General features: G+C 52.6%; 1 protein-coding gene across 1 annotated transcript; it reads left to right on the forward strand.

Moving 5' to 3' along the window:
* The first annotated feature begins 2990 nt into the window (after positions 1–2990).
* On the forward strand, positions 2991–37877 carry LOC139255375 (calcium homeostasis modulator protein 3-like). Its single transcript, XM_070873908.1, has 3 exons — positions 2991–3594; positions 19213–19656; positions 37425–37877. The coding sequence occupies exons 1-3, from the start codon at positions 3040–3042 to the stop codon at positions 37875–37877; spliced, it is 1452 nt and encodes a 483-aa protein (XP_070730009.1). The 5' UTR covers positions 2991–3039.
* Positions 37878–71533: the final 33656 nt, after the last annotated feature.

A 71533-nucleotide genomic window follows, 5' to 3' on the forward strand; every position in this document is an offset into this window, starting at 1 on the left:
CAGGAGTCCTGCCACTGAAACCGGGAAGGTGCGTTCGGGTCGTCCCAGCCGGATCGTTGCCACACAGTCGTGATGAATGGTCTGTGCCTCGGGGGCTGCGCGGATCTGCTCTCCAGTGCCTGGTCCAACCGTAGGCGGGGGCTTGCTCTGCCTCTGAGCACGGGGGATGTCGATCATTGGAGGGTTGAAGTCTTACCAGTTCCAATGAATCTTCCCCATCCATCTTCTTCCAAGTAGCGTTGGTCCATCACCTGAAATAATCCACAATGGTAAATTATGCACTGCGCCATCATGGGATACACTTATATCCGCACTACCAACAACTGATATCAGTTCCTTGGTGTAGGTGCGCAGCTTTGCCTGAACTGGGACTAGCTTGGGTCGTTCAGCTTGATCATTCCATAGTCTCTCAAAGGCTTCCTGGCTCATTACTGACTGACTCGCCCCCGTGTCCATTTCCATGAAGATTGGAACGTCATTTATCTCGACTTCCATTATCACTGGAGGACAATCGGTGGTGCAGGTATATACTCCATACACTTCGTCCTGGGACTGAGCTGCCTCTCTAGCCATCTCTTAATTCACACTTGATTCACAGTCATCTGCTGACTCCTCTTCCACGTGGTGAGTCTCAGCTCTTTTGTACATTCGCTGGAGGTGGCCCTTTGTGATGCAGCCTTTGCAAACATAGTCTCTGAACCGACACTGATGAGCCCTGTGATTACCTCCACAACACCAGCATGGTGCTACTTGACTTACGTTTGCATCCCTCGGCGGACTCTGAGTTAAAGAACTCAGGGGGCCTCTACGCTCTGCCCTGGGCAGATTCACATTCAACAGTTCTGCCTGTGAAAGGCGCCATTCTATTTACAGTACTTGACGGGTATGAGTCCTGAGAGTGAGTCATCATCTGCTTGGAGCTGCATCTTGAGGTCATGAACGCCCGGCTGATGCTGATGGCCTTCCGCAGAGTGACGGTGGTTTCGGCAGACAGTAGTCTGTGAAGAAGGGCCTCATGACCGATGCCAATTACGAAGACATCCCACAACGCATCGGCGAGGGATGCGCCGAATTCACACGGTCCTGCCAGCCTCCCGAGGTCGGCAGCGAACTTCGCGATTTCCTGGCCCTCGGGGCAGTGGTGTGTATAAAATCGATGCCTGGCCGTGAGGATGCTGTCCTTCGGTTTGAGTTGGTCCCGAATTAGCACTTTCAGCTCCTCATATGACTTGGTCAGTGTCTTCTCTGGTGCAAGCAAGTCCCTGACAAGGCTGTAGACGGCGGGCCCACAACTGGTCAACAGAATAGCTCTGCGCTTATCTTCCAGCGTGGCTGGAACATCGCCTACCAAGTCGTTTGCCAAGAAACATTGGTTGTGTTGCTCCGTAATGACTCCATGAGGTCTAGTATTGTAGTTGAGCTGTTGTGACCGTAGTCTCATTTATTGTAACTCCAGAGTGAGGCACAAACATGGTGGGCAGCCCTTTATACTGGGCCCTGCACACCTATGCAGGTGACCCTCAGGTCTCCCACTGCAGTGCCCTCTGGTGGCACACCTTATGTGACTATACAGTAGTATACATGGTCCACATACATGACACCTTTCATAACCTCAGAACGTCCCAAAAGCCCTTTACAGCCATTGAGGTACTTTTGAATTGTAGTCACAGCTGTAATGTAGGAAACACGACAGCCAATTTGTGCACAGCAAGCTCCCACTAAAAAGCCTGTCATAAATTGGTGCTCACCTTGTGCAGAGGGACGATGCCCTCCTCTGCAGTCCTGCTGCAGTTGGAGACATGTGCCAGTCTCTGAGAGGTGGCACTGAGGTAGGTGAGCCCCACTTGACTGTGGCAGGGTGAACCCAGTTACCTCACACAAGGCCCGTTGAAAATGTTGGCTCCATAACATGCTGCACATCTTTTAGTAATCATTCTGCAAAAGAACTCTGAGAAACACACATTGAGCTAAATGTGTTTTGATGAACTGAAGCTTTATGCTTTCCGTGTTACAGAATGCGCAGAAGGTGTGGGAAGGGGGCACCGTTTTTTCGGCGCAGACATTAGGCTCCACCCCCCAAAGCTAATGGACAGGTTGTGCGGTGCCAATTTCAAAGATTAGAACGGGGAAACTTGTTACTTTTTTTGGAAGTAGCCGGGGACAAAGAAAATGAGATTAACTCTGGCAATACGCCAAAAAACGGCATCGGGGAAAATTGATCCCACAGCCATGGGTTCTTTTACTTTCACCTGAGAGAGCAGACAAGGCCTCGATTTAATGTCTCATCCAAAAGACGGCATCTCCAACAGTGCAGTGCTCCCTCAGTACTGCCCCTCCGACAGTGCGGTGCTCCCTCAGCACTGCTTCTCCGACAGTGCAGCACTCCCTCAGTACTGCCCCTCCAACAGTGCAACACTCCCTCAGTACTACCCCTCCGACAATGCAGCACTCTCTCAGTACTGCCCCTCCGACAGTGCAGCACTCCCTCAGTACTGCCCCTCCAACAGTGCAACACTCCCTCAGTACTACCCCTCCGACAATGCAGCACTCTCTCAGTACTGCCCCTCCGACAGTGCAGCACTCCCTCAGTACTGCCCTGGAATGTCTGCCTAGATTTTTGTGCTCCTGTCCCTGGAGTGGGACTTGAACCCACAACCTTCTGACTCAGAGACAAGGGTGCTGCCCACTGAACTACTGCTGACACTGTGCTGTGTGTTTGTTCACAGATTAAGGTGGTGAATTGACGCTGAAATCACAGCGTTCCTTTAATACCATTTCCCCATGCAGCAGCCCTACCTGGTGGACAGGTGTGTCCCTGCTCCATGCATCCACACCTGTTGCTTCCTACCTGCCCATCGCTGAGTGACAGCTCTTCTCCCAATCGGATGGTGGAGGGCTCGACAAATCGTTCGCCCAGGAGGGCGGGAGTTTGCCGAGAGAAGCTGAACTCTCTCAGTTGATGTGCAGAAGCCTCGGTCGAGTCGGTTGCTCTCTCGGCTCTGGTCTCGCGTACGCTCCCAACTCTGAGCTCCCGCCACCATGGATCGCTTCGTCACCGTCTTCCGCTACTTCCAGTCCAACTCGGAGTCGATGATGAATGGGATTTGTGGAATCCTGGCCCTGGCCAGTATCCGGATCTACAGCACCTTTAGTTTCACCTGCCCCTGCCTGCCAGTCTATAACACGGTGTATGGGATGGGGGTCATGCTGGTGCCGCCCATCATCCTCTTCCTGTGCGGGGTCCTGGTCAACAAGCACTCGGTGCTGATGCTGGAGGAGTGGCGGAGGCCCGAGGGGGGGAGGACCAAGGACCCTGCCGTGCTGCGCTACATGTTCCTCGCCGTGGTCCAGCGAGCTGCACTCGCCCCACTCGTCTGGCTCGTAGTCACCCTGCTGGACGGCAAGTGCGTCGTCTGCGCCTTCAGCACCTTCGCCGACCCCGCTCGATTCGCCAACCTGAGCGGCCACCCCACGGCCACCCTGCTCACCGCCCTGGCCAGGGTACCGTGCAAGGACCTCACACCCGACCGACTGCCCCACAACCTCACCTTCCCCAGCAAGGCCGTCTACAGGTACCTGCGCTCCATCTCGCAGGTAACAGATATTCCAGTGAGAAGGAAAGACTTTAAGAGAAGGGAGACCATCCCTGGCTAACTAAGGAAGTAAGGGAGGGTATCAAATTGAAAACAAAGGCATACAATGTTGCGAAGACTAGTGGGAGGCCAGAAATTTGGAAATTTTAAAAACCAGCAAGGGATGACTAAAAAAATAAGAGAGAGAAGATGGATTATGAGAGTAAACGAGCAAGAAACATAAGTAAGAGCTTCTACAGGTATATAAAAAGGAAGAGAGTAGCTAAAGTAAACGTTGGTCCCCTAGAGGATGAGATTGGGGAATTAATAATGGATTGGGGAATTAATAACGGGAAACGGGGAAATGGCAGCATTTTTGAACAATTATTTTATATCGGCCTTCAGAGTAGAAGACACTAAAAACATCCCAATAATTGATAATCAAGGGGCTATAGGGAGATAAAGTACCAGACAAACTGATGGGACTAAAGGCGGACAAGTTCCCTGGACCTGATGACCTGCATCCTCGGATCTTAAAGAGGTGGCTGCAGAGATAGTGGATGCATTGGTTGTGATCTACCAAAATTCCCTGCATTCTGGGGAGGTCCCAGTGGATTGGAAATGTAACACCTCTATTTAAAAAGGAGGCAGACAGAAAGCAGGAAACTATAGACCAGTTAGCCTAACATCTGTCGTTTGGAAAATGATGGCGTCCATTATTAAGGAAGCAGTAGCAGGACATTTGGAAAAGCATAATTCAATCAAGCAATAGTCAGCATGGTTTTATGAAACGGAAATCATGTTTGACAAATTTGCTGGAGTTCTTTGAGGATGTAACGAGCAGGGTGGATAAAGGGGAACCAGTGGATGTGGTGTATTTGGACTTCCAGAAGGCATTCGATAAGGTTACTGCACAAGATAAGAGCTCACGGGGTTGGGGATAATATATTAGCATGGATAGAGGATTGGCTAACTAACAGAAAGCAGAGAGTCGGGATAAATGGGTGATTTTCCGGTAAACGGTAACTAGTGGGGTGCTACAGGGATCGGCGCTGGGTCTTCAACTATTTACAATCTATATTAATGACTTGGATGAAGGGACCAAGTGTACTGTAGCCAAGTTTTCTGATGATACAAAGATGGTGTTATGTCTTCAGATGCTCTAATAATGACTCCACAAGACAATGTGTTGTGCTTGAACTGTAGTGGCCTTAGTCAATTTAATGTAACTCCAGAGTGAGGATCACACATGGTGGCCTGCCTTTTATACTAGGCCTGGCACACCTGTACAGGTAACCTACAAGTCTCCCATTGCAGTACCCTCTGGTGGCACACCTTGTAATAGTACAAGCAATAACCCTGTAGGATACATGACATCAATCTCCCCCAAGTCCTTAGTGCAAATCACCTTTGCATTGACTGTGCTCTGGGCTTAGCTCTATCTGGTTGACTCTTTGAGGGTCGTTTCCATGTTGGGTGAGTAGTTGGTGTTTCATTGGCAGTAGAGATGCTGGTGGTTTCTGTTTGTGCATCCATGACCACTCCATTCTCCCCAACCCCCCCCACCCCACATATAGATTGTGCCGTTGGCTCATTACATTCATATACATTCAAGTCCAAAAAAATATGTGCATTTACAGTATTGCATTCGTGGTACCGTGGTGAAGTACGTACATTTGAATGGTGAGGTATATATTTGGAGTCAGTGCTGGGGTCAGCACCGGTGTGTGAGGACAAATTAGTGGCAGAACTGCTGGATGGTGACCAGGTAGTCTGATGGTGGCGCGGTGCCCAGTGCTGGCAGTGGGAACCCGGTTGGCTTAAGTTGCCTGCTCTCGGGGCTTTTGCCGTTGCTCCTAGCGTCGGGCAGGTTCACAGATGCCTGTGACCTCCCTGTCCTCTCCTTGAGCCCCGGGTCACTGCTGCTCCCTGAGGAGCAGTCGTCTGGCTGTGCACAGGGAACTGCTGACTCGCTTGCCTGGGCGTTATTTGGTTTGGGATCCTGACTGGTCCCAGTCCCATTTGGGAGCACCGTTGTGGGTGAGCCTTCATTCCCAGGTGTAGCCTTGGTGGTGATAGGGTCTGGGGGCTGCTCCTTAGCGCAGTTTGCTCTTTCAGGCTCATGGAGGTTGGTGCCATCGGATGTCTGAGAGGTGGAGCCGATCAGGGGCAGGGTATCGATACTGGTGCCGTTGCCCTCCTGAGAGGGAGAACAGCCAGTTGTCGTGGTGCACATTGGTACCAACGACATAGGTAAAAAAAGGGATGAGGTCCTACGAAACGAATTTAAGGAGCTAGGAGCTAAATTAAAAAGTAGGACCTCAAAAGTAGTAATCTCGGGATTGCTACCAGTGCCACGTGATAGTCAGAGTAGGAATTGCAGGATAGTGCAGATGAATACGTGGCTTGAGCAGTGGTGCAACAGGGAGGGATTCAAATTCCTGGGGCATTGGAACCGGTTCTGGGGGAGGTGGGACCAGTACAAACCGGACGGTCTGCACCTGGGCAGGACCGGAACCAATGTCCAAGGGGGAGTGTTTGCTAGTGCTGTTGGGGAGGATTTAAACTGATATGGCAGGGGGATGGGAACCAATGCAGGGAGACAGAGGGAAACAAAAAGGAGGCAAAAGCAAAAGACAGAAAGGAGATGAGGAAAAGTGGAGGGCAGAGAAATCCAAGGCAAAGAACAAAAAGGGCCACTGTACAGCAAAATTCTAAAAGGACAAAGGGTGTTAAAAGAACAAGCCTGAAGGCTTTGTGTCTTAATGCAAGGAGTATCCGCAATAAAGTGGATGAATTAACTGTGCAAATAGATGTTAACAAATATGATGTGATTGGGATTACGGAGACGTGGCTCCAGGATGATCAGGGCTGGGAACTCAACATCCAGGGGTATTCAACATTCAGGAAAGATAGAATAAAAGGAAAAGGAGGTGGGGTAGCATTGCTGGTTAAGGAGCAAATTAAGGCAATAGTTCGGAAGGACATTAGCTTGGATGATGTGGAATCTATATGGGTAGAGCTGCAGAATACCAAAGGACAAAAAAGGTTAGTGGGAGTTGTGTACAGACCTCCAAACAGTAGTAGTGATGTTGGGGAGGGCATCAAACATGAAATTAGGGGTGCGTGCAATAAAGGTGCAGCAGTTATAATGGGTGACTTTAATATGCACATAGATTGGGTTAACCAAACTGGAAGCAATACGGTAGAGGAGGATTTCCTGGAGTGCATAAGGGATGGTTTTTTAGACCAATATGTCGAGGAACCAACTAGGGGGGAGGCCATCTTAGACTGGGTGTTGTGTAATGAGAGAGGATTAATTAGCAATCTCGTTGTGCGAGGCCCCTTGGGGAAGAGTGACCATAATATGGTGGAATTCTGCATTAGGATGGAGAATGAAATAGTTAATTCAGAGACCATGGTCCAGAACTTAAAGAAGGGTAACTTTGAAGGTATGAGGCGTGAATTGGCTAGGATAGATTGGCGAATGATACTGAAGGGGTTGACTGTGGATGGGCAATGGCAGACATTTAGAGACCGCATGGATGAACTACAACAATTGTACATTCCTGTCTGTCGTAATAATAAAAAAGGGAAGGTGGCTCAACCGTGGCTATCAAGGGAAATCAGGGATAGCATTAAAGCCAAGGAAGTGGCATACAAATTGGCCAGAAATAGCAGAGAACCTGGGGACTGGGAGAAATTTAGAACTCAGCAGAGGAGGACAAAGGGTTTGATTAGGGCAGGGAAAATGGAGTATGAGAAGAAGCTTGCAGGGAACATTAAGACGGATTGCAAAAGTTTCTATAGATATGTAAAGAGAAAAAGGTTAGTAAAGACAAACGTAGGTCCCCTGCAGTCAGAATCGGGGGAAGTCATAACGGGGAACAAAGAAATGGCGGACCAATTGAACAAGTACTTTGGTTCGGTATTCACTGAGGAGGACACAAACAACCTTCCGGATATAAAAGGGGTCGAAGGGTCTAGTAAGGAGGAGGAACTGAGGGAAATCCTTATTAGTCGGGAAATTGTGTTGGGGAAATTGATGGGATTGAAGGCCGATAAATCCCCAGGGCCTGATGGACTGCATCCCAGAGTACTTAAGGAGGTGGCCTTGGAAATAGTGGATGCATTGACAGTCATTTTCCAACATTCCATTGACTCTGGATCAGTTCCTATGGAGTGGAGGGTAGCCAATGTAATCCCACTTTTTAAAAAAGGAGGGAGAGAGAAAACAGGGAATTACAGACCGGTCAGCCTGACATCGGTAGTGGGTAAAATGATGGAATCAATTATTAAGGATGTCATAGCAGTGCATTTGGAAAGAGGTAATATGATAGGTCCAAGTCAGCATGGATTTGTGAAAGGGAAATCATGCTTGACAAATCTTCTGGAATTTTTTGAGAATGTTTCCAGTAGAGTGGACAAGGGAGAACCAGTTGATGTGGTATATTTGGACTTTCAGAAGGCTTTCGACAAGGTCCCACACAAGAGATTAATGTGCAAAGTTAAAGCACATGGGATTGGGGGTAGTGTGCTGACATGGATTGAGAACTGGTTGTCAGACAGGAAGCAAAGAGTAGGAGTAAATGGGGACTTTTCAGAATGGCAGGCAGTGACTAGTGGGGTACCGCAGGGTTCTGTGCTGGGGCCCCAGCTGTTTACACTGTACATTAATGATTTAGACGAGGGGATTAAATGTAGTATCTCCAAATTTGCGGATGACACTAAGTTGGGTGGCAGTGTGAGCTGCAAGGAGGATTCTATGAGGCTGCAGAGCGACTTGGATAGGTTAGGTGAGTGGGCAAATGCATGGCAGATGAAGTATAATGTGGATAACTGTGAGGTTATCCACTTTGGTGGTAAAAACAGAGAGACAGACTATTATCTGAATGGTGACAGATTAGGAAAAGGGCAGGTGCAAAGAGACCTGGGTGTCATGGTACATCAGTCATTGAAGGTTGGCATGCAGGTACAGCAGGCGGTTAAGAAAGCAAATGGCATGTTGGCCTTCATAGCGAGGGGATTTGAGTACAAGGGCAGGGAGGTGTTGCTACAATTGTACAGGGCCTTGGTGAGGCCACACCTGGAGTATTGTGTACAGTTTTGGTCTCCTAACCTGAGGAAGGACATTCTTGCTATTGAGGGAGTGCAGCGAAGGTTCACCAGACTGATTCCCGGGATGGCGGGACTGACCTATCAAGAAAGACTGGATCAACTGGGCTTGTATTCACTGGAGTTCAGAAGAATGAGAGGGGACCTCATAGAAACGTTTAAAATTCTGACGGGGTTAGACAGGTTAGATGCAGGAAGAATGTTCCCAATGTTGGGGAAGTCCAGAACCAGGGGTCACAGTCTAAGGATAAGGGGGAAGCCATTTAGGACCGAGATGAGGAGGAATTTCTTCACCCAGAGAGTGGTGAACCTGTGGAATTCTCTACCACAGAAAGTTGTTGAGGCCAATTCACTAAATATATTCAAAAAGGAGTTAGATGAAGTCCTTACTACTAGGGGAATCAAGGGGTATGGTGAGAAAGCAGGAATGGGGTACTGAAGTTGCATGTTCAGCCATGAACTCATTGAATGGCGGTGCAGGCTAGAAGGGCCGAATGGCCTACTCCTGCACCTATTTTCTATGTTTCTATGTTTCTATGAGATTGCCTGCTCTGCAGCTTGTATATATTAGCTGCTTGTGGCCACACTCCATGGTGCATCACTCTGGTCCCAGGGACGCAGGCTACAACATTGGGTAGCTCGCTGGACCTGTGTGCTCCCAATGGGTGTTTGCCCGCTGCATTGACTGTATGCAGTTGAAATCATACATCGCACAACATTTCATTACTACTTGTAAATAACCTGTAGCTCTGATTGCAATCGCGTGACTTTTCCTTGCTTATTGCTTGTACACAACTCTGATCATCAATTATACATTTTACCTCTAACTCACAGTTGCTATTACATTGATTGAGAATGTGGACCTGTCCCTTTAAGTGTAGTGGGTTGCTGGCCTCCTTTAAGAGAGCCTTGCTATCTTTACCCCAATCCTCTTCTCCGTTTGGTGCCACGTGTTGCTCCAACAGCGTTGCACCTCGTGGTCTGGCCGCGGCCATCTTTTTCTTCAGCGCCTCACCTCGTGGTTTGGGCGCCATCTTTCCTCCATCCACGATGTTGACTGCGGTGATCCTCTTCTCCCCGGGTTCTGCCACCGAAGCTGGGAAGTCGCCTCTGGGTCCGATTTTCTTCCTCCGGAGTCCTGTCACTAGAGCCTGGAAGGTGCGTTCGGGTCATCTCAGCTGGATCATCGCCACACAGTTGTGCTGAGTGGTCTGTGCCTTGGGTGCTGTGCTAGCCTGCTCTCTGGTGCCAGATCTGTCATGTATTCAACTATCATTGTAACCCATGTATAAGCTGACACCTTGAGAACATTGACCACAAGGAGGTGAACTTGTGGGAGACGCTCCTAACCTGGACTTTCAGGTATAAAAGGGGAAGCTCCACCCACCTTCATCACTTGAGGTCTTGGTAATAAAGGTAACTGGTCACAGCGTGACCTTCTCTCAAGTATGGGCCTCGTGTGCATTTATACTGTATCGTAAGCACATATCATTGGCGACGAGAAACTGGGATTTAAACCACGCGAGCATGGCCACTAGCAGCACAGAATAGAGGTACTGTGTTAGTGATGATTGGGATGACTTTATTGAGAGACTACAGCAAAGTTTTGTCACTAAGGAATGGTTGGGACAGGATTCGGCCGACAAACGCAGGGCTCATCTCCTGACGGTTTGTGGATCCAGAACGTACTCCCTAATGAAGGACCTTCTAGCGCCAGAGAAGCCGGCGGACAAGGCGTTTGAAGAGCTCAGGAAGTTGATCGGGGAACACCTTAAACCGGCGAGCAGTATGCACATGGCGAGGCACTGGTTTTACATGCACCAGCGGCGAGAAGAGCAAAGCGTTCCAGACTTCGTGGCAGACCTCCGGTGACTGGCGAGCCTATGTAAGTTCCCAGATGCATGCAAAGCGGAGATGCTGCGAGACTTTTTTATTGAGGGCATCGGGCATGCTGGGGTTTTCAGGAAACTGATTGAGACCAAAGACTTGACCTTGGAAGCGGCGGCTCTGATAGCCCAGACATTTATCTCAGGGGAGGAAGAGACCAGAATGATGTATGACAAAAATCTTGGCTCAAATGCGGCAACACTGCTAACGCGGCACACAGTTCTCTAGGCAGACAAGGGCAATTGGACATGCCCCAGCATGTAGTCGAACCCAAAGGGGGAATTCAACAGAGACAATGGCTAGCTGAACGGCGATTCATGCCATTGCAATGGACAATGCGACCAGTAATGGGGCCATCACCACCTGTTAATGGTATGCTTAAGGACAGTTACAGAGACAGTCAGAGACGATCGACTGGTAATGGGCCTTTTGTTTCCAACAATGGGGCCTTCAGCTCATGCTGGAGGTGTGGAGGCAAACACCCAGCCAGAGCTTGCAGGTATCAGCAATACACCTGCAGAAACTGCAACGTCAGCGGTCACTTGGCACGTATGTGCAGGAAGCCTGCAGCCAGGTTGATGTACGAGGAGGACGGGCCCGATGTAAGCCCTACGAGGCCAAATGAATACTGGGGGAAATCGCTGGAAGCTGAAGTTCAGCGAGTTCATATACCAGGACGCCACCGGTAATGATGAAAGTGCTCCTCAATGGATCCCAGTATTAATGGAGTTAGACACGGGGGCCAGCCAGTCCCTGATGAGTATCAAACAGTTCAAAAGGGTGTCCAAGGCCAGGCGCCCAAAATTATTGCTGATTGATGCACAACTACGGACATATACAAAGGAGATCATTCCGGTGCTAGGCAGCGCCACGGTAGTCGTGACCCACAAAGATTCTGAGAACAGGTTGCCACTCTGGATTGTCCCAGGGGACGGTCCCACACTACTGGGGAGGAGTTGGCTTGCTGTCATGAACTGGAAATGGGGCGATGTCAATGCAATTTCTTCTGTGGAGTGAGTATCATGCTCACAGGTGCTGGACAAATTTGACTCATTATTTCAACCTGGCATCGGCACTTTCATGGGGGCCAAGGTAGTGATTCACATAAGCCCGGACGCTAGGCCAGTACACCACAAGGCCAGAGCGGTGCCGTACGTGATGCGCGAAAAGATAGAATGTGAATTGGACCGCCTGCTGAGGGAAGGCATCATCTTGCCAGTCGAATTCAGTGACTGGGCGAGCCCAATTGTGCCGGTGCTCAAGGCGGATGGGTCGGTCAGGATATGTGGCGATTACAGGGCCACCATCAATCGGGTGTCAGTCCAAGACCAGTACCCGCTACCGAGAGCGGAGGACCTCTTTGCGACGCTATCCGGTGGCAAACTTTTTTCAAAATTGGACCTGACCTCAGCTTACATGACCCAGGAGCTGGTGAGTGAGTTGAAGAAGCTGACCACCATCACGACATACAAGGGGTTGTTTGAGTATAATAGATGTCCGTTCGGGATTCGATCGGCCGCCACGATCTTTCAGCGAAATATGGAAAGCCTCCTCGTCGATTCCAAGGATGGTGGGTTTTCAAGACGACGTCCTCATCACGGGTCGCGATACTGAAGAACACCTCCACAACCTGGAGGAGGTGCTATGCAGACTGGTAGGGCTGCGACTGCAAAAGGCAAAGTGCGTCTTCTTAGCTCCAGAGGTAGAATTCCTGGGGAGGTGGGAAGCAGCAGACGGGATCAGACCCATTGCGTCCAAAACGGAAGCGATCCAGAGAGCACCCAGACCCCGCAACACGATGGAGCTGCGTTCGTTCCTGGGGCTTCTGAACTATTTTGATAACTTTCTTCCCAAATTGAGCATGCTGTTAGAGCCGCTACATGTGCTCTTACGCAAAGGACACGATTGGGTCTGGGGGGACAGCCAGGAAAGGGCTTTTGATAGAGCACGCAACTTGTTATGCTCCAACAAACTGTTAACGTTATATGACCATGTAAGAAACTTGATCTAACGTGCGATGCGTCATCCTATGGGGTCGGGTGTGTGTTGCAGCATGTGAATGCCAATGGTCAGTTACAGCCAGTAGCTTATGCCTCCAGAAGTCTGTCCCAGGTAGAAAGGGGCTACGGGATGGTAGAAAAGGAAGTGCTAGCATGTATATATGTAGTAAAAAAAAATGCACCAGAACCTGTTTGGCAGGAAATTTGAGCTGGAGACAGATCACAAACCACTAACGTCCGTTTTGGCCGACAACAAGGCCATAAATGCAAATGCATCGGCCCGCATACAGAGGTGGGTACTTACGTTAGCCGCCTATGACTACACAATTCGGGCACTGAAAACTGCGCCGATGCACTTAGCAGGCTCCCACTAGCCACCACTGAGGGGGCAACTGAGCATGACGCTGAGATGGTCATGGCTGTCGAAGCTTCCGAAAGTGAAGGCTCACCTGTGACAGCCCGTCAGATTAAAGTCTGGACAAATAAAGACCCGCTACTGTCTTTAGTTAAGAAATGTGTCCTGAATGGGGACTGGGAAGCCATGTACGGGGCATGCCCTGAGGAATTTAAACCGTTTCATAGGCGCAAGGATGAACTCTCGATTCAGGCCGATTGCCTACTGTGGGGAAACCGAGTAGTCATGCGCCAGAGGGGCAGAGGGGTGTTTATCAGAGAACTTCACAATGAGCACCTAGGCATTGTCATGATGAAGGCAATTGCCAAGTCACACGTTTGGTGGCCAGGGATAGATGCAGACCTGGAACTTTGTGTTCGCAGGTGCAACACGTGTGCTCAGCTGGGCAACGCACACAGGGAAGCCCCCCTTAGCCCCTGGTCCTGGCCCGCCAAGCCATGGTCACGCATCCATGTGGACTACGCAGGTCCTTTCATGGGAAAAATGTTTTTGGTTGTAGTAGACGCCTACTCCAAATGGATTGAGTGTGCCATTTTAAATTCAAGCACATCCTCTGCGGGAAAGTCTACGGGCAATGTTCGCCACCTATGGTCTACCGGATGTCTTGGTCAGCGACAATGGCCCGTGCTTCACAAGCACTGAATTCCAGAAATTCATGGCAGGCAATGGAATCAACCATGTCAGAACGGCACCATTCAAGCCGGCCTCAAACGGCCAGGCGGAACGAGCAGTGCAGATAATCAAACAGGGGATGCTCAGAATCCAAGGGGGTTCCCTACAAAGCCGCTTATCACGCCTCCTGTTGGCCAATAGATCCCGACCACACTCGCTCACAGGGGTTCCACCCGCAGAGCTGCTAATGAAAAGGATGCTCAAAACCAGGTTATCCCTTATACACACTACTATGAAAGAAATCGTTGAGAGCAGGCGTCAGTCACAATGTGACTACCATTACAGGAATGTGAGGGCGCGATGTATTGATGTCAATGACCCCGTTTTTGTACTTAATTACGCTGCAGGGCCCAAATGGCTTGCAGGCACTGTGATTGCCAAAGAGGGGAATAGGGTTTTGGTAGTTAAACTTACCAATGGACAAATCTGCCGCAAACACGTGGATCCAACTAAAAGGAGGTTCAGCAACCCCATTGAAGAAGCAGAGGAAGAACACGACGTAGAGTTTACTCCACCACAGGTGACCGAACACCGGAACCAAGTGGAGGAGAGCCCAGTCACTGTGGGCAGTCCGGATAGGCCTGAGGCACCGCAAACAGCAGACACTCAGGCCAGCGCCCAACAACCGGAGCTCCAACTCAGGTGCTCTACAAGGGAGCGTAAAGCACCAGAGAGACTTAACCTGTGATCCCAATAAGACTTTGGGGGGGAGGTGATGTCATGCATTCAACTATCATTGTAACCCATGTGTAAGCTAACCTAAGTTGTACACCTTGAGAACATTGACCACAAGGGGGTGAACTTGTGGGAGTCACTGCTAAACTGGACTTTCAGTATAAAAGGGGAAGCTCCACCCACCTTCATCACTTGAGGTCTTGGTAATAAAGGAAACTGGTCACAGAGTGGCGTTCTCTCAAGTACGGGCCTTGTGTGCATTTATACTGTATAGTAAGGACATATCAGGATCCAACCTCAGGTGGGGGGTTGTTTTACCTCTGAGTGCGGGGGACGTCGATCGCTGGAGGGATGAAATCTTCCTAGCTGCAATGGATCTTCTCCATCCACCTTCTTCCGAGTAGCGTTGGTCCATCACCTGCAACACTCCACAGGGGTAACTTGTGCACCGCACCGGAGTACCTTTACATCCACACTACCAACGACTGGGATAAGTTCATTAGTGTAGATGCGCAGCTTTGCCTGAACCGGGACCAACTTGGGTCGTTCAGCCTGATTGTCCCACATCATAGGCAGTCCCTCGAATTGAGGATGACTTCCTTCCACGTCAAAAAATTCACAGGTGTTTCAATGATGGACCTAAAATTCCAGGTCCGAACTAAATCTTGACGGGTGGAAGATACTTGTGCTTGGATTTTTTTTTAACGTGTGGTGACCGTTGCACACCAGCCACCACACAGGCTTGACAGAGCTAGGTCTTGGTCCAGTAGCAAAGATTAACCAAGACGACTGGAGACCAGCTCTGCTGCACGGACCTAGTGCGCACACATATCGCAGTGTGTGCTGGCCCGTGCTGCCCCTGAGCCCTCGCCTCTTCTGGGCCCCGAACTCACGCCTCTCCTGGGCCCCGATCACGTTCCTCTACAATCTCTCGCTGCTCCTTCACCCCGACCTCGCCGCTCCTGCTGTACCTGCCCACGCTCCAATCACCGACCTGGACCTTGCTGACATCCCTCTTCGCTGCCGTTGCTCTCCTGATCCAGCACGTGCTGCTCCCTGGGGTGGTATGCCACCACTCTGCTCCTTCCACTCCCCGGCCTGCTCCAATGATGCTCACAGGCCGGGGGCTGCACAGACATTCATATGAACCACAAAACACAAGCCAACTCTCTGCTTGCATAGCCTCTCAAAGGCTTCTCGATTCATTACTGACTGGCTCGCCCCCGTGTCCACTTCCATGAAGACTGGAATGCCATTTATCTCGACTTCCATCCTCAATGGAGAACATTCGGTGATGCAGGTAAACATGCCATACACCTCGTCGTGGGGCTGAGCTACCTCTCTATCGCTTCATAATCCGCGCTGGATTCATGGCCATGTGCAGACTTTTCATCAACACAGTGAGTCATATTTATTTTACACATTCATTGGAGGTGGCCATTTGTGCTGCAGCCTTTACATACTATGGGCCCAAGTTTCCACATGATTTGCGCCTGATTTTTAGGAGCAACTGGTGGAGAACGGGCTATCTTAGAAATCGCAATTCTCCACATTTTTTTTTCTCCAGTTCTAGTCAGGTAGAACAGTTCTACTTTGGAACAGATTTTTTTCTTCAAAAGGGGGCGTGTCCGGCCACTGACGCCTGATTTGAAAGTTTCCACAGTGAAAACGTACTCCAAACTAAAGTAGAATGGAGCAAGTGAAGATTTTTGTAGAACTGAAAAAACCTGTTCTACACATTAAAAAATCAGGCGCAGGTTACAAATTAGGCGTCCAGAACGAGGTGGGGGGGGGAGGGGGGGGAAGGGAAGTCATTAAATTCTATAATAAATCCTTATTTATACTTATACAAATATTATACAAATAAATCCAACCTGAATAAACATTTATAAGCAAAAAAAAATTAAATAAACCATCTTCCTACCTGTGTGAAAGTGCTTCAGCCAGGGAGAATTCTGCAGCCGTTTGTGCCGCTGAGCGGGAGGGGGGGGCGGGGGAGAAAGCCGTTCGTGTCGCTGAGCGGGGGGGGGGGAGGAGAAAGCGGTTTGTTGTTGTGGAGGGGAGGGAGGGGAAGGAGACAGCGGCTTGTTGCCGTGGAGAGAGGGGAGGGAGGGGAAGGAGACAGCGGCTTGTTGCCGTGGAGAGAGGGGAGGGAGGGGAAGGAGACAGCGGCTTGTTGCCGCGCAGGGGAGGGGAGGGAGGGGAAGGAGACAGCGGTTTGTTGCCGCGGAGGGGAGGGAGGGGAAGGAGACAGTGAGAAGGGTAGCCTCAGTGCTGATGTGCTGATGGCAATGTGATTTTATTAAAAAATGTTCAAAAATTAAACAGCTACAAAGAACTACAAAAATGGCCGAGTGCCAATGTTTTTTTTCACACTGAGCATGCGCGAACGCTCCAACGCGCACGCGCAGCGTTGCCGGCAGGAAAAAAACTAATTTAAATAGTACCCGCCGCCTCCCACTTACAAAATCGGCGCGAGTGTAGGCTCCGGCCCCCCTGGGCGCCGCGCCAAACAGACAATGAGCTGCAAAGCGCTCGAGAATAGCGCGTTTTTTTTCTGGCGCCGTTTTAGGCGCGAAAAACGGGCGCCCAGCTCGGAGGGGCGCCTGTTTTTTATCCTGTGGAAACTTGGGCCCATAGTCTTTAAAACAGCGCTGGCAGCATGGTGCTACTTGATTAGCCCCCCTCAGCGCACTCTGAGTTAAGGGACTTGGCGGTCTGTTCTCTCTCCCCTGAAAAGATTCACGTTCTGCAGTCCAGCCTCTAAAAGGCGCCATTCTGTGCACAGTACTTGCCGGGTTTGAGACCTGAGGATGAATCATCCGCCTAGAACTGCAGGTCGAGGTCATGAATGCTTGGCTCACGGAGATGGCCTTCTGCAGTGTGACTGTGGTATCCGCAGATAGTAGCTTATGAAGAAGGCTCTCATGGCCGATTCCGATGACAAAGATATCCTGCAGCGCTTTGGTGAGGTGATCACCGAAATCACACGGTGCCGCCAGCCTCCTGCGGTCTGCAGCATATTTTGCGATCTCCTGGCCTTCGAGCTGTCGGTGTCTGGCTGTGAGGCTGCTCTCTTTGGGCTTGAGTTGTTCTTGGATCAACGTTACAAGCTCCGCGTATGTCTTGGTCGTTGTCTTCGCTGGTGCCAGCAAGTCCCTGCCGAGGCCATAGATGGTGGGCCCACAACTGGTTAGCAGGATAGCTCTGCGCTTATCAGCCAGTGTGGTCAGATTGTCTCCTGCCAGGTCATTTGCTGTGAAGAAATGGCTGAGCCTCTCCACAAAGGCTTCCCAATCATCACCATCGGCGAACTGCTGCAACGTACCAAAGTTAGCCATTTTTGCGTGAAGGTCCGTAATCTTTTCGCCAATTGTTATGTCTTCAGATGCTCTAATAATGACTCCACGAGACAATGTGTTGTGCTTGAACTGTAGTGGCCTTAGTCCATTTAATGTAACTCCAGAGTGAGGATCACTCATGATGGCCTGCCTTTTATACTAGGCCTGGCACACCTGTACAGGTAACCTACAAGTCTCCCACTGCAGTGCCTTCTGGTGGCACACCTTGTAATAGTACAAGCAGTAACCATATAGGATACATGTCAGGTGGGAAAGCAAGTTGTGAGGAGGACACAAAGAATCAAAGGGATATAGACACGCTAAGTGAGTGGGCAAACATTGGCAGATGGAATATAATGTGGGAAAATGTGAGGTTATCCACTTAGGCAGGAAAAATAAAAAAGCAAATTATAATTTAAATGGAGCAAAATTGCAAAGTGCTGCAGTACAGAGGGACCTGGGGGTCCTTGTGCATGAAACACAAAAAGTTAGTATGCAGGTACAGCAAGTAATCAGGAAGGCAAATGGAATGTTGGCCTTTATTGCAAGGGGGATAGAGTATAAAAGCAGAGAAGTCCTGCTACAACTGTACAGGGTATTGGTGAGACCACACTTAGAGTACAGTTTTGGTCTCCGTATTTAAGGAAGGATATATTTGCATTGGAGGCAGTTCAGAGAAGGTTCACTGGGTTGATTCGTGAGATGAGGGGGTTGACTTATCACGAAAGGTTGGGCAGGTTGGGCCTCTACACATTGGAGTTCAGAAGAAGCCAAAATCCAAGGGGTGAAAGGTCAATTTCTGACCCTCTGACCCACCCAGTTTTAGGTTAAGTACAGGGTGAGAGCTGGAGGGACTCGGAGTGCCAAGATCAACAACTGGTTCACCCTGAGGTGGGGTTAGTGGGACATGGCGGGAGTTTCCAGTCCAGTAATGCTGAGATTTCATGTGGTGAAGGCCCTTTTCTCACTCCCCCCTCCCTCACTCCCCCTTCCCTCACTCCCCCTCCCTCACTCCCCCCTCAGCCCCCACCCACACTCCCCCCTCACTCCCCCTCCCTCACTCCCCCTCCTTCATTCCCTCCTCCCTCACTCCCCTCTCACTCCCCTCCCCCACTGTTCATTCTCGATGATAGCATGCAATGAAAGCTAAGTATATGGCGTTGGGATACAGATCAGCCATGATCTCACTGAATGGCGGAACAGGCTCGAGGGGCTGAATGGCCTCCTCCTGTTCCTATGCCGCTATGACAATATACAGGTGTTTAACAGGATAGGGATAGGAAACAAAACTATTATAGAACCCCCAGGGCAACAACACAGGAGGGCACAGGGTCAGGGTTCAAAGGGCAACCTTGGGGCAGAGGTCAGGATTCATTTCTTTATAGAGTGGGTGTTGCAGGAAGGGTACAGGACACTGGGATCAATGGTGTAATGGGGACTGATAGGGCTGGGGTCAGAAGAGTTTTCATCATCCAAACTCATCCAATGATATTGGCCCCTGACTTGCTCTTCCGATGGCTGTTTGTTGTCCACAGGCTCTGGGATGGTCCATCCTCCTCCTGCTGATTTTGGCTGCGTTCCTCGCTCGCTGCCTCAAGCCCTGCTCCAAACATGTGACCTTCCTACAGACCAGATACTGGAGCAACTACATCGACATTGAGCAGAGGATCTTCGATGAGACGTGCTGCGAGCACGCGCGAGGTTTTGCCCGGCAGTGCGTCATCCAGTTCTTCAGCAGCATGCAGAGCGAGTTCACCGTGTATCAGTCCGGGGTGTCGGGGGAGGCGGCTGGACGGCTGCACGGTATCACCGACAAGCAGCAACTCAACAAGCTCCTGAAGCGGTGGTACGATACCAAGCCGTCGCTGAAGATCAGACCTGTCAGCCCGAAGCGGGCAAGTGGTTGCCCGTCCTTCGCCTGGCACGACCCGCACACCCAGTCGCAACACGGGCTGCCATCAGCCAGTGCCAAACAGACGGTGGTGTAGGAGGGAGCCTCGCCCCTGGATCACCACCCCTGGACCACCGCCCCTCTGCTCAGCTACATTTGACTCTCCTTGCCGAGCAGGGCCAACTCTCAATGCAGGAACGGGGTCCCAGGACACCGGACACTTTCCAGCACTGACCCCCCCCCCCCCATATAGGTCACTGTACTCTACTGGTCACTCTCCTGTACTGGTCACTCTCTTGTACCAGTCACTCTGTAATACTGGTCACTCTCCTGTACCGGTCACTCTCCAATACCGGTCACTCTCCAATACCAGTCACTCTCCAATACTGGTCACTTTCCCGTACCGGTCACTCTCCAATACCGGTCACTCTCCAATAATGGTCACTCTCCAATACCGGTCACTCTCCAATACTGGTCACTCTCCTGTACTGGTCACTCTCTTGTACCAGTCACTCTGTAATACTGGTCACTCTCCTGTACCGGTCACTCTCCAATACCGGTCACTCTCCAATACCAGTCACTCTCCAATACTGGTCACTTTCCTGTACCGGTCACTCTCCAATACCGGTCACTCTCCAATAATGGTCACTCTCCAATACCAGTCACGCTCCAATACTGGTCACATTACAATACCGGTCATTCTCCAATACTGGTCACTCTCCAATACCGGTCACTCTCCAATAATGGTCACTCTCCGATACTGGTCACTCTCCTGTACCGGTCACTCTCCAATACTGGTCACTCTCCAATATCAGTCACTCTCCAATACCGGTCACTCTCCAATACTGGTCACTCTCCTGTACCGGTCAGTTTCCAATACCAGTCACGCTCCAATACTGGTCACATTACAATACCGGTCACTCTTCAATACTGGTCACTCTCCAATACCGGTCACTCTCCAATAATGGTCACTCTCCAATACCGGTCACTCTCCAATACCGGTCACTCTCCAATAATGGTCACTCTCCAATACCAGTCACTCTCCAATACCGGTCACTCTCCAATAATGGTCACTATCCAATACCGGTCACTCTCCAATACCGGTCACTCTCCAATACTGGTCACTCTCCTGTACCGGTCACTCTCCTGTACCGGTCACTCTCCAATACTGGTCACTCTCCTGTACTGGTCAGTCTCCAATACCAGTCACGCTCCAATACTGGTCACAGTACAATACCGGTCACTCTTCAATACTGGTCACTCTCCAATACCGGTCACTCTCCAATAATGGTCACTCTCCAATACCGGTCACTCTCCAATACCGGTCACTCTCCAATAATGGTCACTCTCCAATACCAGTCACTCTCCAATACCGGTCACTCTCCAATACTGGTCACTCTCCAATACCGGTCACTCTCCAATACCGGTCACTCTCCAATACTGGTCACTCTCCTGTACCGGTCAGTTTCCAATACCAGTCACGCTCCAATACTGGTCACATTACAATACCGGTCACTCTTCAATACTGGTCACTCTCCAATACCGGTCACTCTCCAATAATGGTCACTCTCCAATACTGGTCACTCTCCAATACCGGTCACTCTCCAATAATGGTCACTCTCCAATACCAGTCACTCTCCAATACCGGTCACTCTCCAATAATGGTCACTATCCAATACCGGTCACTCTCCAATACCGGTCACTCTCCAATACTGGTCACTCTCCTGTACCGGTCACTCTCCTGTACCGGTCACTCTCCAATACTGGTCACTCTCCTGTACTGGTCAGTCTCCAATACCAGTCACGCTCCAATACTGGTCACAGTACAATACCGGTCACTCTTCAATACTGGTCACTCTCCAATACCGGTCACTCTCCAATAATGGTCACTCTCCAATACCAGTCACTCTCCAATACCGGTCACTTTCCAATAATGGTCACTCTCCAATACCGGTCACTCTCCAATACCGGTCACTCTCCAATACTGGTCACTCTCCAATATCAGTCACTCTCCTGTACCGGTCACTCTCCAATACTGGTCACTCTCCTGTACCGGTCAGTCTCCAATACCAGTCACGCTCCAATACTGGTCACAGTACAATACCGGTCACTCTTCAATACTGGTCACTCTCCAATACCGGTCACTCTCCAATAATGGTCACTCTCCAATACCGGTCACTCTCCAATACCGGTCACTCTCCAATAATGGTCACTCTCCAATACCGGTCACTCTCCAATACCGGTCACTCTCCAATACTGGTCACTCTCCTGTACCGGTCACTCTCCTGTACCGGTCACTCTCCAATACTGGTCACTCTCCTGTACCGGTCACTCTCCTGTACCGGTCACTCTCCAATACCGGTCACTCTCCAATAATGGTCACTCTTCAATACCGGTCACTCTCCTGTACCGGTCAGTCTCCAATACCAGTCACGCTCCAATACTGGTCTCAGTACAATACCGGTCACTCTTCAATACTGGTCACTCTCCAATACTGGTCACTCTCCAATACTGGTCACTCTCTTGTACCGGTCACTCTCCTGTACCGGTCACTCTTCAATACTGGTCACTCTCCAATATCAGTCACTCTCCAATACTGGTTACTCTCCTGTACTGGTCACTCTTCAATATCAGTCACTCTCCAATACTGGTCACTTTCCTGTACCGGTCACTCTCCAATACTGGTCACTCTCTCCCTCTCTAACTCTCTCTGTGTCTCTCTGTGTGTGTCTCTCTCTCTTTGTCTCTGTCTGTCTGTCTCTCTCTCTCTCTGACTCTTTCTCTCTGTCTCTCTCTCTCTCTTTCTTTTTTGCAATCTCTTGCTCTCCTGCTCACTAACATTCCCTCATCATGATCCAGCATCACAACCAAAGAATGTATGTGAACCTGGAGGCTGATTTATGCTCAGGGTTTAACAATGTGCAATCTACACTCTGATGCTAGGAATCTTGCGGGAGACACGAGGCAGTAAATGGGGAGAGCACTCAGAAAGGTAGTGAGAATGGTGGGGGGGGGGGGGCGGGGGGGTAGACAGAGAGCGAGAGATACAGAGAGAGAGAGAGAGACTGAGAGATAGAGAGAGTGAGAGAGAGTCTGAGAAGGAGAGAGAGAGACAGAGACAGAGAGACAAACAGAGAGAGAGATAGAGATAGATAGATAGGGAGAGAGAGAGACAGGAATAGAGAGAGAGTGTCTGAGAGGGAGAGAGAAACAGAGTGAGAGAGAGAAAGAGACAGAGGCAGAGAGACAGAGAGAGAAATAGAGAGCGAGAGAGAGAGACAGAGAGAGATAAAGAGAGAGTCTGAGAGGGAGAGAGAAACAGAATGAGAGAGACAGAGAGAGGGAGAGAAAGATACAGAGACTGAGAGACAGAGAGAGATAGAGAGAGACAGAGAGAGACAGGGAGCGATAGAGAGTCTGAGAGGGAGAGAGAGAGACAGAGTGAGAGACACAGAGATAGAGAGAGAGAGAGAGAGAGAGAGAGAGTTAGGGAGAAATAGAAATGGAGAGGTAGTGGGATCATCCTGGAAATGCCAGGCAGTTTGAGCGAAGTTAATCTCACATCGGATGTCTGCTGTTAGTCAGAGTGGTCTGATATGGTGTCACTGCACCTTTAGTATGGTCACACCTCACCTTAACCCAAATTCCTCCAGCTGGTGTTTTGTAGGTGTTGATGGAGAGGCAGCATTGAATGTTATGAATGTTCACGATGACTGTATCACATTCCATGCCTGATTAGTATCACACTCCATCATTTCTGTTTTCTGTACAACACCTTGCAATAAACAATTATTTTGCAATAAAGTTTTCGCAGTGAAATAAAAGTGGTAGATGTTATCGACTGTGATTTCATCAGATTATCAACAAGCCCTAGGAGTGTTTGATGGGACAGTGTAGAGGGAGCTTTATCATTGTTGTTGCCAAATTAAGTTAATCTAGGGGTTAAGTCATGGCAGGAGAGCTCAGACACATGTCATGCTCCTCCTGTGCTATGTGGGAACTCAGGGACACTTCCAGTGTCTTGATGACTACATGTGAGGGAAGTATATCCTGCTGCAGCTCCTGACAGACCGCATTGCAGCACTGGAGCTGCGGGTGGATTCACTCTGGAGTATCCGCGATGCTGAGGATGCCGTGAATAGCACATTTAGTGAGTTGGTCTTACCGCAGGTAAAGGATACAAAGACAGATAGGGAATGGGAGACCAACAGGAAGAGCAGTGGAAGGAAGGTAGTGCAGGGGTCCCCTGTGCTCAGCTCTCTCCAAAACAGATACACACCTTGGGTACTATTGGGGGGATAGCTCACCAGGGGAAGGCAGCAGCTGCCAAATTCATGGCACCGTGAGTGGCTCTGCTGTACAGGAGGGCAGGAAAAAGAACGGGAGAGCCACAATGGTAGGGGATCCTATTGTAAGGGGAATAGATAGACGTTTCTGCGGCCGCAGTCGAGACTCCAGGATGGTATGTTGCCTCCCTGGTGCAAGGGTCAAGGATGTCTCGGAGCGGTTGCAGGGGATTTTGGAGGGAGACGGTGAACAGCCAGTTGTCATGGTGCATATAGGTACCAACGATATAGGTAAAAAATGGGATGAGGTCCTACAAGGTGAATTTAGGGAGCTAGGAGTTAAATTAAAAAGTAGGATTCAAAGGTAGTAATCTCAGGAATGCTACCAATGCCACGTGCTAGTCAGTGTAGAAATCGCAGGATAGCTCAGAAGAATACATGGCTTGAGGAGTGGTGCAGAAGGGAGGGATTCAAATTCCTGGGACATTGGAACCGGTTCTGGGGGAGGTGGGACCAGTACAACCGGACGGTCTGCACCTGGGCAGGACCGGAACCAATGTCCTAGGGGGAGTGTTTTCTAGTGCTGTTGGGGAGGGGTTAAACTAATATGGCAGAGGGATGGGAACCTATGCAGGGAGACAGAAGAAAAAGATAGAAAGAAGAAAAGTAAAAGTAGATGGCAGAGAAACCCAAGGCAAAAATCAAAAAGGGCCACATTACAGTAAAATTCTAAAGGGGCAAATTGTGTTACAAAGACAAGCCTGAAGGCTCTGTGCCTCAATGCGACGAGTATTCATAATAAGGTGGATGAATTAATTGCATAGGCAGCAATTAATGAATGATATAATTGGCATCACGGAAGCATGGCTCCAGGGTGACCAAGGCTGGGAACTCAACATCCAGGGTTATTCAACATTCAGGAAGGATAGACAAAAAGGAAAAGGAGGTGCGGTTGCTGGTTAAAGAGGAAATTAACACAATAGTAAGGAAGGACATTAGCTTGGATGATGTGGAATCTGTATGGGTGAGCTGCGGAATACCAAAGGGCAGAAAACGCTAGTGGAAGTTATGTACAGATCACCAAACAGTAGTAGTGAGATTGGGGACAGCATCAAACAAGAAATTAGGGATGCGTGCAATAAAGGTACAGCAGTTATCATGGGTGATTTTAATCTACATTGATTGGGCTAACCAAACTGGTAGTAATACAGTGGAGGAGGATCTCCTGGAGTGTATTAGGGATGGTTTTCTAGACCAATATGTCGAGGAACCAACTAGAGATCTGGCCATCCTAGACTGGGTGATATGCAATGAGAAAGTACTAATTAGCAATCTTGTTGTGCGAGGCCCCTTGGGGAAGAGTGACCATAATAGAATTCTTTATAAAGATGGAGAGTGACACAGTTAATTCAGACACCAGGGTCCTGAACTTAATTAAAGGTAACTTCGATGGTATGAGACGTGAATTGGCTAGAATAGACTGGCGAATGATACTTAAAGGGTTGACGGCGGATAGTCAATGGCAAACATTTAAAGATCACATGGAAGAATGTCAACAATTGTACATCCCTGTCTGGAGTAAAAATAAAACGGGGAAGGTGGCTCAACCGTGGCCAACAAGGGAAATTAAGGATAGTGTTAAATCCAAGGAAGAGGCATATAAATTGGCCAGAAAAAGCAGCAAACCTCAGGACTGGGAGAAATTTAGAATTCAGCAGAGGAGGACAAAGGGTTTAATTAGGAGGGGGGAAATAGAATATGAGAGGAAGCCTGCTGGGAACATAAAAACTGACTGCAAAAGCTTCTATAGATATGTGAAGAGAAAAAGATTAGTGAAGACAAACATAGGTCCCTTGCAGTCAGATTCAGGTGAATTAATAATGGGGAACAAAGAAATGGCAGACCAGTTGAACAAATACTTTTGTTCTGTCTTCACGAAGGAAGACACAAATAACCTTCCAGAAATACTAGGGGATCGAGAGTCTAATGAGAAGGAGGAACTGAAGGAAATCCTTATTAGGTGGGAAATTGTGTTAGGGAAGGCTGATAAATCCCCGGGGCCTGATAGTCTGCATCTCAGAGTACTTAAGGAAGTAGCCCTAGAAATAGTGGATGCATTGGTGATCATTTTCCAACAGTCTATCGACTCTGGATCAGTTCCGATGGACTGGAGGATAGCTAATGTAACACCACTTTTTAAAAAAGGAGGAAGAGAGAAAACGGGCAATTATAGACCAATTAGCCTGACATCAGTAGTGGGGAAAATGTTGGAATCAATTATTAAAGATGAAATAGCAGTGCATTTGGAAAGCAGTGACAGGATCGGTCCAAGTCAGCATGGATTTATGAAAGGGAAATCATGCTTGACAAATCTTCTGGAATTTTTTGAGAATGTTTCCAGTAGAGTGGACAAGGGAGAACCAGTTGATGTGGTATATTTGGACTTTCAGAAGGCTTTCGACAAGGTCCCACACAAGAGATTAATGTGCAAAGTTAAAGCACATGGGATTGGGGGTAGTGTGCTGACATGGATTGAGAACTGGTTGTCAGACAGGAAGCAAAGAGTAGGAGTAAATGGGGACTTTTCAGAATGGCAGGCAGTGACTAGTGGGGTACCGCAGGGTTCTGTGCTGGGGCCCCAGCTGTTTACACTGTACATTAATGATTTAGACGAGGGGATTAAATGTAGTATCTCCAAATTTGCGGATGACACTAAGTTGGGTGGCAGTGTGAGCTGCAAGGAGGATTCTATGAGGCTGCAGAGTGACTTGGATAGGTTAGGTGAGTGGGCAAATGCATGGCAGATGAAGTATAATGTGGATAACTGTGAGGTTATCCACTTTGGTGGTAAAAACAGAGAGACAGACTATTATCTGAATGGTGACAGATTAGGAAAAGGGCAGGTGCAAAGAGACCTGGGTGTCATGGTACATCAGTCATTGAAGGTTGGCATGCAGGTACAGCAGGCGGTTAAGAAAGCAAATGGCATGTTGGCCTTCATAGCGAGGGGATTTGAGTACAAGGGCAGGGAGGTGTTGCTACAATTGTACAGGGCCTTGGTGAGGCCACACCTGGAGTATTGTGTACAGTTTTGGTCTCCTAACCTGAGGAAGGACATTCTTGCTATTGAGGGAGTGCAGCGAAGGTTCACCAGACTGATTCCCGGGATGGCGGGACTGACCTATCAAGAAAGACTGGATCAACTGGGCTTGTATTCACTGGAGTTCAGAAGAATGAGAGGGGACCTCATAGAAACGTTTAAAATTCTGACGGGGTTAGACAGGTTAGATGCAGGAAGAATGTTCCCAATGTTGGGGAAGTCCAGAACCAGGGGTCACAGTCTAAGGATAAGGGGGAAGCCATTTAGGACCGAGATGAGGAGGAATTTCTTCACCCAGAGAGTGGTGAACCTGTGGAATTCTCTACCACAGAAAGTTGTTGAGGCCAATTCACTAAATATATTCAAAAAGGAGTTAGATGAAGTCCTTACTACTAGGGGAATCAAGGGGTATGGTGAGAAAGCAGGAATGGGGTACTGAAGTTGCATGTTCAGCCATGAACTCATTGAATGGCGGTGCAGGCTAGAAGGGCCGAATGGCCTACTCCTGCACCTATTTTCTATGTTTCTATGTTTCTATGAGATTGCCTGCTCTGCAGCTTGTATATATTAGCTGCTTGTGGCCACACTCCATGGTGCATCACTCTGGTCCCAGGGACGCAGGCTACAACATTGGGTAGCTCGCTGGACCTGTGTGCTCCCAATGGGTGTTTGCCCGCTGCATTGACTGTATGCAGTTGAAATCATACATCGCACAACATTTCATTACTACTTGTAAATAACCTGTAGCTCTGATTGCAATCGCGTGACTTTTCCTTGCTTATTGCTTGTACACAACTCTGATCATCAATTATACATTTTACCTCTAACTCACAGTTGCTATTACATTGATTGAGAATGTGGACCTGTCCCTTTAAGTGTAGTGGGTTGCTGGCCTCCTTTAAGAGAGCCTTGCTATCTTTACCCCAATCCTCTTCTCCGTTTGGTGCCACGTGTTGCTCCAACAGCGTTGCACCTCGTGGTCTGGCCGCGGCCATCTTTTTCTTCAGCGCCTCACCTCGTGGTTTGGGCGCCATCTTTCCTCCATCCACGATGTTGACTGCGGTGATCCTCTTCTCCCCGGGTTCTGCCACCGAAGCTGGGAAGTCGCCTCTGGGTCCGATTTTCTTCCTCCGGAGTCCTGTCACTAGAGCCTGGAAGGTGCGTTCGGGTCATCTCAGCTGGATCATCGCCACACAGTTGTGCTGAGTGGTCTGTGCCTTGGGTGCTGTGCTAGCCTGCTCTCTGGTGCCAGATCTGTCATGTATTCAACTATCATTGTAACCCATGTATAAGCTGACACCTTGAGAACATTGACCACAAGGAGGTGAACTTGTGGGAGACGCTCCTAACCTGGACTTTCAGGTATAAAAGGGGAAGCTCCACCCACCTTCATCACTTGAGGTCTTGGTAATAAAGGTAACTGGTCACAGCGTGACCTTCTCTCAAGTATGGGCCTCGTGTGCATTTATACTGTATCGTAAGCACATATCATTGGCGACGAGAAACTGGGATTTAAACCACGCGAGCATGGCCACTAGCAGCACAGAATAGAGGTACTGTGTTAGTGATGATTGGGATGACTTTATTGAGAGACTACAGCAAAGTTTTGTCACTAAGGAATGGTTGGGACAGGATTCGGCCGACAAACGCAGGGCTCATCTCCTGACGGTTTGTGGATCCAGAACGTACTCCCTAATGAAGGACCTTCTAGCGCCAGAGAAGCCGGCGGACAAGGCGTTTGAAGAGCTCAGGAAGTTGATCGGGGAACACCTTAAACCGGCGAGCAGTATGCACATGGCGAGGCACTGGTTTTACATGCACCAGCGGCGAGAAGAGCAAAGCGTTCCAGACTTCGTGGCAGACCTCCGGTGACTGGCGAGCCTATGTAAGTTCCCAGATGCATGCAAAGCGGAGATGCTGCGAGACTTTTTTATTGAGGGCATCGGGCATGCTGGGGTTTTCAGGAAACTGATTGAGACCAAAGACTTGACCTTGGAAGCGGCGGCTCTGATAGCCCAGACATTTATCTCAGGGGAGGAAGAGACCAGAATGATGTATGACAAAAATCTTGGCTCAAATGCGGCAACACTGCTAACGCGGCACACAGTTCTCTAGGCAGACAAGGGCAATTGGACATGCCCCAGCATGTAGTCGAACCCAAAGGGGGAATTCAACAGAGACAATGGCTAGCTGAACGGCGATTCATGCCATTGCAATGGACAATGCGGCCAGTAATGGGGCCATCACCACCTGTTAATGGTATGCTTAAGGACAGTTACAGAGACAGTCAGAGACGATCGACTGGTAATGGGCCTTTTGTTTCCAACAATGGGGCCTTCAGCTCATGCTGGAGGTGTGGAGGCAAACACCCAGCCAGAGCTTGCAGGTATCAGCAATACACCTGCAGAAACTGCAACGTCAGCGGTCACTTGGCACGTATGTGCAGGAAGCCTGCAGCCAGGTTGATGTACGAGGAGGACGGGCCCGATGTAAGCCCTACGAGGCCAAATGAATACTGGGGGAAATCGCTGGAAGCTGAAGTTCAGCGAGTTCATATACCAGGACGCCACCGGTAATGATGAAAGTGCTCCTCAATGGATCCCAGTATTAATGGAGTTAGACACGGGGGCCAGCCAGTCCCTGATGAGTATCAAACAGTTCAAAAGGGTGTCCAAGGCCAGGCGCCCAAAATTATTGCTGATTGACGCACAACTACGGACATATACAAAGGAGATCATTCCGGTGCTAGGCAGCGCCACGGTAGTCGTGACCCACAAAGATTCTGAGAACAGGTTGCCACTCTGGATTGTCCCAGGGGACGGTCCCACACTACTGGGGAGGAGTTGGCTTGCTGTCATGAACTGGAAATGGGGCGATGTCAATGCAATTTCTTCTGTGGAGTGAGTATCATGCTCACAGGTGCTGGACAAATTTGACTCATTATTTCAACCTGGCATCGGCACTTTCATGGGGGCCAAGGTAGTGATTCACATAAGCCCGGACGCTAGGCCAGTACACCACAAGGCCAGAGCGGTGCCGTACGTGATGCGCGAAAAGATAGAATGTGAATTGGACCGCCTGCTGAGGGAAGGCATCATCTTGCCAGTCGAATTCAGTGACTGGGCGAGCCCAATTGTGCCGGTGCTCAAGGCGGATGGGTCGGTCAGGATATGTGGCGATTACAGGGCCACCATCAATCGGGTGTCAGTCCAAGACCAGTACCCGCTACCGAGAGCGGAGGACCTCTTTGCGACGCTATCCGGTGGCAAACTTTTTTCAAAATTGGACCTGACCTCAGCTTACATGACCCAGGAGCTGGTGAGTGAGTTGAAGAAGCTGACCACCATCACGACATACAAGGGGTTGTTTGAGTATAATAGATGTCCGTTCGGGATTCGATCGGCCGCCACGATCTTTCAGCGAAATATGGAAAGCCTCCTCGTCGATTCCAAGGATGGTGGGTTTTCAAGACGACGTCCTCATCACGGGTCGCGATACTGAAGAACACCTCCACAACCTGGAGGAGGTGCTATGCAGACTGGTAGGGCTGCGACTGCAAAAGGCAAAGTGCGTCTTCTTAGCTCCAGAGGTAGAATTCCTGGGGAGGTGGGAAGCAGCAGACGGGATCAGACCCATTGCGTCCAAAACGGAAGCGATCCAGAGAGCACCCAGACCCCGCAACACGATGGAGCTGCGTTCGTTCCTGGGGCTTCTGAACTATTTTGATAACTTTCTTCCCAAATTGAGCATGCTGTTAGAGCCGCTACATGTGCTCTTACGCAAAGGACACGATTGGGTCTGGGGGGACAGCCAGGAAAGGGCTTTTGATAGAGCACGCAACTTGTTATGCTCCAACAAACTGTTAACGTTATATGACCATGTAAGAAACTTGATCTAACGTGCGATGCGTCATCCTATGGGGTCGGGTGTGTGTTGCAGCATGTGAATGCCAATGGTCAGTTACAGCCAGTAGCTTATGCCTCCAGAAGTCTGTCCCAGGTAGAAAGGGGCTACGGGATGGTAGAAAAGGAAGTGCTAGCATGTATATATGTAGTAAAAAAAAATGCACCAGAACCTGTTTGGCAGGAAATTTGAGCTGGAGACAGATCACAAACCACTAACGTCCGTTTTGGCCGACAACAAGGCCATAAATGCAAATGCATCGGCCCGCATACAGAGGTGGGTACTTACGTTAGCCGCCTATGACTACACAATTCGGGCACTGAAAACTGCGCCGATGCACTTAGCAGGCTCCCACTAGCCACCACTGAGGGGGCAACTGAGCATGACGCTGAGATGGTCATGGCTGTCGAAGCTTCCGAAAGTGAAGGCTCACCTGTGACAGCCCGTCAGATTAAAGTCTGGACAAATAAAGACCCGCTACTGTCTTTAGTTAAGAAATATGTCCTGAATGGGGACTGGGCAGCCATGTACGGGGCATGCCCTGAGGAATTTAAACCGTTTCATAGGCGCAAGGATGAACTCTCGATTCAGGCCGATTGCCTACTGTGGGGAAACCGAGTAGTCATGCACCAGAGGGGCAGAGGGGTGTTTATCAGAGAACTTCACAATGAGCACCTAGGCATTGTCATGATGAAGGCAATTGCCAAGTCACACGTTTGGTGGCCAGGGATAGATGCAGACCTGGAACTTTGTGTTCGCAGGTGCAACACGTGTGCTCAGCTGGGCAACGCACACAGGGAAGCCCCCCTTAGCCCCTGGTCCTGGCCCGCCAAGCCATGGTCACGCATCCATGTGGACTACGCAGGTCCTTTCATGGGAAAAATGTTTTTGGTTGTAGTAGACGCCTACTCCAAATGGATTGAGTGTGCCATTTTAAATTCAAGCACATCCTCTGCGGGAAAGTCTACGGGCAATGTTCGCCACCTATGGTCTACCGGATGTCTTGGTCAGCGACAATGGCCCGTGCTTCACAAGCACTGAATTCCAGAAATTCATGGCAGGCAATGGAATCAACCATGTCAGAACGGCACCATTCAAGCCGGCCTCAAACGGCCAGGCGGAACGAGCAGTGCAGATAATCAAACAGGGGATGCTCAGAATCCAAGGGGGTTCCCTACAAAGCCGCTTATCACGCCTCCTGTTGGCCAATAGATCCCGACCACACTCGCTCACAGGGGTTCCACCCGCAGAGCTGCTAATGAAAAGGATGCTCAAAACCAGGTTATCCCTTATACACACTACTATGAAAGAAATCGTTGAGAGCAGGCGTCAGTCACAATGTGACTACCATTACAGGAATGTGAGGGCGCGATGTATTGATGTCAATGACCCTGTTTTTGTACTTAATTACGCTGCAGGGCCCAAATGGCTTGCAGGCACTGTGATTGCCAAAGAGGGGAATAGGGTTTTGGTAGTTAAACTTACCAATGGACAAATCTGCCGCAAACACGTGGATCCAACTAAAAGGAGGTTCAGCAACCCCATTGAAGAAGCAGAGGAAGAACACGACGTAGAGTTTACTCCACCACAGGTGACCGAACACCGGAACCAAGTGGAGGAGAGCCCAGTCACTGTGGGCAGTCCGGATAGGCCTGAGGCACCGCAAACAGCAGACACTCAGGCCAGCGCCCAACAACCGGAGCTCCAACTCAGGTGCTCTACAAGGGAGCGTAAAGCACCAGAGAGACTTAACCTGTGATCCCAATAAGACTTTGGGGGGGAGGTGATGTCATGCATTCAACTATCATTGTAACCCATGTGTAAGCTAACCTAAGTTGTACACCTTGAGAACATTGACCACAAGGGGGTGAACTTGTGGGAGTCACTGCTAAACTGGACTTTCAGTATAAAAGGGGAAGCTCCACCCACCTTCATCACTTGAGGTCTTGGTAATAAAGGAAACTGGTCACAGAGTGGCGTTCTCTCAAGTACGGGCCTTGTGTGCATTTATACTGTATAGTAAGGACATATCAGGATCCAACCTCAGGTGGGGGGTTGTTTTACCTCTGAGTGCGGGGGACGTCGATCGCTGGAGGGATGAAATCTTCCTAGCTGCAATGGATCTTCTCCATCCACCTTCTTCCGAGTAGCGTTGGTCCATCACCTGCAACACTCCACAGGGGTAACTTGTGCACCGCACCGGAGTACCTTTACATCCACACTACCAACGACTGGGATAAGTTCATTAGTGTAGATGCGCAGCTTTGCCTGAACCGGGACCAACTTGGGTCGTTCAGCCTGATTGTCCCACATCATAGGCAGTCCCTCGAATTGAGGATGACTTCCTTCCACGTCAAAAAATTCACAGGTGTTTCAATGATGGACCTAAAATTCCAGGTCCGAACTAAATCTTGACGGGTGGAAGATACTTGTGCTTGGATTTTTTTTTAACGTGTGGTGACCGTTGCACACCAGCCACCACACAGGCTTGACAGAGCTAGGTCTTGGTCCAGTAGCAAAGATTAACCAAGACGACTGGAGACCAGCTCTGCTGCACGGACCTAGTGCGCACACATATCGCAGTGTGTGCTGGCCCGTGCTGCCCCTGAGCCCTCGCCTCTTCTGGGCCCCGAACTCACGCCTCTCCTGGGCCCCGATCACGTTCCTCTACAATCTCTCGCTGCTCCTTCACCCCGACCTCGCCGCTCCTGCTGTACCTGCCCACGCTCCAATCACCGACCTGGACCTTGCTGACATCCCTCTTCGCTGCCGTTGCTCTCCTGATCCAGCACGTGCTGCTCCCTGGGGTGGTATGCCACCACTCTGCTCCTTCCACTCCCCGGCCTGCTCCAATGATGCTCACAGGCCGGGGGCTGCACAGACATTCATATGAACCACAAAACACAAGCCAACTCTCTGCTTGCATAGCCTCTCAAAGGCTTCTCGATTCATTACTGACTGGCTCGCCCCCGTGTCCACTTCCATGAAGACTGGAATGCCATTTATCTCGACTTCCATCCTCAATGGAGAACATTCGGTGATGCAGGTAAACATGCCATACACCTCGTCGTGGGGCTGAGCTACCTCTCTATCGCTTCATAATCCGCGCTGGATTCATGGCCATGTGCAGACTTTTCATCAACACAGTGAGTCATATTTATTTTACACATTCATTGGAGGTGGCCATTTGTGCTGCAGCCTTTACATACTATGGGCCCAAGTTTCCACATGATTTGCGCCTGATTTTTAGGAGCAACTGGTGGAGAACGGGCTATCTTAGAAATCGCAATTCTCCACATTTTTTTTTCTCCAGTTCTAGTCAGGTAGAACAGTTCTACTTTGGAACAGAATTTTTTCTTCAAAAGGGGGCGTGTCCGGCCACTGACGCCTGATTTGAAAGTTTCCACAGTGAAAACGTACTCCAAACTAAAGTAGAATGGAGCAAGTGAAGATTTTTGTAGAACTGAAAAAACCTGTTCTACACATTAAAAAATCAGGCGCAGGTTACAAATTAGGCGTCCAGAACGAGGTGGGGGGGGGAGGGGGGGGGAAGGGAAGTCATTAAATTCTATAATAAATCCTTATTTATACTTATACAAATATTATACAAATAAATCCAACCTGAATAAACATTTATAAGCAAAAAAAAATTAAATAAACCATCTTCCTACCTGTGTGAAAGTGCTTCAGCCAGGGAGAATTCTGCAGCCGTTTGTGCCGCTGAGCGGGAGGGGGGGGCGGGGGAGAAAGCCGTTCGTGTCGCTGAGCGGGGGGGGGGGAGGAGAAAGCGGTTTGTTGTTGTGGAGGGGAGGGAGGGGAAGGAGACAGCGGCTTGTTGCCGTGGAGAGAGGGGAGGGAGGGGAAGGAGACAGCGGCTTGTTGCCGCGCAGGGGAGGGGAGGGAGGGGAAGGAGACAGCGGTTTGTTGCCGCGGAGGGGAGGGAGGGGAAGGAGACAGTGAGAAGGGTAGCCTCAGTGCTGATGTGCTGATGGCAATGTGATTTTATTAAAAAATGTTCAAAAATTAAACAGCTACAAAGAACTACAAAAATGGCCGAGTGCCAATGTTTTTTTTCACACTGAGCATGCGTGAACGCTCCAACGCGCACGCGCAGCGTTGCCGGCAGGAAAAAAACTAATTTAAATAGTACCTGCCGCCTCCCACTTACAAAATCGGCGCGAGTGTAGGCTCCGCCCCCCCTGGGCGCCGCGCCAAACAGACAAGGAGCTGCAAAGCGCTCGAGAATAGCGCGTTTTTTTTCTGGCGCCGTTTTAGGCGCGAAAAACGGGCGCCCAGCTCGGAGGGGCGCCTGTTTTTTATCCTGTGGAAACTTGGGCCCATAGTCTTTAAAACAGCACTGGCAGCATGGTGCTACTTGATTAGCCCCCCTCAGCGCACTCTGAGTTAAGGGACTTGGCGGTCTGTTCCCTCTCCCCTGAAAAGATTCACGTTCTGCAGTCCAGCCTCTAAAAGGCGCCATTCTGTGCACAGTACTTGCCGGGTTTGAGACCTGAGGATGGGTCATCCGCCTAGAACTGCAGGTCAAGGTCATGAATGCTTGGCTGACGGAGATGGCCTTCTGCAGTGTGACTGTGGTATCCGCAGATAGGAGCTTATGAAGAAGGCTCTCATGGCCGATTCTGATGACAAAGATATCCTGCAGCGCTTTGGTGAGGTGATCACCGAAATCACACAGTGCCGCCAGCCTCCTGCGGTCTGCAGCATATTTTGCGATCTCCTGGCCTTCGAGCTGTCGGTGTCTGGTTGTGAGGAAGTTCTCTTTGGGCTTGAGTTGCTCTTGGATCAGCGTTACAAGCTCCTCGTATGTCTTGGTCGTTGTCTTCGCTGGTGCCAGCAAGTCCCTGACGAGGCCATAGATGGTGGGCCCACAACTGGTTAGCAGGATAGCTCTGTGCTTATCAGCCAGTGTGGTCAGATTGTCTCCTGCCAGGTCGCTTGCTGTGAAGAAATGGCTGAGCCTCTCCACAAAGGCTTCCCAATCATCACCATCGGCGAACTGCTGCAACGTATCAAAGTTAGCCATTTTTGCGTGAAGGTCCGTAATCTTTTCGCCAATTGTTATGTCTTCAGATGCTCTAATAATGATTCCACGAGACAATGTGTTGTGCTTGAACTGTAGTGGCCTTAGTCCATTTAATGTAACTCCAGAGTGAGGATCACTCATGATGGCCTGCCTTTTATACTAGGACTGGCACACCTGTACAGGTAACCTACAAGTCTCCCACTGCAGTGCCCTCTGGTGGCACACCTTGTAATAGTACAAGCAGTAACCATATAGGATACATGTCAGGTGGGAAAGCAAGTTGTGAGGAGGACACAAAGAATCAAAGGGATATAGACACGCTAAGTGAGTGGGCAAACATTGGCAGATGGAATATAATGTGGGAAAATGTGAGGTTATCCACTTAGGCAGGAAAAATAAAAAAGCAAATTATAATTTAAATGGAGCAAAATTGCAAAGTGCTGCAGCACAGAGGGACCTGGGGTCCTTGTGCATGAAACACAAAAAGTTAGTATGCAGGTACAGCAAGTAATCAGGAAGGCAAATGGAATGTTGGCCTTTATTGCAAGGGGGATAGAGTATAAAAGCAGAGAAGTCCTGCTACAACAGGACAGGGTATTGGTGAGATCACACTTAGAGTACAGTTTTGGTCTCCGTATTTAAGGAAGGATATATTTGCATTGGAGGCAGTTCAGAGAAGGTTCACTGGGTTGATTCATGAGATGAGGGGTTGGCTTATCAAGAAAGGTTGAGCAGGTTGGGCCTCTACACATTGGAGTTTAGAAGAAGCCAAAATCCAAGGGGTGAAAGGTCAATTTCTGACCCTCTGACCCACCCAGTTTTAGGTTAAGTACAGGGTGAGAGCTGGAGGGACTCGGAGAGCCAAGATCAACAACTGGTTCACCCTGAGGTGGGGTTAGTGGGACATGGTGGGAGTTTCCAGTCCAGTAATGCTGAGATTTCATGTGGTGAAGGCCCCTTTCTCACTCCCCCCTCCCTCACTCCCCCTTCCCTCACTCCCCCTTCCCTCACTCCCCCCTCACCCCCCCACCCACACTCCCCCCTCACTCCCCCTCCCTCACTCCCCCTCCTTCATTCCCCCTTCCTCACTCCCCCCCCCCACTGTTCATTCTCGATGATAGCATGCAATGAAAGCTAAGTATATGGCGTTGGGATACAGATCAGCCATGATCTCACTGAATGGCGGAACAGGCTCGAGGGGCTAAATGGCCTCCTCCTGTTCCTATGCCGCTATGACAATATACAGGTGTTTAACGGGATAGGGATAGGAACCAAAACTATTATAGAACCCCCAGGGCAACAACACAGGAGGGCACAGGGTCAGGGTTCAAAGGGCAACCTTGGGGCAGCGGTCAGGATTCATTTCTTTACTGAGTGGGTGTTGCAGGAAGGGTACAGGACACTGGGATCGATGGTGTAATGGGGACTGATAGGGCTGGGGTCAGAAGAGTTTTCATCATCCAAACTGATCCAATGATATTGGCCCCTGACTTGCTCTTCCGATGGCTGTTTGTTGTCCACAGGCTCTGGGATGGTCCATCCTCCTCCTGCTGATTTTGGCTGCATTCCTCGCTCGCTGCCTCAAGCCCTGCTCCAAACACGTGACCTTCCTACAGACCAGATACTGGAGCAACTACATCGACATTGAGCAGAGGATCTTCGATGAGACGTGCTGCGAGCATGCGCGAGGTTTTGCCCGGCAGTGCGTCATCCAGTTCTTCAGCAGCATGCAGAGCGAGTTCACCGTGTATCAGTCCGGGGTGTCGGGGGAGGCGGCTGGGCGGCTGCACGGTATCACCGACAAGCAGCAACTCAACAAGCTCCTGAAGCGATGGTACGATACCAAGCCATCGCTGAAGATCAGACCTGTCAGCCCGAAGCGGGCAAGTGGTTACCCGTCCTTCGCCTGGCACGACCCGCACACCCAGTCGCAACACGGGCTGCCATCAGCCAGTGCCAAACAGACGGTGGTGTAGGAGGGAGCCTCGCCCCTGGATCACCACCCCTGGACCACCGCCCCTCTGCTCAGCTACATTTCACTCTCCTTGCCGAGCAGGGCCAACTCTCAATGCAGGAACGGGGTCCCAGGACACCGGACACTTTCCAGCACTGACCCCCCCCCACCCCCCCATATAGGTCACTGTACTCTACTGGTCACTCTCCTGTACTGGTCACTCTCTTGTACCAGTCACTCTGTAATACTGGTCACTCTCTTGTACCAGTCACTCTGTAATACTGGTCACTCTCCTGTACTGGTCACTCTCCTGTACCGGTCACTCTCCAATACCGGTCACTCTCCAATACCAGTCACTCTCCAATACCAGTCACTCTCCAATACCGGTCACTCTCCAATACCAGTCACTCTCCAATACCGGTCACTCTCCAAATCCGGTCACTCTCCAAATCCGGTCACTCTCCAATACCAGTCACTCTCCAATACTGGTCACTTTCCTGTACCGGTTACTCTCCAATACTGGTCACTCTCCTGTACCGGTCACTCTCCAATACCAGTCACTCTCCAATAATAGTCACTCTCCAATACCGGTCACTCTCCAATACTGGTCACTCTCCTGTACCGGTCACTCTCCAATACTGGTCACTCTCCTGTACCGGTCACTCTCCAATACTGGTCACTCTCCTGTACCGGTCACTCTCCAATACTGGTCACTCTCCTGTACCGGTCACTCTCCTGTACCGGTCACTCTTCAATACTGGTCACTCTCCAATATCAGTCACTCTCCAATACTGGTCACTCTCCTGTACTGGTCACTCTTCAATATCAGTCACTCTCCAATACTGGTCACTTTCCTGTACCGGTCACTCTCCAATACTGGTCACTCTCTCTCTCTCTAACTCTCTCTGTGTCTCTCTGTGTGTGTCTCTCTCTCTTTGTCTCTGTCTGTCTGTCTCTCTCTCTCTCTGACGCTTTCTCTCTGTCTCTCTCTCTCTCTTTCTTTTTTGCAATCTCTTGCTCTCCTGCTCACTAACATTCCCTCATCATGATCCAACATCACAACCAAAGAATGTATGTGATCCTGGAGTCTGATTTATGCTCAGGGTTTAACAATGTGCAATCTACACTCTGATGCTAGGAATGTTGCGGGAGACACGAGGCAGTAAATGGGAAGAGCACTCAGAAAGGTAGTGAGAATGGTGGGGGGGGGGGGGGGGGGGGTAGACAGAGAGCGAGAGATACAGAGAGAGAGAGAGACAGAGAGATAGAGAGAGTGAGAGAGAGTCTGAGAAGGAGAGAGAGAGACAGAGACAGAGAGACAAACAGAGAGAGAGAGAGAGAGAGACAGATAGGGAGAGAGAGAGACAGAGAGAGAGATAGAGATAGATAGATAGAGAGAGACAGATAGGGAGAGAGAGAGACAGAGAGAGAGATAGAGATAGATAGATAGAGAGAGAGAGAGACAGGAATAGAGAGAGAGTGTCTGAGAGGGAGAGAGAAACAGAGTGAGAGAGAGAAAGAGACAGAGGCAGAGAGACAGAGAGAGAAATAGAGAGAGAGAGAGAGAGACAGAGAGAGATAAAGAGAGAGTCTGAGAGGGAGAGAGAAACAGAATGAGAGAGACAGAGAGAGGGATGGAAAGATACAGAGACTGAGAGACAGAGAGAGATAGAGAGAGACAGAGAGAGACAGGGAGCGATAGAGAGTCTGAGAGGGAGAGAGAGAGACAGAGTGAGAGACACAGAGATAGAGAGAGAGAGAGAGAGAGAGAGTTAGGGAGAAATAGAAATGGAGAGGTACTGGGACCATCCTGGAAATGCCAGGCAGTTTGAGCGAAGTTAATCTCACATCGGATGTCTGCTGTTAGTCAGAGTGGTCTGATATGGTGTCACTGCACCTTTAGTATGGTCACACCTCGCCTTAACCAAATTTCTCCAGTTGGTGTTTTGTAGGTGTTGATGGAGAGGCAGCCTTGAATGTTATGAATGTTCACGATGACTGTATCACATCCCATGCCTGATTTGTATCACACTCCATCATTTCTGTTTTCTGTACAACACCTTGCAATAAACAATTATTTTGCAATAAAGTTTTCGCAGTGAAATAAATGTGGTAGATGTTATCGACTGTGATTTCATCAGATTATCAACAAGCCCTAGGAGTGTTTGATGGGACAGTGTAGAGGGAGCTTTATCATTGTTGTTGCCAAATTAAGTTAATCTAGGGGTTAAGTCATGGCAGGAGAGCTCAGACACATGTCATGCTCCTCCTGTGCTATGTGGGAACTCAGGGACACTTCCAGTGTCTTGATGACTACATGTGCGGGAAGTATATCCTGCTGCAGCTCCTGACAGACCGCATTGCAGCACTGGAGCTGCGGGTGGATTCACTCTGGAGTATCCGCGATGCTGAGGATGTCGTGAATAGCACATTTAGTGAGTTGGTCTTACCGCAGGTAAAGGATACAAAGACAGATAGGGAATGGGAGACCAACAGGAAGAGCAGTGGAAGGAAGGTAGTGCAGGAGTCCCCTGTGCTCAGCTCTCTCCAAAACAGATACACGCCTTGGGTACTATTGGGGGGATAGCTCATCAGGGGAAGGCAACAGCTGCCAAGTTCATGGCACCGTGAGTGGCTCTGCTGTACAGGAGGGCAGGAAAAAGAACGGGAGAGCCACAGTGGTAGGGGATCCTATTGTAAGGGGAATAGATAGACGTTTCTGCGGCCGCAGTCGAGACTCCAGGATGGTATGTTGCCTCCCTGGTGCAAGGGTCAAGGATGTCTCGGAGTGGTTGCAGGGGATTTTGGAGGGGGACGGTGAACAGCCAGTTGTCATGGTGCATATAGGTACCAATGATATAGGTAAAAAAATGGGATGAGGTCCTACAAGGTGAATTTAGGGAGCTAGGAGTTAAATTAAAAAGTAGAATCTCAAAGGTAGTAATCTCAGGAATGCTACCAATGCCACGTGCTAGTCAGTGTAGAAATCGCAGAAGAATACATGGCTTGAGGAGTGGTGCAGAAGGGAGGGATTCAAATTCCTGGGACATTGGAACCGGTTCTGGGGGAGGTGGGACCAGTACAACTGGACGGTCTGTACCTGGGCAGGACCGGAACCAATGTCCTAGGGGGAGTGTTTGCTAGTGCTATTGGGGACGGGTTAAACTAATATGGCAGAGGGATGGGAACCTATGCAGGGAGACAGAAGAAAAAGATAGAAAGAAAAGTAAAAGTGGATGGCAGAGAAACCCAAGGCAAAAATCAAAAAGGGCCACATTACAGTAAAATTCTAAAGGGGCAAAGTGTGTTACAAAGACAAGCCTGAAGGCTCTGAATGCGACGAGTATTCATAATAAGGTGGATGAATTAATTGCACAGGCAGCAATTAATGAATGATATAATTGGCATCACGGAGACATGGCTCCAGGGTGACCAAGGCTGGGAACTCAACATCCACGGTTATTCAACATTCAGGAAGGATAGACAGAAAGGAAAAGGAAGTGGGGTAGCGTTGCTGGTCAAAGAGGAAATTAACACAATAGTAAGGAAGGACATTAGTTTGGATGATGTGGAATCTGTATGGGTGAGCTGCGGAATACCAAAGGACAGAAAACGCTAGTGGAAGTTGTGTACAGATCACCAAACAGTAGTAGTGAGATTGGGGACAGCATCAAGCAAGAAATTAGGGATGCGTGCAATAAAGGTACAGCAGTTATCATGGGTGATTTTAATCTACATTGATTGGGCTAACCAAACTGGTAGTAATACGGTGGAGGAGGATCTCCTGGAGTGTATTAGGGATGGTTTTCTAGACCAATATGTCGAAGAACCAACTAGAGACCTGGCCATCCTAGACTGGGTGATATGCAATGAGAAAGGACTAATTAGCAATCTTGTTGTGCGAGGCCCCTTGGGGAAGAGTGACCATAATAGAATTCTTTATAAAGATGGAGAGTAACACAGTTAATTCAGAGACCAGGGTCCTGAACTTAATTAAAGGTAACTTCGATGGTATGAGACGTGAATTGGCTAGAATAGACTGGCGAATGATACTTAAAGGGTTGACGGCAGATAGGCAATGGCAAACATTTGAAGATCACATGGATGAATGTCAACAATTGTACATCCCTGTCTGGAGTAAAAATAAAATGGGGAAGGTGGCTCAACCGTGGCTAACAAGGGAAATTAAGGATAGTGTTAAATCCAAGGAAGAGGCATATAAATTGGCCAGAAAAAGCAGCAAACCTGAGGACTGGGAGAAATTTAGAATTCAGCAGAGGAGGACAAAGGGTTTAATTAGGAGGGGGGAAATAGAGTATGAGAGAAAGCCTGCTGGGAACATAAAAACTGACTGCAAAAGCTTCTATAGATATGTGAAGAGAAAAAGATTAGTGCAGTCAGATTCAGGTGAATTAATAATGGAGAACAAAGAAATGGCAGACCAGTTGAACAAATACTTTGGTTCTGTCTTCACGAAGGAAGACACAAATAACCTTCCAGAAATACTAGGGGATCGAGAGTCTAATGAGAAGGAGGAACTAAAGGAAATCCTTATTAGGTGGTAAATTGTGTTAGGGAAGGCTGATAAATCCCCGGGGCCTGATAGTCTGCATCCCAGAGTACTTAAGGAAGTAGCCCTAGAAATAGTGGATGCATTGGTGATCATTTTCCAACAGTCTATCGACTCTGGATCAGTTCCGATGGACTGGAGGATAGCTAATGTAACACCACTTTTTAAAAAAGGAGGAAGAGAGAAAACGGGCTATTATAGACCAATTAGCCTGACATCAGTAGTGGGGAAAATGTTGGAATCAATTATTAAAGATGAAATAGCAGTGCAATTGGAAAGCAGTGACAGGATCGGTCCAAGTCAGCATGGATTTATGAAAGGGAAATCATGCTTGTCAAATCTTCTAGAATTTTTTGAGGATGTAACGAGTAGAGTGGACAAGGGAGAACCAGTGGATGCAGTGTATTTCAAAAGGCTTTTGACAAGGTCCCTCACAAGAGATTGGTGCGCAAAATTAAAGCACATGGTATTGGGGTAATGTATTGATGTGGATAGAGAATTGGTTGGCAGACAGGAAGCAGAGAGTCAGGATAAACGGGTCCTTTTCAGAATGGCAGGCAGTGACTAGTGGGGTGCTGCAGGGCTCAGTGCTGGGACCCCAGCTATTTACAATATACATTAATGATGTAGATAAAGGAATTGAGTGTAATATCTCCAAGTTTGCAGATGACACTAAGCTGGGTGGCGCTGTGAGCTGTGAGGAGGAGGCTAAGAGGTTGCAGGGTGACTTGGACAGGTTAGGTGAGTGGGCAAATGCATGGCAAATACAGTATAATGTGGATAAATGTGAGGTTATCCACTTTGGGGGAAAACCATGAAGGCAGAATATTATCTGAATGGCGGCAGATTAGGAAAAGGGGAGGTGCATCGAGACCTGGGTGTCATGGTACATCAGTCATTGAAAGTTTGCATGCAGGTACAGCAGGCGGTGAAGAAGGCAAATGGTATGTTGGCCTTCATAGCTAGGGGATTTGAGTATAAGAGTAGGAAGGTCTTACTACAGTTGTACAGGGCCTTGGTGAGGCCTCACCTGGAATATTGTGTTCAGTTTTGGTCTCCTAATCTGAGGAAGGACGTTCTTGCTATTGAGGGAGTGCAGCGAAGGTTTACCAAACTGATTCCCGGGATGACTGGACTGACATATGAGGAGAGACTGGGTCGACTGGGCCTTTAGTCACTGGAGTTTAGAAGGATAAGAGGGGATCTCATAGAAACATATAAAATTCTGACAGGACTGGACAGGTTAGATGTAGGAAGAATGTTCCCAATGTTGGGGAAGTCCAGAACCAGAACACAGTCTAAGGATAAGGGGTAAGCCATTTAGGACTGAGATGAGGAGAAACGTCTTCAATCAGAGAGTTGTTAACCTGTGGAATTCCTTACTGCAGAGAGTTGTTGATGCCAGTTCGTTGGATATATTCAAGAGGGAGTTAGATATGGCCCTTATGGCTAAAGGGATCAAGGGGTATGGAGAGAAAGCAGGAAAGGGATACTGAGGTGAATGATCAGCCATGATCTTATTGAATGGTGGTGCAGGCTCGAAGGGCCGAATGGCCTACTCCTGCACCTATTTTCTATGTTTCTGTATCTAACCCCGTGATGTACCTGCCCTGGGAGTGTGTGATGGGACAGTGTAGTGGGAGCTTTACTCTGTATCTAACCCGTGCTGTACCTGCCCTGTGAGTGTTTGATGGGACAGTGTAAAGGGAACTTTACCCTGTATCTAACACATGCTGTACCTGCCCTGGGAATGTGCGATGGGACATTGTAGTGGGAGCTTTACCTTGTATCTAACATGTGTTGTCTCTGGTCTGGGTGTGTTTATTGCTGACATCTTGTGCCAAAAGGTGACCTAGTTTACAGCTCAAATATTCCTCATTTTGCTTAAAAGCCATGAGAAATATTGAACTAAATGTATTTAGAACTGAATTCACAAGACGCAGGGTGCTCCATGGGATGGTAATGAAATACAAGCTTGCACCAAATCTCAGGCCCAGCCTCTCTCGCTTCCCCCTCAAACCCCACCGCTTCCTCTCTGAGACCCCCATGCCCCAGTCTGTTTTTTCATTGCCAGTGTCACCTCGTAGTCGAATTCTCACTCACCTGACTCCACGTTAGAAGGTTGCGTGTTCGAACCACTTCGGGGTCACAGGTCAGGAGTCAGCCGTGGCTCAGTGGTTGGCTCGTGTCCTCGCCAGCCGACAAAGAGCTGCACGGTCCTTGGTCAGCAGCCCTGAAGGTTACATATAAACCTATGAACAATGAACAATGGCGGACAGGCAAAGAGAATCCGGCCCAACCAGTCCGCCCCACACAACTGCAATACCCCATGTATCGCAACATTTTATATTTCACCCCACCTGGAGCCATGTGATCTCCTAGGAGAGACAAAAACCAGATAAAAACCCAGGCCAATTGGAGAAAAAAATCTGGGAAAATTCCTCTCCGACCCATCCAGGCGATCGAAAGTAGTCCAGGAGATCACCCTGGCCGGATTCTATTCCCTAAAGTACTTACCATTGTATCTGCGCCAGCCAACAAGCGGTTATCCAGTCTTATCCCAATTACCATCTCCAGGTCCATAACCCTGCAGGTTACAGCACTTCAAGTGCACATCTAAGCACCTTTTAAATGTGGTGAGGGTTTCTGCATCCACCACCCTTCTGGCAGTGAGTTCCAGATCTCCACAACCCTCTGCATGAAGAAACTTCCCCTCAATTCACCTCTGAACCTTCCATCAACCACCTTAAACCTATGCACCCTCGTAATAATGGAAATAGGCCCTTGCTATCCATTGCATCCAGGCCCTCCTGCACCAGAGATTTTGGTTAATCCTTGCCACTGGACCAAGACCTAGCTCTGTCAAGCCCGTGTGGTGGCTGGTGTGCAACGGCCACCGCACGTTAAAAAAATCCACGCATAGGCATCTTCCACCCTTCAATATGTAGTTCGGGACCTGCATATTTGGTTCTTCATTGAAACACCTTTTTGGCGTGGAAGAAAGCCATCCTCGATACGAGGGACTGCCTATGATAATGATCATATCCAGGCCCCTCAAAATGTTATACACCTCAATGAGGTCTCCTCTCAGCCTCCTCTGTTCTAATGAGAACAAACCCAGCCTATCCAATCTGTCCTCATAACTAAGATTCTCCATTCAAGGCAGCATCCTAATAAATCTCCTTCCTATAATACGGTGCAGTCACGTCCTTCCTATAATACGGTGACCAGAATTGCACCCATTACTCCAGCTGTGGCCTAACCAGAGTATTATACAATTTAAGCATAACCCCGCCACCCACCCCCCCCCTCTTGTATTCTATGCCTCAGCCAATAAAGGCAAGCATTTTGTATGCCTTCTTAACCACCTTATCCACCTGGCCTGTTACTTTCATGGATCTGTGGACAAGCACTCCAAGGTCCCTTAGTTCTTCTACACTTCTAAGTGACCTACCGTTTAATGTGTGTACACTTTCCTTATTAGCACACTTCTCTGCATTAAATTCCATTTGCCACTATTCTGCCCACCTCACCATTAGATTGATATCCTCCTGCAGCCCATGACTTCCTCTTCATTATCAACCACATAGCCAATTTTAGTGTTATTGTGTATGGAGAAAGAGTCAGACTGAACACTGTGAGCTCAAAGTACCCCCCCCCCCAAAGTCAATAGTGTAACTATTTACAATGTGAGTCGATTTGGGGCCCTGGTTAAAAGCTGGTGTTGTTGAATCATTTGTTGGGTCCTTGCTGGGCTGCTGTGCAGCTGGCTTTGCTGGGCTGCCTGGTGTGTTGGGCCCTGCTGGCCTGCTGTGGATGATGGGTTCTGCTTCGTGGTCAACCGTGGTTCCGGTTGCCACTGGTGTGTATGTTGGGGGATCAAAACAGGTAGGGTCCAAGGTGGGTTGCTCAGGATAGTCCATGAATCTGAGTTTGATTTGGTCCAAGTGTTTCCAGTGAATGAGTCCATTTAAAGTTTGAACCGAAACACCCTGCTCCCCTCTTTGGCCACAAAAGTGCCGGGAAGCCACTTGGGACCTTGTCCATAATTTAATACAAATACAGGATCATTAATTTCAATCTCGCGTGACACATTTGCGCTATCATGGTACGCAATTTGTTGAAGCTGCCTGCTCTCTACCTGTTCATGTAGATCAGGGTGAACTAATGAGAACCTTGTCTTAAGTGCTCTTTTCATGAGCAGTTCAGCAGGTGGGATCCCAGTGAGTGAGTGGGGTCTCGTGCGGTAGCTAAGCAGGACTCGGGATAGGCGAGTCTGCAGTGAGCCTTCAGTTACCCTCTTCAAGCCTTGCTTGATGGTTTGCACTGCTCTTTCTGCCTGACCATTGGACGCTGGTTTAAATGGGGCAGATGTGACATGTTTAATCCCATTACGGGTCATGAATTCTTTGAACTCAGCACTGGTAAAACATGGCTCGTTGTCGCTCACCAGGACATCGGGTAGGCCGTGAGTGGCAAACATGGCCCGCAGGCTTTCAGTAGTGGCAGCGGACGTGCTAGCCGACATTATCTCACATTTAATCCACTTGGAGTACGCGTCTACAACCACAAGGAACATTTTACCCAAGAACGGGCCTGCATAGTCGACGTGTACCCTAGACCACAGTTTGGAGGGCCAAGACCATAAACTTAGTGGCGCCTCCCTAGGTATATTACTTAACTGCGAGCATGTATTACATCTGTGAACACAGGACTCTAAGTCCGCATAGATACCGGGCCACCACACGTGGGATCTGGCTATCGCTTTCATCATTACGATGCCTGGGTGGGTATTGTGGAGGTCATTGATGAAGGTTTCTTTGCCCTTCTTGGGGACCACTATTCGATTGCCCCACAGAAGACAGTCTGCCTGTAGAGACATTTCATCTTCGCGCCGCTGGAACGGCTTTATCTCTTCCTGCATTTCCACTGGGACACTGGACCAGCTCCCGTGAAGCAAAGAGCTTTTGACTAGAGATAATAAGGGGTCCTGGTTTTTCCAGGTTTTGATCTGCCGGGCAGTGACGGGTGATTGCTCACTCTCAAATGTTTCCATAACCATGGCTAGATCTGCAGGCTGAGCCATTTCCACCCCGGTGGTGGGCAATGGCAGCCTACTGAGAGCATCGGCGCAGTTTTCTGTGCCTGGCCTGTGGCGGATGGTGTAGTTGTATGCGGACAACGTGAGCGCCCATCTCTGGATGCGGGCCGATGCGTTGGTATTTATTCCTTTACTCTCGGAGAATAGAGATATAAGTGGTTTATGGTCAGTTTCCAATTTGAATTTTAGCCCAAACAGGTACTGATGCATTTTCTTTACCCCATAGACACACGCTAACGCTTCTTTCTCAATCATGCTGTAGGCTTTCTCAGCCTTAGACAGTGTTCTGGATGCATAAGCAACCGATTGCAGTTTCCCAAAATCATTAGCTTGTTGCAATACACACCCGACACCATATGACAACGCATCACATGCTAGTACCAAACGCTTACATGGATCATATAACACAAGCAATTTGTTTGAGCATAACAATTTTCTTGCTTTTGCATAGGCATTTTCTTGGCTTTTGCCCCAAACCCATTCGTCCCCTTTTGGTAATAAGACATGCAGTGGTTCTAACAGTGTGCTGAGACCTGGTAAGAAGTTACCAAAGTAGTTCAGGAGTCCCAGAAAAGGCCGCAGCTCCGTAACGTTCTGTGGCTTCGGTGCGTTCTCGATTGCCTCCGTCTTCGCGTTGGTGGGCCTGATGCCGTCCGCCGCAATCCTCCTTCCCAAGAACTCCACTTCAGGCAGCAGGAAAACGCACATCGAGCATTTTAACCTGAGCCCCACGCGGTTGAGTCGACTAAGAACCTCCTCCAGGTTCTACAGATGCTCGACTGTGTTCCGACCTATGACCAAGATGTTGTCCTGGAAGACCACGGTGTGCGGGACCGACTTCAGTAAGCATTCCATATTTCTCTGGAATATCGCCGCCACCGATCAGATTCTAAACGGGCATCTGTTATATAAAAAAAGACCTTTGTGCGTGCTGATGCTAGTGAGGGCCTTCGATGATTCCTCCAGTTCCTGTGTCATGTAGGCTGAAGTCAGATCCAGCTTCGTGAACGTCTTTCCTCTTGCCAGCGTTGCAAAGAGGTCATCAGCCTTTGGTAATGGGTATTGGTCCTGCAGGGAGAAACGATTGATAATTACTTTGTAATCGCCACAGATTCCCTTGAAGACTGGGATGATAGGACTGGCCCACTCGTTGAACTCGATCGGGGAAATGATGCCCTCTCTTTGCAGCCGGTCTAGTTCAATCTCTACCCTTACTCTCATCATGTACGGTACTGCTCTCACCTTGTGATGGATGGGTCGCGCCCCCGGAATTAAATGGATCTGCACTTTTGCTCCTTGGAATTTCCTGATGCCTGGTTCAAACAGCGAAGGAAATTTGTTTAAGACCTGGGTACACGAAGTGTCGTCAGCAGGCGATAGCGCTCGGACATCGCCCCAGTTCCAGCGTATCTTTCCCAGCCAGCTTCTGCTGAGCAGTGTGGGACCATCGCCCGCTACCACTCAGACTGGTAGCTTGTGCACCGCTCCGTAGTAGGAGACCTTTACGGTAGCACTGCTGATTACATGCGAACTGGAGTTAAGGCTGGCCTTGAGGCCTTGTTGCACCACAACCTTTTGAAAGTCTTTTTGCCCATGATGGATTGGCTCGCGCCCGTGTCCAGCTGCATTGACACCGGGAGTCCATTTAGTTCAACATTCAGCATTATTGGGGGGCAATTTGTGGTGAATGTGTGCACCCCATGTACCTCTGCCTCCTTGATCTGAGACTCTGGTTCATTGTGATCCTCCATGGATCTGTGCTCCTCTGCAACATGGTGGTTTGCAGGTTGTTGGAGGACACACTCGTTGGAGGTGTCCCATTGTTCCACAGCCCTTGCAAACGTACTCTTTGAATCTGCATGAATACATCTGCGGACGTGTAGCTGCAGGTATGTGTGACCTGCCCTGTACGTTACGATTCGAAAACAACATCACTTTGTTCACAGTACTTGCAGCAGCACTTGTGTGCTGAGAGATTTGCTTCGTACTGTCACTAGTGGCAATAAACGCCTGGGCTATCGCTATGGCCTTACTCAAGGCTGGGGCCTCTACAGTCAAAAGTTTGCGAAGTATGGTTTCGTGGCCAATGCCAAGTACGAAAAAGTCTCTGAGCATGTGCTCCAAATCGCCTTCAAATTCGCAATGTCCTGCAAGGCGTCTTAGCTCGGCGACATAACTCGCCACTTCCTGGCCTTCAGACCTTTTTTTGGTGTAGAACCGGTACCTCGCCATCAAGACGCTTTCCTTCGGGTTCAAATGCTCTCAGACCACTGTGCACAAATCGTCGTATGATTTCTCCGTGGGTTTCGCTGGAGTGAGCAGATTCGTCATGAGGCCATATATTGGTGTCCCACAGATGGTGAGGAGGATCGCCCTTCACTCTCTTCCCCATCCAGCTCACTGGCCACGAAGTATTGGTCGAGTCGCTCCACAAAAGTTTCCCAATCATCTCCCTCCGAGAATTTCTCCAGGATGCCCGCTGTTCTCTGAATCTTTAGGTTCGCTGTCTGTATCTCATCGCCAGTTGTTGTGTATGGAGAAAGAGTCAGACTGAACACTGTGAGCTCAAAGTAAAGTGTGACCGTAGTCTTTTATGGCAGGTCTCCAGAGTGCCTCTCCAACCTGTGAAGCCTCCATAAATACCTGTGCTCCCAAGGGATTATGGGATCCCTTGGGAATCTGGGGAATGAGCCCTCTGGTGGCTGTACAGAGTAAATACAAGTATACATATATAACAAGTGTTATCTGCAAACTTCTTAATCATACTCCCTATAGTCAAATCGAGATCATTGATGTATACCACAAAAAGCAAGTATGTTAGAGTTGACTGGCTGCAGGTGGCCTGGGCTTGTTTGCTTGCTGTTTGCATATTTACACATGTACATTCAGTATCTATTGATAGCTTGCCAAGATTAACTAAATCCAAAGGGTTGAAGGTCACGGCCCCTTGTTCAGTGGCCGGTAACTCCGGTACAATTGAGTGACTCGGGGAATCACCCTCACAAGTCCCATCCTCTGGCTCATGCATAGCTTCAGGAGGCATTGGGCTCAGTGCCGGACAGTCAGCCTCCAGGTGTGTGCAGAGGGGGTGAGGAACATTGCACCTCACCCAGGGCAACTTTTTGAACTCACATGCTTCACAAATAGAACTATTCCCATCAATGGTTGGTGTGTCGTTTACCTCCTTCAAAAAGGTGCCAAGCAACAGAGGGAACAGGGTCAGACAGGATGACCCCCATCGCAATCTCTCTCAATTGCCCACTCCCTCAAATATCGATCCAATTCGCACTTAGCGTTTCCCATATCTTGTCAGTTGAGGAATTAATATAAGAACATAAGAACATAAGAATTAGGAACAGGAGTAGGCCATCTAGCCCCTCGAGCCTGCTCCGCCATTCAATAAGATCATGGCTGATCTGGCCGTGGACTCAGCTCCACTTACCCGCCCGCTCCCCGTAACCCTTAATTCCCTTATTGGTTAAAAATCTATCTATCTGTGACTTGAATACATTCAATGAGCTAGCCTCAACTGCTTCCTTGGGCAGAGAATTCCACAGATTCACAACCCTCTGGGAGAAGAAATTCCTTCTCAACTCGGTTTTAAATTGGCTCCCCCGTATTTTGAGGCTGTGTCCCCTAGTTCTAGTCTCCCCGACCAGTGGAAACAACCTCTCTGCCTCTATCTTGTCCATCCATTTCATTATTTTAAATGTTTCTATAAGATCACCCCTCATCCTTCTGAACTCCAACGAGTAAAGACCCAGTCTACTCAATCTATCATCATAAGGTAACCCCCTCATCTCCGGAATCAGCCTCGTGAATCATCTCTGTACCCCCTCCAAAGCTAGTATATCTTTCCTCAAGTAAGGTCACCAAAACTGCACGCAGTACTCCAGGTGCGGCCTTACCAATACCCTATACAGTTGCAGCAGGACCTCCCTGCTTTTGTACTCCATCCCTCTCGCAATGAAGGCCAACATTCCATTCACCTTCCTGATTACCTGCTGCACCTGCAAACTAACTTTTTGGGATTCATGCACAAGGGCCAAATGTGGAGCAGTGGAGGCGTGTCCTGCACAGTTGGAGCTGAGCTGCAGTGAGAGGAGCAGCTACCAACCTTAGCTCCTGCCTTGGAAGGCCTGGAGAGCCCTGAGAACAGCCCAGAAAGAGAAGGAAGGAAGGGGCTTCACCACCAACTTTCACCCAGAGGGAGAGGAGGAAAACAGAAATCTTTCAACATCTTTTTCCATTCTACAAAGAGTTGGAGAGAGGGGGAAAGACCAACAACAACATCCAGTGTGGAAGGAGGGAGACTCTACTATTCTACAGGTGGGTGTATTGGTGCAGTCCCCAATAGACTTTGTTGTATCGGTGGGGGGAGGAAAGAAGACCACTGAGGGCTGGAACATCGCGGGGGGTGTGTGTGTGTGGATAGTGTGTGTGGGGGCCTTGCTTATAACTAGGCCCCACACACAATTGAACCCCCCCCCCCCCATTGCCTAGCCTGGGGTAGCTGGAACTACCAGGCTGAAGATTTCTTCAATCACCCGTTAAACATCGTTGGGAGTGTGTGCCTGGGTGGCTCTAGCTGCGCCAGGTGAAGACATCTTCTCCCCTCACCCGAAGACCACCCCAAAGACTATTTGTGTTTTGCCATCTGGGGATTGCACCCACCCACAGCTGCGAGGGGAGACCTGCCCTCGCAGTTCCCCCCCCTTCCCACCCCCCTCTCTCATTCTCTGTTACTCTCTGTTTCTCCCCTCTCTCTCTGAGAGCCCTTCCTCCCAAATTGGAAAAAAAACAAAACAATTGAGACAACTGAGCAGAGGGAGCAAGGCCCCTCCCCAATTGCCAACTAGGGGAGAGGTGTGCCTCGTTAAGAGCTCCTCTGCTCAGTCTTATTATAAGAGGCCAATTAAGACCATTAAGGCCTGTGACTTTGGGGTAGGTGTGGCCCTTAAAGGGACCCCGTGATGGCGACCCCATCCACGCCGGTGGCAGGGCCAGCAAGGACATATGCGCAGGTGGCGACCGCTTCCACGGCACCTCCTGCGCCACCCGCTGCCCTGCCACCATTCAGACTCATAACCAGGAAACACGGGGTCAAGAGCTACACTCACCCCACAATGAGCATCGAGGAGTGCGTGCGGGCGATGGCTGGGGTAGTCGGCCCCTCGGCCATTATTGCAGCCTCCAAGATGTCTGGGAAGGCTGTGTTCTTCCTGGGGTCGGAGCGGGCGGTGTCCCTGGCCCTCGAAAAGGGGCTCACGGTGGGCGGGACGTTCCTGCCGGTGGACCCTCTCGAGGCCACCGCGCAGAGGGTCATCATTTCGAACGTCCCGCCCTTTGTTCCCGCTGAGCTCCTCCTCCCTCACCTACACCAACTGGGGGAGGTAAGGTCGGGGATCAACCCCATACCGCTCGGCCTCAGGGAGAACAGCCTGCGCCACGTGTTCTCCTGGCGCGGGAGGACACGATGGAAGGGCATTTTAATGTGGTGCACGAGGGGACTGCCTACCGCGTCTTCTGGACGTCGGACGGCGTGCGGTGCCATGCCTGTAGGGAGGTGGGGCATGTTCGTAAGAACTGCCCCGCCTCCAAGGCCGCCAAACCACCGAGGGCGGCCAAGGCTGGCGCCGCCGCCACCCCTCCCCCTAGTTGCGTCCGCGTGCCGGGAGCCGTAGGTGCGCGGGCATCGTCGGAGGCCTTTGTTTTCAGGGCCTCCGGCGGGAGGGAGGGAGAGCGTCCGACCGGAAAGAAGGCGCGGAACAAGGCGAAACATCTAGAGGCGGGTCCCCTCAGTGCGCCAGAAAGTTTGACCACCGCGCTCGGCCCAACCCAGTCACCGGCGAGCGCGGGGTGCCCTGAGCCCGTGCCCGAGCCCTTGAACAACACCGCAGAGGGGCCCGGGCGCGGGCAAGAAAAAGAAAAGGGGGGGGCGGAGCGGGAGGCCTCGGCAGACATGGAGGTCTCCCTGCCTTCGCGCACCCCCAGGAACAAAAAGAGGCACCGTCCCAATGAGGCGGAGGGGGAACAATATCCCTCCGTGGAGGAGGCGGTGCCCGCCACGTGTCCCGCGTCCCCCACCAGCGCCCCCAAATTGCGCTGCAGGCGCGAGGAATCTGTCCCCGGGGAGGGTGAGGCAGTCGAGGCTGCCCAGCCGCTGCCTCCTGGGGATGGCGTGGAAGATCTGCCTGTCGTGGGGGGCGTGGGGCCAGCGGAAGAATGCGTAGCCGCCGGGTCGAGCGTCCCGGGGACTGAGGCGGGCGGGGCCGAAAAGGCCGAACCTGAGCCCGCCCAGCCAATACCCAACTTCCCCCGGGATTTGCTCGACTCGGCAGAAACTGACACTGCAAACAATTTTAAGATACATCCACACGCTGGGCCGGGGGGTGGCGGCGGGGAGAGGGAAGAACAACAACCCTCGCCCCCTACTTTGGAGCTGAGGGACTTGGTGGACCTGGAGAACTTCCTAAACCAGGTCTCTCCGTGTTCCCCGGCTCCTGGGGCGGAGGAGGAACCCCTTCCGCTGTCGCTTCCCGACCCAGCACCAATTTTTAAAGAACCCAGTGGGGACTCCTCTGCCGACGATCCTGGGGGTGGGATTGGGGCAGAGCCAGGGCCAGATGGAGCGGCCGGGCCGTTTGCCGTACCTCGTGCGGTCGACGGGCCGGCTGCTAGCGGCGACCTCCCGGAGGGGGACGGGGACTCGGTGGAGGACGCGGGTGAAGATCTCGAGTCCATCGCCAGTGAGGCGGTGGATCTGCTCGTGCCCGCCGCTGAGACCCTCCTCATTCCCGCAGAGGAACTCCGGGACTTTTTGGTCCAGTGCCGGGGTCGCCGCGACCAAGCCTGTCTGGCCCTGGAAAGATGGTCCGAGCCGCGACTGCTCGTCGCGTCCGTCCGCGCCGCCGCTAAAACCATGGCCGCGGGCGGGCCCTTATCAAAGGCTCAAGGCCTTGAGCTGCGCCGGCTCAAAAAGTTCCTCGCTGGGCTGCTGAAGGAATGGAGGTCAACAAACGACTCCACTCCTCCCCCACAATAGGTTAGGTAGAGGTTGCACTATGCTCTAGTCATGAAGATAACCATAGCCAGCCTCAACATCAACGGCAGCAGAGAGGCACGCCGTAGATTTAACAATTTTTCGCTCCTGCGGGAGGGGAAATATGCGGTGTGCTTCCTGCAAGAAACCCACACCGTTCCGGGAGACGAAGCCACGTGGCTCCTGGAATGGCAAGGAGAGGTCAGCTTGAGCCACCTCACCGCTACTTCTAGTGGCCATCTTGCTGGGCCCGCATTTTCAGCCGGAGATCTTGGGGGTCGAGGAGCCCGTGCCAGGCCCTTTGCTGCACGTAACGGTTCACCTGGGGGACGTGCCGCTCCATCTCGTGAACGTGTACGCCCCTCAGCCCGGCCCGCAGCAAACGCGCTTCTTTGAAGAGGTGTCCGCTCTTCTTGGCTCCGTCGACGTCGGCGACTGCATTGTCCTCGGGGGGGATTTTAACTGCACCCTCGAGGCGAGGGACCGCTCCGGTGCCCCGCAGTGCATGACGGCGATGGAGAAGTTGAGGGACCTGGTCGGGTCCTTCGACTTGGTGGACGTCTGGCGAAATCTCCACCCCGACCCCAGCGCCTTTACTTGGGTGAGGCCTGGAGTAGGATGGTCTAGAGTCGACCGCCTTTACGTGTCTCGGGCGTACGTTTCCTGCGTTCCGGCGGCCTCCATGCGGCCGGTGCCGTGTTCGGACCACCACCTGGTGTGGGCGGAGCTCGCTTCGCTCCGCGCGGGGAGGGGGTCCGTGTACTGGCATTTTAACAACCAGCTGCTGGAGGACGTGCGGTTCCAGGACTCGTTCCGTCGATTCTGGTCCGACTGGAGAAGGAAGCAGGGGGGCTTTCCCTCCTTGAGGCTATGGTGGGACATGGGCAAGGCTCACGTCTGCGTCTTCTGTCAAGAGTACGCGAGGGAGTCGACCAAGAGGCGGGCGGCCAGAGTCGGGCGCCTAGAAAAAGAGGTGCTCGACCTGGAATCCCGTCTCGGTCAAGTCGTCCAGGACCCGGCCCTGCGGACGGTGTACGAAGCGAAGAAGGCCGCGCTGAAGGACCTGCAGCTCGTCGGGTCCCGAGGCGCGTTCGTGAGGTCGCGGATCCAGTTCCTGCGAGATCTGGACCGCGGCTCCCCCTTCTTCTACTCGCTGGAAAAAAGGCAGAGTGTCCGTAAGCAGCTCTTGACGCTGCTGGCCGACGACGGCTCTCTCGTCTCGGATCCGGAGGGCGTCAACAACAGGGCCCGTGAATATTACGGGGCTCTGTTCTCTCCGGATCCGTCCAGCGAGGAAGCGCGTAGAGTTTTGTGGGAGTACCTGCCGAAGGTCAGCCCGGAGGGCGCCGAAAATCTGGAAGCTCCGCTAAGCCTGGCGGAGCTGACCGGCGCCCTCGACCGGCTTTCGAGGTGAAAATCCCCGGGGCTGGACGGGCTGACCGTGGAGTTCCACAGGGCGTTCTGGGACATCCTGGGGGGTGACTACGCGCGGGTCCTGGGGGAATGTCTGGCGACCGGGGAGATGCCCCTCTCTTGGTGCAGGGCAGTCATCGTCCTGCTGCCTAAGAAGGACGATCTCCGCCTCCTTAAGAACTGGTGCCCGGTCTCCCTCCTCAGCACGGACTACAAAATCTTCACCAGGGCGATGTCTGCTCGCCTTGGTGCCGTGCTGGACCACATGATCCACCCCGACCAATCCTACACGGTCCCGGGCCGGACAATCCACGATAACATCCATCTGGTCCGGGACCTCATCCATTGTTCCCAGGAGGCTGGTCTGTCGGTCGCCTTCCTATCCCTCGACCAAGCGAAGGCGTTCGACAGGGTGGATCACGACTATCTGCTCGGAACTCTGCGCGCTTTCGGGTTTGGGACGCATTTCGTCGCCCGGATCCGACTTTTGTACGCCGCCGCGGAGTGTCTGATTAAGGTTAACGGGTCCTTGACGGCGCCCCTTCGCTTTAGGAGAGGGGTGCGCCAGGGATGCCCCATGTCCGGCCAGTTATACGCCGTTTGCGTGGAGCCTTTCCTGCGTCTCTTGCGGATGAGGTTGACGGGACTGGCTCTGCAAGGGCCGGGCGTGGAGGTCGTCCTCTCGGCTTACGCCGATGACGTGCTCCTCGCGGTAGAGGATCCCGCTGACCTGTGGAGGATGCGTGAGTGCCAGGAGATTTACTCGGCCGCGTCCTCCGCCAGGATCAACTGGGAGAATTGTTCCGGACTCCTGGTGGGTCAGTGGCGGGTGGACTCCCTGCCGGAGGAGCTCAGGCCTTTTGCCTGGAGCATGACCCATCTCCTCTATCTGGGAGTCTACCTTAGCCCCGACGAGGGAGCCTGGCCGGCGAACTGGCAGGAGCTGGAGGCCAAGGTCGCCGCTCGCCTAGAGCGCTGGACAGGACTGCTCCGAGTGCTGTCCTACAGGGGTCGAGCGCTAGTCATAAACCAGCTGGTGGCCGCAATGTTGTGGTACCGGCTGGTCACTTTGACCCCTCCCCCTGCGTTTGTCGCCAAGATACAGAAGAAGCTGGTGGACTTCTTCTGGAACAACAGGAAGCACTGGGTCTCTGCTGCGGTCTTGAGTCTCCCGCTTGAGGAGGGCGGTCAGTCATTGGTGTGCGTCAGCGCCCAGCTCGCGACTTTCCGTCTTCAGACCCTGCAGAGATACCTTTACGTCGAGCCCCCTCCTAGGTGGTGTGCTCTGGCGATGTATTTCTTCCGCCAGCAGCGCGACCTCAATTACGACACGCAGCTCCTGTTTGTGAACTTGGGGGGTGTCAGGACCGCCCTCCGGGAGCTGCCTGTCTTTTACAGGGAACTCATCAGGGTCTGGAACAAAGTCTCCACCAAGCGCAGCTCTCCGCCGGCTGGAGTGGCGGCCGTCCTGCAGGAGCCGCTGCTCGGGAATCCGTACCTCCACGGCCGAGGTTTCATGTGGCGGTCGGAAGAGAGGGCTGTGGCTGGTGAGGTGACCAGGGTCAGGGACCTGTTCGATGGCGGAGGAGCGGGCTGGATGGCGCCAGACACGCTGGCGCCGGGCCTAAATTCTGCCAACGTCCGCCATGCGGCCGATGCCATCGAGTCGCTAAAAACAGCTCTGGGCCCTGACTCCGTTAGGTGCATCGAGGAGGCTCAAGCACGTGGGGAGATCCCGTCCGAACTGACCCCCGTCCGGACGGAATTCCTCATTGGCGCCAAACCCCGGAACCTCCCTCGGGGGCCGGCGCCTCACAACTTGAGCCGCCTCGGGGAAATCCCCTCCGTGCCCTTCAGTTCCGCGCGGAGGGGTTTCCTGTACGGGCTGCTCCTGCACACTCTCAACTTTGCCATCCTCGCCTGCCGTCCGGACACGCCATGGCGTACCATCCTGCCGTCCAGAGGAGGCGGGGGTCCCCGATGGAGGGCACTCTACGCAGGGGTCCTCCCACTATTCATCGGGGACTTGGCCTGGAGGGTGGTGCACGGAGCAGTGCCGTGCAATAAATTTTTAAGCCAGTTCACGGACTCCCAGGCCGCCTGCAATTTCTGCGGTCTGGAGGAGTCCGTGTTCCATGTTTTTATTGAATGCACGAGGTTGCAGCTCCTGTTCCATTATATGAAGGGGCTGCTCCTGAAATTCTGGCTGCACTTCAGTCCCACTCTCCTGATCTTTGGGCACCCTGTGCGGAGGGGAGTGGGTAGGTCCGAAGGCCTCCTCGTAGGACTGCTCCTGGGCACGGCCAAGGGTGCCATCAGCCGGTCCAGACAGCGGGCGGTCGAGGGGGTCGTTCAACCTGACTGCCTGCCTCTCTTCCGCTCTTACATCCGGTCCAGGGTGTCGTTGGAGATGGAGCACGCGGTGTCCACCGGTACGCTCGCGGCCTTCCGCAAGAGGTGGGCACCGGAGGGACTGGAGTGCATCATCACGCCCGGCAACCAAATTTTAATTTGATTTTACGTTTTAAAGTTTAATTTGATTTAATTGCCGGTGCTTTTAGTGTCCCCTTCCCTTTTATAGGGGGCACTGGGGAAAAATTGTGATTTTAGTGCCCAAAAAAAAAAGAAAAGAAAAACACAAAAAAAAAAGGAGAAAAAAAAAAGGGCCTTGTAAATGTCTGGTGTGTCACCCAGGTCGGGTGGCACGGTTTAATGTTTTTTTGTTTTGCAGATAAACTCCAAAAAGAGTTTCATGCACAAGGGCCAATTGTGGAGCAGTGGAGGTGTGTCCTGCACAGTTGGAGCTGAGCTGCAGTGAGAGGAGCAGCTACCAACCTTAGCTCCTGCCTTGGAAGGCCTGGAGAGCCCTGAGAACAGCCCAGGAAGAGAAGGAAGGAAGGGGCTTCACCACCAACTTTCACCCAGTGGAAGAGGAGGAAAACAGAAATCTTTCAACATCTTTTTCCATTCTACAAAGAGTTGGAGAGAGGGGGAAATACCAACAACAACATCCAGTGTGGAAGGAGGGACACTCTACTATTCTACAGGTGGGTATATTGGTGCAGTCCCCAATAGACTTTGTTGTATCGGTGGGGGGAGGAAAGAAGACCACTGAGGGCTGGAACATCGCGGGAGGTGTGTGTGTGTGGATAGTGTGTGTGGGGGCCTTGCTTATAACTAGGCCCCACACACAATTGAACCCCCCCCCCCATTGCCTAGCCTAGCTGGAGCTACCAGGCTGAAGATTTCTTCAATCACCCATTAAACATCGTTGGGAGTGTGTGCCTGGGTGGCTCTAGCTGCTCCAGGTGAAGACATCTTCTCCCCTCACCCGAAGACCACCCCAAAGACTATTTGTGTTTTGCCCTCTGGGGATTGCACCCACCCACAGCTGCGAGGGGAGACCTGCCTTCGCAGTTCCCCCCCCTTCCCACCCCCCTCTCTCATTCTCTGTTACTCTCTGTTTCTCCCCTCTCTCTCTGAGAGCCCTTCCTCCCAAATTGGAAAAAAAACAAAACAATTGAGACAACTGAGCAGAGGGAGCAAGGCCCCTCCCCAATTGCCAACTAGGGGAGAGGTGTGCCTCGTTAAGAGCTCCTCTGCTCAGTCTTATTATAAGAGGCCAATTAAGACCATTAAGGCCTGTGACTTTGGGGTAGGTGTGGCCCTTAAAGGGACCCCGTGATGGCGACCCCATCCACGCCGGTGGCAGGGCCAGCAAGGCCATATGCGCAGGTGGCGACCGCTTCCACGGCACTTCCTGCGCCACCCGCTGCCCTGCCACCATTCAGACTCATAACCAGGAAACACGGGGTCAAGAGCTACACTCACCCCACAATGAGCATCGAGGAGTGCGTGCGGGCGATGGCTGGGGTAGTCGGCCCCTCAGCCATTGTTGCAGCCTCCAAGATGTCTGGGAAGGCTGTGTTCTTCCTGGGGTCGGAGCGGGCGGTGTCCCTGGCCCTCGAAAAGGGGCTCACGGTGGGCGGGACGTTCCTGCCGGTGGACCCTCTCAAGGCCACCGCGCAGAGGGTCATCATTTCGAACGTCCCGCCCTTTGTTCCCGCTGAGCTCCTCCTCCCTCACCTACACCAACTGGGGGAGGTAAGGTCGGGGATCAACCCCATACCGCTCGGCCTCAGGGAGAACAGCCTGCGCCACGTGTTGTCCTGGCGCGGGAGGACACGACGGAAGGGCATTTTAATGTGGTGCACGAGGGGACTGCCTACCGCGTCTTCTGGACGTCGGACGGCGTGCGGTGCCATGCCTGTAGGGAGGTGGGGCATGTTCGTAAGAACTGCCCCGCCTCCAAGGCCGCCAAACCACTGAGGGCGGCCAAGGCTGGCGCCGCCGCCACCCCTCCCCCTAGTTGCGTCTGCGTGCCGGGAGCCGTAGGTGCGCGGGCATTGTCGGAGGCCTTTGTTTTCAGGGCCTCCGGCGGGGGGGAGGGAGAGCGTCCGACCGGAAAGAAGGCGCGGAACAAGGCAAAACATCTAGAGGCGGGTCCCCTCAGTGCGCGAGAAAGTTTGACCACCGCGCTCGGCCGAACCCAGTCACCGGCGAGCGCGGGGTGCCCTGAGCCCATGCCCGAGCCCTTGAACAACACCGCAGAGGGGCCCGGGCGCGGGCAAGAAAAAGAAAAGGGGGGGGCGGAGCGGGAGGCCTCGGCAGACATGGAGGTCTCCCTGCCTTCGCGCACCCCCAGGAACAAAAAGAGGCACCGTCCCAATGAGGCGGAGGGGGAACAACATCCCTCCGTGGAGGAGGCGGTGCCCGCCACGTGTCCCGCGTCCCCCACCAGCGCCCCCAAATTGCGCTGCAGGCGCGAGGAATCTGTCCCCGGGGAGGGTGAGGCAGTCGAGGCTGCCCAGCCGCTGCCTCCTGGGGATGGCGTGGAAGATCTGCCTGTCGTGGGGGGCGTGGGGCCAGCGGAAGAATGCGTAGCCGCCGGGTCTAGCGTCCCGGGGACTGAGGCGGGCGGGGCCGAAAAGGCCGAACCTGAGCCCGCCCAGCCAATACCCAACTTCCCCCGGGATTTGCTCGACTCGGCAGAAACTGACACTGCAAACAATTTTAAGATACATCCACACGCTGGGCCGGGGGGTGGCGGCGGGGAGAGGGAAGAACAACAACCCTCGCCCCCTACTTTGGAGCTGAGGGACTTGGTGGACCTGGAGAACTTCCTAAACCAGGTCTCTCCGTGTTCCCCGGCTCCTGGGGCGGAGGAGGAACCCCTTCCGCTGTCGCTTCCCGACCCAGCACCAATTTTTAAAGAACCCAGTGGGGACTCCTCTGCCGACGATCCTGGGGGTGGGATTGGGGCAGAGCCAGGGCCAGATGGAGCGGCCGGGCCGTTTGCCGTACCTCGTGCGGTCGACGGGCCGGCTGCTAGCGGCGACCTCCTGGAGGGGGACGGGGACTCGGTGGAGGACGCGGGTGAAGATCTCGAGTCCATCGCCAGTGAGGCGGTGGATCTGCTCGTGCCCGCCGCTGAGACCCTCCTCATTCCCGCAGAGGAACTCTGGGACTTTTTGGTCCAGTGCCGGGGTCGCCGCGACCAAGCCCGTCTGGCCCTGGAAAGATGGTCCGAGCCGGGGCTGCTCGTCGCGTCCGTCCGCGCCGCCGCTAAAACCATGGCCGCGGGCGGGCCCTTATCAAAGGCTCAAGGCCTTGAGCTGCGCCGGCTCAAAAAGTTCCTCGCTGGGCTGCTGAAGGAATGGAGGTCAACAAACGACTCCACTCCGCCCCCCAACAATAGGTTAGGTAGAGGTTGCACTATGCTCTAGTCATGAAGATAACCATAGCCAGCCTCAACATCAACGGCAGCAGAGAGGCACGCCGTAGATTTAACAATTTTTCGCTCCTGCGGGAGGGGAAATATGCGGTGTGCTTCCTGCAAGAAACCCACACCGTTCCGGGAGACGAAGCCACGTGGCTCCTGGAATGGCAAGGAGAGGTCCGCTTGAGCCACCTCACCGCTACTTCTAGTGGGGTGGCCATCTTGCTGGGCCCGCATTTTCAGCCGGAGATCTTGGGGGTCGAGGAGCCCGTGCCAGGCCCTTTGTTGCACGTAACGGTTCGCCTGGGGGACGTGCCGCTCCATCTCGTGAACGTGTACGCCCCTCAGCCCGGCCCGCAGCAAATGCGCTTCTACGAAGAAGTGTCCGCTCTTCTTGGCTCCGTCGACGTCGGCGACTGCATTGTCCTCGGGGGGGATTTTAACTGCACCCTCGAGGCGAGGGACCGCTCCGGTGCCCCGCAGTGCATGACGGCGATGGAGAAGTTGAGGGACCTGGTCGGGTCCTTCGACTTGGTGGACGTCTGGCGAAATCTCCACCCCGACTCCAGCGCCTTTACTTGGGTGAGGCCTGGAGTAGGATGGTCTAGAGTCGACCGCCTTTACGTGTCTCGGGCGTACGTTTCCTGCGTCCCGGCGGCCTCCATGCGGCCGGTGCCGTGTTCGGACCACCACCTGGTGTGGGCGGAGCTCGCTTCGCTCCGCGCGAGGACGGGGTCCGCGTACTGGCACTTTAACAACCGGCTGCTGGAGGACGTGCGGTTCCAGGACTCGTTCCGTCGATTCTGGTCCGACTGGAGAAGGAAGCAGGGGGGCTTCCCCTCCTTGAGGCTATGGAGGGACGTGGGCAAGGCTCACGTCTGCGTCTTCTGTCAAGAGTACGCGAGGGGGTCGACCAAGAGGCGGGCGGCCAGAGTCGGGCGCCTAGAAAAAGAGGTGCTCGACCTGGAATCCCGTCTTGGTCAAGTCGTCCAGGACCCGGCCCTGCGGACGGTGTACGAAGCGAAGAAGGCCGCGCTGAAGGACCTGCAGCTCGTCGGGTCCCGAGGCGCGTTCGTGAGGTCGCGGATCCGGTTCCTGCGGGATCTGGACCGCGGCTCCCCCTTCTTCTACTTGCTGGAAAAAAGGCAGAGTGTCCGTAAGCAGCTCTTGACGCTGCTGGCCGACGACGGCTCTCTCGTCTCGGATCCGGAGGGCGTCAACAACAGGGCCCGTGAATATTACGGGGCTCTGTTCTCTCCGGATCCGTCCAGCGAGGAAGCGCGTAGAGTTTTGTGGGAGGACCTGCCGAAGGTCAGCCCGGAGGGCGCCGAAAATCTGGAAGCTCCGCTAAGCCTGGCGGAGCTGACCGGTGCCCTCGACCGGCTTTCGAGGGGAAAATCCCCGGGGCTGGACGGGCTGACCGTGGAGTTCCACAGGGCGTTCTGGGACGTCCTGGGGAGCGACTACGCGCGGGTCCTGGGGGAATGTCTGGCGACCGGGGAGATGCCCCTCTCTTGGCGCAGGGCAGTCATCGTCCTGCTGCCTAAGAAGGACGATCTCCGCCTCCTTAAGAACTGGCACCCGGTCTCCCTCCTCAGCACGGACTACAAAATCTTCGCCAGGGCGATGTCTGCTCGTCTTGGTGCCGTGCTGGACCACATGATCCACCCCGACCAATCCTACACGGTCCCGGGCCGGACAATCCACGATAACATCCATCTGGTCCGGGACCTCATCCATTGTTCCCAGGAGGCTGGTCTGTCGGTCGCCTTCGTATCCCTCGACCAAGAGAAGGCGTTCGACAGGGTGGATCACGACTATCTGCTCGGAACTCTGCGCGCTTTCGGGTTCGGGACGCATTTCGTCGCCCGGATCCGACTTTTGTACGCCGCCGCGGAGTGTCTGATTAAGGTTAATGGGTCCTTGACGGCGCCCCTTTGCTTTAGGAGAGGGATGCGCCAGGGATGCCCCATGTCCGGCCAGTTATACGCCGTTTGCGTGGAGCCTTTCCTGCGCCTCTTGCGGATGAGGTTGACGGGACTGGCTCTGCAAGGGCCGGGCGTGGAGGTCGTACTCTCGGCTTACGCCGATGACGTGCTCCTCGCGGTAGAGGATCCCGCTGACCTGCGGAGGATGCGTGAGTGCCAGGAGATTTACTCGGCCGCGTCCTCCGCCAGGATCAACTGGGAGAATTGTTCCGGACTCCTGGTGGGTCAGTGGCGGGTGGACTCCCTGCCGGAGGAGCTCAGGCCTTTTGCCTGGAGCACGACCCATCTCCTCTATCTGGGAGTCTACCTTAGCCCCGACGAGGGAGCCTGGCCGGCGAACTGGCAGGAGCTGGAGGCCAAGGTCGCCGCTCGCCTAGGGCGCTGGACAGGACTGCTCCGAGTGCTGTCCTACAGGGGTCGAGCGCTAGTCATAAACCAGCTGGTGGCCGCAATGTTGTGGTACCGGCTGGTCACTTTGACCCCTCCCCTTGCGTTTGTCGCCAAGATACAGAAGAAGCTGGTGGACTTCTTCTGGAACAACAGGAAGCACTGGGTCTCTGCTGCGGTCTTGAGTCTCCCGCTTGAGGAGGGCGGTCAGTCGTTGGTGTGCGTCAGCGCCCAGCTCGCGACTTTCCGTCTTCAGACCCTGCAGAGATACCTTTACGTCGAGCCCCCTCCTAGGTGGTGTGCTCTGGCGATGTATTTCTTCCGCCAGCAGCGCGACCTCAATTACGACACGCAGCTCCTGTTTGTGAACTTGGGGGGTGTCAGGACCGCCCTCCGGGAGCTGCCTGTCTTTTACAGGGAACTCATCAGGGTCTGGAACAAAGTCTCCACCAAGCGCAGCTCTCCGCCGGCTGGAGTGGCGGCCGTCCTGCAGGAGCCGCTGCTCGGGAATCCGTACCTCCACGACCGAGGTTTCATGTGGCGGTCGGAAGAGAGGGCTGTGGCTGGTGAGGTGACCAGGGTCAGGGACCTGCTCGATGGCGGAGGAGCGGGCTGGATGGTGCCAGACACGCTGGCGCGGCGCCTAAATTCTGCCAACGTCCGCCACGCGGCCGATGCCATCGAGTCGCTAAAAACAGCTCTGGGCCCTGACTCCGTTAGGTGCATCGAGGAGGCTCAAGCACGTGGGGAGATCCCGTCCGAACTGACCCCCGTCCGGACGGAATTCCTCATTGGCGCCAAACCCCGGAACCTCCCTCGGGGGCCGGCGCCTCACAACTTGAGCCGCCTCGGGGAAATCCCCTCCGTGCCCTTCAGTTCCGCGCGGAGGGTTTTCCTGTACGGGCTGCTCCTGCACACTCTCAACTTTGCCATCCTCGACTGCCGTCCGGACACGCCATGGCGTACCATCCTGCCGTCCGGAGGAGGCGGGGGTCCCCGATGGAGGGCACTCTACGCAGGGGTCCTCCCACTATTCATCGGGGACTTGGCCTGGAGGGTGGTGCACGGAGCAGTGCCGTGCAACAAATTTTTAAGCCAGTTCACGGACTCCCAGGCCGCCTGCAATTTCTGCGGTCTGGAGGAGTCCGTGTTCCATGTTTTTATTGAATGCACGAGGTTGCAGCCCCTGTTCCATTATATGAAGGGGCTGCTCCTGAAATTCTGGCTGCACTTCAGTCCCACTCTCCTGATCTTTGGGCACCCTGTGCGGAGGGGAGCGGGTAGGTCCGAAGGCCTCCTCGTAGGACTGCTCCTGGGCACGGCCAAGGGTGCCATCAGCCGGTCCAGGTAGCGGGCGGTCGAGGGGGTCGTTCAACCTGACTGCCTGCCTCTCTTCCACTCTTACATCCGGTCCAGGGTGTCCTTGGAGATGGAGCACGCGGTGTCCACCGGTACGCTCGCGGCTTTCCGCGAGAGGTGGGCACCGGAGGGACTGGAGTGCATCATCACGCCCGGCAACCAAATTTTTATTTGATTTTACATTTTAAAGTTTAATTTGTTTCAATTGCCGCTGCTTTTAGTGTCCCCTTCCCTTTTATAGGGGGCACTGGGGAAAAATTGTGATTTTAGTGCCCAAAAAAAAAAACAAAAAAAAGAAAAACACAAAAAAAAAAAAAAAAGGGCCTTGTGAATGTCTGGTGTGTCACCCAGGTTGGGTGACACGGTTTAATGTTTTATGTTTTGCAGGTAGACTCTAAAAGAGTTTCATGCACAAGGAACCAATGGTAGAGCAGTGGAGGCGTGTCCTGCACAGTTGGAGCTGAGCTGCAGTGAGAGGAGCAGCTACCAACCTTAGCTCCTGCCTTGGAAGGCCTGGAGAGCCCTGAGAACAGCCCAGGAAGAGAAGGAAGGAAGGGGCTTCACCACCAACTTTCACCCAGTGGAAGAGGAGGAAAACAGAAAACTTTTACCAAATTTAACATTCTACAAAGAGTTGGAGAGAGGGGGAAAGACCAACAACAACATCCAGTGTGGAAGGAGGGAGACTCTACTATTCTACAGGTGGGTGTGGGTGCACTCCCCAATAGACTTTGCTGTATCGGTGGAGGGAGGAAAGAAGACCACTGAGGGCCGGAACATCACGGGGGGTGTGTGTGTGTGGATAGTGTGTATGGGGGTCTTGCCTACAGCTAGGCCCCACACACAATTGAACCCCCCCCCCCCATTGCCTAGCCTGGGATAGCTGAAGCTAGCAGGCTCAAGAATATTTACCACCTATTTAACATCGTTAGGAGTGTGTGCCTGGTGGCTCTAGCTGCCCCAGGTGAAGACATCTTCTCCCCTCACCCGAAGACCACCCCAAAGACTAATTGTGTTTTGCCATCTGGGGATTGCACCCACCCACAGCTGCGAGGGGAGACCTGCCCTCGCAGTTCCCCCCCCCCTTCCCACCCCCCTCTCTCTTTCTCTGTTACACTCTGTTTCTCCCCTCTCTCTCTGAGAGCCCTTCCTCCCAAATTGGAAAAAAAACAAAACAATTGAGACAACTGTGCAGAGGGAGCAAGGCCCCTCCCTAATTGCCAACTAGGGGAGAGGTGTGCCTCGTTAAGTGCTCCTCTGCTCAGTCATATTAAACGAGGCCAACCAAGACCATTAAGGCCTGTGACTTTGGCGTGGGTGTAGCCCTTAAAGGGACCCCGTGATGGCGACCCCATCCACGCCGGTGGCGGGGCCAGCAAGGACATATGCGCAGGCGGTGTCCACATCCACGGCACCTCCTGCGCCACCCGCTGCCCTGCCACCTTTTACACTAATAACGAAGAAACACGGGGTCAAGAGCTACACTCACCCCACAATGAGCATCGAGGAGTGCGTGCGGGCGATGGCTGGGGTAGTCGGCCCCTCGGCCATTGTCGCAGCCTCCAAGATGTCTGGGAAGGCCGTGTTCTTCCTGGGGTCGGAGCGGGCGGTGTCCCTGGCCCTCGAAAAGGGGCTCACGGTGGGCGGGACGTTCCTGCCGGTGGACCCTCTCGAGGCCACCGCGCAGAGGGTCATCGTGTCAAACGTCCCGCCCTTTGTTCCCGCTGAGCTCCTCCTCCCTCACCTACACCAACTGGGGGAGGTAAGGTCGGGGATCAACCCCATACCGCTCGGCCTCAGGGAGAACAGCCTGCGCCACGTGTTCTCCTTCCGCCGCCAGCTCTTTGTCCGGCTGGCGTGGGAGGACACGACGGAAGGGCATTTTAATGTGGTGCACGAGGGGACTGCCTACCGCGTCTTCTGGACGTCGGACGGCGTGCGGTGCCATGCCTGTAGGGAGGTGGGGCATGTTCGTAAGAACTGCCCCACCTCCAAGGCCGCCAAACCACCGAAGGCGGCCAAGGCTGGCGCCGCCGCCACCCCTCCCCCTAGTTGCGTCCGCGTGCCGGGAGCCGTAGGTGCGCGGGCATCGTCGGAGGCCTTTGTTTTCAGGGTCTCCGGCGGGGGGGGAGGGAGAGCGTCCGACCGGAAAGAAGGCGCGGAACAAGGCGAAACATCTAGAGGCGGGTCCCCTCAGTGCGCCAGAAAGTTTGACCACCGCGCTCGGCCCAACCCAGTCACCGGCGAGCGCGGGGTGCCCTGAGCCCGTGCCCGAGCCCTTGAACAACACCACAGAGGGGCCCGGGCGTGGGCAAGAAAAGGAAAAGGGGGGGGCGGAGCGGGAGGCCTCGGCAGACATGGAGGTCTCCCTGCCTCAGCGCACCCCCAGCAACAAAAGGAGGCTCCGCTCCGTTGAGGCGGAGGGGGAACAACATCCCTCCGCGGAGGAGTCGGTGCCCGCCGCGTGTCCCGCGTCCCCCACCAGCGCCCCCAAGCAGCGCCGTAGGCGGGAGGAGTCTGTCCCCGGGGAGGGTGAGACAGCCGAGGCTGCCCAGCCTCTGCCTCCCGGGGATGGCATGGAAGATCTGCCTGTCGTGGGGGGCGTGGGGATCGCGGAGGAATGCATTGCAGCCGGGCCGGGCGTCCCGGGGACTGAGGCGGGCGGGGCCGAAAAGGCCGAACCTGAGCCCGCCCAGCCAATATCCAACTTCCCCCGGGATTTGCTCGACCCGGAAGAAACACAAATTATTAGCAATTTTAATGACACTGTAAATGCTGGGCCGGGGGGTGGCAGCGGGGAGGGGGAGGAACACCCACCCTCGCCCCTTACTTTGGAGCTGGAGCACTTGGGGAGCCTGGGGATTTCCTATGGCCGGGTCTCTCCTTGTTCCCCGGTTCCTGGGGCGGAGGAGGAACCCCTTCCGCTGTCGTTTCCCGACCCAGCTCCATTTTTAAAAGAGCCCAGTGGGGACTCCTCTGCCGACGATCCTGGGGGTGGGATCGGGGCAGAGCCAGGGCCGGTTGGAGCGGCCGGGTCATTTGCCGTACCTTGTGCGGTCGATGGGCCGGCTGCTGGCGGCCACCTCCCGGAGGAGGACGGGGACTCGGTGGGGGATGCGGGAGAAGAACTAGAGACCACCGCCAGGGAGGCGGTGGATCTGCTCGCGGCCGCCGCTGAGGCCCTCCTCATTCCTGCAAAGGAACTCCGGGACTTTTTGGCCCAGAGCCGGGGTCGCTGCGACCAAGCCCGACTGGCCCTGGAAAAATGGTCCGAGCCAGAGCTGATCAAGGGGTCCGTCCGCGCCGCCGCTAAAACCTTGGCCGCGGGCGGGCCCTTGACAAAGGCGCAACACCTTGAGCTGCGCGAGCTCGAGGGACTCCTCGCTGGGCTGCGGAGGGAGTGGAGTTCAACAAAAGACTCCGCTCCCTCCCCCACAATAGGTTAAGGTAGACGTTGCACTATGCTTTTGCCATGAAGATAACCATAGCCAGCCTCAACATCAACGGCGGCAGTTAGGCACGCCGTAGATTTGACAATTTTTCGCTCCTGCGGGAGGGGAAATATGCGGTGTGCTTCCTGCAAGAAACCCACACCGTTCCGGGATACGAAGCCACGTGGCTCCTGGAATGGCAAGGAGAGGTCCGCATGAGCCACCTCACCGCCACTTCTAGTGGGGTGGCCATCTTGCTGGGCCCGCATTTTCAGCCGGAGATCTTGGGGGTCGAGGAGACCGTGCCAGGCCGCTTGCTGCACGTAACGGTTCGCTTGGGGGACGTGCCGCTCCATCTCGTGAACGTGTACGCCCCTCAGCCCGGCCGGCAGCAAACGCGCTTCTTTGAAGAGGTGTCTGCTCTTCTTGGCTCCGTCGACGTCGGCGACTGCATTGTCCTCGGGGGGGATTTTAACTGCATCCTCGAGGCGAGGGACCGCTCCGGTGCCCCGCAGTGCATGACGGCGATGGAGAAGTTGAGGGACCTGGTCGGGTCCTTCGACTTGGTGGACGTCTGGCGAAATCTCCACCCCGACTCCAGCGCCTTTACTTGGGTGAGGCCTGGAGCAGGATGGTCCAGAGTCGACCGCCTTTACGTGTCTCGGGCGTACGTTTCCTGCGTCCCGGCGGCCTCCATGCGGCCGGTGCCGTGTTCGGACCACCACCTGGTGTGGGCGGAGCTCGCTTCGCTCCGCGCGAGGACGAGGTCCGTGTACTGGCACTTTAACAACCGGCTGCTGGAGGACGTGCGGTTCCAGGACTCGTTCCATCGATTCTGGTCCGACTGGAGAAGGAAGCAGGGGGGCTTCCCCTCCTTGAGGCTATGGTGGGACGTGGGCAAGGCTCACATCCGCGTCTTCTGTCAAAAGTACGCGAGGGGGTCGACCAAGAGGCGGGCGGCCAGGGTCGGGCGCCTAGAAAAAGAGGTGCTCGACCTGGAATCCCGTCTCGGTCAAGTCGTCGAGGACCCGGCCCTGCGGACGGTGTACGAAGCGAAGAAGGCCGCGCTGAAGGACCTGCAGCTCGTCGGGTCCCGAGGCGCGTTCGTGAGGTCGCGGATCCGGTTCCTGCGGGATCTGGACCGCGGCTCCCCCTTCTTCTACTCGCTGGAAAAAAGGCAGAGTGTCCGTAAGCAGCTCTTGACGCTGCTGGCCGACGACGGCTCTCTCGTCTCGGATCCGGAGGGCGTCAACAACAGGGCCCGTGAATATTACGGGGCTCTGTTCTCTCTGGATCCGTCCAGCGCGGAAGCGCATAGAGTTTTGTAGGAGGACCTGCCGAAGGTCAGCCCGGAGGCCGGTGAAAATTTGGAAGCTCCGCTAAGCCTGGCGGAGCTGACCGGTGCCCTCGACCGGCTCTCGAGGGGAAAATCCCCGGGGCTGGACGGGCTGACCGTGGAGTTCCACAGGGCGGTCTGGGACGTCCTGGGGGGCGACTACGCGCGGGTCCTGGGGGAAAGTCTGGCGACCGGGGAGATGCCCCTCTCTTGGCGCAGGGCAGTCATCATCCTGCTGCCTAAGAAGGGCGATCACCGCCTCCTTAAGAACTGGCGCCCGGTCTCCCTCCTCAGCACGGACTACAAAATCTTTGCCAGGGCGATGTCTGCTCGCCTTGGTGCCGTGCTGGACCACATGATCCATCCCGACCAGTCCTACACGGTCCCGGGCCGGACAATCCACGACAACATCCATCTGGTCCGGGACCTCATCCATTGTTCCCAGGAGGCTGGTCTGTCAGTCGCCTTCCTATCCCTCGACCAAGAGAAGGCGTTTGACAGGGTGGATCACGACTATCTGCTCGGAACTCTGCGCGCTTTCGGGTTCAGGACGCATTTCGTCGCCCGGATCCGACTTTTGTACGCCGCCGCGGAGTGTCTGATTAAGGTTAACGGGTCCTTGATGGCGCCCCTTTTCTTTAGAAGAGGGGTGCGCCAGGGATGCCCCATGTCCGGCCAGTTATATGCCATCTGCGTGGAGACTTTCCTGCGCCTCTTGCGGACGAGGTTGACGGGACTGGCTCTGCAAGGGCCGGGCGTGGAGGTCGTCCTCTTGGCTTACGCCGATGACGTGCTCCTCGTGGTAGAGGATCCCACTGACCTGCGCAGGATGCTTGAGTGCCAGGAGATTTACTCGGCCGCATCCTCTGCCAGAATCAACTGGGAGAAATGTTCCGGACTCCTGGTGGGTCAGTGGCGGGTGGACTCCCTGCCGGAGGAGCTCAGGCCTTTTGCCTGGAGCACGACCCATCTCCTCTATCTGGGAGTCTACCTTAGCCCCGACGAGGGAGCCTGGCCGGCGAACTGGCAGGAGCTGGAGGCCAAGGTCGCCGCTCGCCTAGGGCGCTGGACAGGACTGCTCCGAGTGCTGTCCTACAGGGGTCGAGCGCTAGTCATAAACCAGCTGGTGGCCGCAATGTTGTGGTGCCGGCTGGTCACTTTGACCCCTCCCCCTGCGTTTGTCGCCAAGATACAGAAGAAACTGGTGGACTTCTTCTGGAACAACAGGAAGCACTGCGTCTCTGCTGCGGTCTTGAGTCTCCCGCTTGAGGA

The sequence above is a fragment of the Pristiophorus japonicus genome, chromosome 3, assembly GCF_044704955.1.
Source record: "Pristiophorus japonicus isolate sPriJap1 chromosome 3, sPriJap1.hap1, whole genome shotgun sequence".
Classification (NCBI taxonomy): Eukaryota; Metazoa; Chordata; class Chondrichthyes; family Pristiophoridae; genus Pristiophorus; species Pristiophorus japonicus.

Coding starts and splice junctions, on each gene's coding strand:
- LOC139255375 (XM_070873908.1), top strand. CDS start 3,040: ATGGATCGCTTCGTCACCGTCTTCCGCTACTTCCAGTCCAACTCGGAG. Junction 3,595..19,212: donor ACCTGCGCTCCATCTCGCAG/GTAACAGATATT, acceptor TGTTGTCCACAG/GCTCTGGGATGGTCCATCCT. Junction 19,657..37,424: donor CAGCCAGTGCCAAACAGACG/GTGGTGTAGGAG, acceptor TGTTGTCCACAG/GCTCTGGGATGGTCCATCCT.